Consider the following 72,089-nt stretch of genomic DNA (forward strand, 5'->3'; position numbering starts at 1 on the left):
CCCATCCTAGTTTGTACTAGCACTTGAGGCATGGGCGAGAACATGCAATTAAATCTTATTAGGTTCATTTAAGTTAGTATTTAGTGTAATGTTATCACTTATTAAACAACTTACAATGAGTTATCCATAGAGCCACTTAGGGCCCCCATCCCCCATTGCAAGCCACTTCCTGACACTATATATAGATAACCTACCCTAGGCTCAATAAAAGCACAAATCAATAATCATATAAAAATCACCTCAGCCCTATACAAGTGACTGAAAAGCATCAAAAGATAATCCACAATATTCACATTAGTTCTCTACGAGCAACTGGAAAGCACCAAAAAATAATCATAATAATCACAACAGTTCTCAATGAGCAACTAAAAAGCATCAGAGATAAATCACAAGATCCATCAATTCTCAATGAGCAACCAAAAAGTATCCCAATAATAATACTGATCAAAGACTCCAAAATGGTCAAGTCAAACATGTCACAACATGACATCATCAAGAATAAATTATTCAAAAAATGCCAGTCCTCTCAAAGCGACTGGAAAGCAAATCAAATATAACTAATCCATGACTCAAAAATGGTTAAGTTGGATATCTCATAAAAATACACCTTAGCTTCATACAAGAAGACTGGAATAGCAATCAATAATCCACACACATCATAGAGCATGCCATCACATGACCATGGTTGGGTTTTAAAAAAAATTGAGACCAAAACATCATAATATCACAATCACACAACCCCTAAGCCTCTGGTAACAACATAAATTGGTCAACATCTAATCAACCCCAAAACCCCCAAAGCATAGACAATACATAGAAACCAAAGCAGTCTTATAGTTGGGTTTGAAAACACGTAGTTGAGTTAAACATTAAGATTTCAATTTTTATTTTCAAGGTACGTTTCAAGAAAAGGATTTCTAGATAACCCTACAGGTTGACCCATTCACTTGTTCGAATGAAACTAGAATTAACCTCCCATCATGTTTTAAATCAATTTTCTACAAATAACCAAAGGATAATTATTTACTTAACTTATTAAAATAATAACTATTGGTTATTCTTTCTTTTTCTTTTTTTCTAATAAGAACTTCCAGCTTAAACTAAATCAATAATATAAATCTACAATTTAAACAATATCCACCATTAATTAAATTTAATTAAACTAATTTTAATTAAATTAATTAATAATTATCAGTCTAAACACTTATATTCATATCTTCATTAATTATCAATTTATTAATATTTAACCAAAACTATTAATAAATTAATAATTACAAAAATTATATTTAAATGCATTAATATTTAAATTAATAAATATTAATAAAACTTATTATAATAGTATTAAAATCTTATTAATAAAATAATATTTATTTATTATTAAAATTGTTAATAACTTTTAATAATTTAATAAAACTATTATTAAAATTATTATTACTTGACATTTAAAATAATTAATAAAAATTTAATTAAATAATATAAAAAAATGTCAAACCTTACTTGTGATTTAATAAATCGCTGTGCTTTTAATATAGCACCGACCCTTAAAAAGGGTGCTGCCATGGCATTGCCACAGTAGTGGCCGCAGTGTAGCCATTAATGGCTGCCAGCGGGCCCACTATCATGGACAGTGACTACCGTAGGGGGGTGGAGTGTGACTGCCCGCCCCTCACCACATTTTTTATTATATTTTTTAAAATAAAATTTTATTATTAATATAATTTATAAACTTTTTTTAAAAATAAAATTTATTTATTTTATTAAATTTATAAATATGCAAAATTTATTAGACAATTCTTTATATATATTTGAAATTGTTTTCATCATTACTCTAATAGAGAAAATATTATTAACCATCCGAATTTTTAATTTAGAATTCCATCTTTAAAATTCAAACCCTTCCCAAATTAAATCCTATTTTCTTTAATCTAGAAAATGAGGGTCTCTAATTACTTTTCTAATCTCCACATAGCAGAAGATATTGACAAGCATTTAATAATTTACAATATTAAAATGTTTAAGGGTTTATCATAGAGAATTTAGATTTACAATCCACAGGCATGAAGAAGACATGAAAGGAAAATTGTGTAATTAATCAGTGATCAAACACAAGACCCTACTTGAACTTGATGCTAATACACAACCACTTGAAGATTGTCAGAGAATCCACTTGTATACAAAAATTCTCTCTAAAACTTTCCCAAAATTTCCCTTCCAAAGTTTGCTTCCAAATTTCCTTCCAAAAATTCATGTCCCCCAAAAATGAACCCTCCTGTTGTGATAAAGAGTTCTCTCTTTAAATCAAAGCACTAACTGTGCATTTACTTGGGAGGACTCCTTGCTCACAAGACTCAACTTTTAAATTAAATTTTATTTATTTTTTCTTTTATCTTTTCATGCACGTCAAATGAATTATTAAATTACTTTATTTATTTTTTCACTTGACTTCTTTTTAGATTAATTTATTGAATTTAATCCCATGCACGCTTCATGCAATCATGAAACTTTTAATAAATTAATTTCTTTTACCACTTCTAAATTTATTTTCAAACATTAATTTTGATAACTATTTATAACTTAAATAATAATATTATTTAGCATTTATTTAAAAATAAACTCCAAATATATTATTATAAAATTAAAAATATATATTAATCATTCCAAATTTAAACTTATAAGTTTTATTTTCAAATTTAATTCTTCTTATTTAATTAATTTTCCAATTAATTAAATAAAATAAAATATTAAAATATCATATTAATTTTCTATTAAATTAAATTATTAATTAAATCTTTTAATTAGACTTAATTAATAGAAAATCCACCAAAGACTCATAAAGTAAAATACGAAAACCCATCATAGAAAAACACATACAAAATCAAACTAAATGGTTATAATCATGAATTAATGTCATTTGATGCATTCAAAGGGTACTTGAGTCGGATACTTTTTCTAATTTTCAATTAGGACAAATGGCTTAAAGGTTTAGGATTTGGACTTAAGAATTTATCTCCCCTCTCTTACCATTGAGATAATGTGATAGGGTATGCTCATCCTAGCAATTTAGGGAAGTCAACACTCGGTACCTGCAACCTGCATGAAATTCACGCATGTATAGACACAATATTCTAAGCTAAACAGGCAATGGTAGGAAGTGGTGCATCGTGTAGATCCTAACTAGCAGGTGACTATGACTCCCTTCCTTAACCACATCAAAAATGCCATACTTAAAGAAAACAAACACGCGCACCATACACATGCATTATTGGGTAAGTATCCATAAGAAAACACATATGATAATAAATCATCTAACTTATCATCATCAATAATTGAAAACACTGAATAATGATCATGCATACATGAAATATAGAGTACCAAGTAATCTCATCATTTAATAAACTGAATGTAAAACAATATCTGATAATCTCAAAACAATAGTACTAATCATCAATCATAAAATTGGCCTAAAAGAGTTTGGAAATGATAGCAAAAATGCAAACTAACGTAGGCACTACATCCACCCCCCCAGACTTAGGCTTACTCCTGGAAGCCTACATGAATGATAAAACAAAGGGACTCACTGTGCAGGTCCCATTGGACCATTTCCCCTGTAGGAGGATATGTCTCTACTAAGAACACTCTTTGGGATCTACCCATATTGCCAATCGTAGGTTCTAAAGTTGCGGGTTTCTGATCTGAGAGTTGTGGTTTCCTTTGAGGGCAATAAGGTGACTTGTGTCCACATTGTCCACATAAGAAACACTCTCCATTGAAGCTCCACTGAACTCTAGGTGCACTAGACTGTTTATTGCTACCCCCACTAATAGAAGAAGGAATACCCTGAGATGGCTGGTGGCACTTATTACGCTGTCCATTGCAAGATTTATGAGAGCTCATATACTTAGGTCTAAGCTCAAGTCCTACCTGATGTGCTCTATCTTGATCATGAATAGGAGGTAGGCAATCAATGATAGTTTACATCATTTTCCTTAGATCAACCTCCTCAGATACAACCTACTGCTCTCTATGGTTCTCTTCCTGAAGCTCTCTGACATGCCCTTCCCTATTCCCATCTTGGATAGGTTCTTTGTGGATAGGCTCATGGATACTAATAGCTCTACCTTGTCCATGGCCTCTACCACGACCTAGGCTATAACCTCTAACAAAAGATCTTGTCCTAGATACCATCCTATAATAATGCCTAGATACAAGATGCTATCATAAACATACACATACCACATTAAATCACTTAGAGCAATATGATTTTGGTCTAATAGTAAACCGAAAACCATATTTATCCAACATTCATTCCTTTTAACAACTAGTGAAATAGATCTCCTAAACTCTCTAAACAAGAACAACATAATGCTTGCAAAGACAATCAATGACGTACTACCTTAAAGCATAGATGAAAGATACATGCTTTACAAATAGAATAAGTTTCAATTTCAGTTTTGCCTATATTTAGGTTTACATATAATTTCAGTTTTGAAGTCTAAGTGTTGAAGTATGAAAAATATACAACTAAAACTTTAAGTTCTATTTTTTAGTTCAACTAGTTCAAGTTTTAGTTTTAAATAGATATATATAACAGTTTAATGTTTTTCATTTTTTTTCAACTAGTTAACACTAGCGGCCTTCCAATATACCTAGAGCTCCCAATGTAGAAACTCGGGCTTTGATACCAGCTCTAATGCCCTGCCAAGGAATCCAAAAGAATTAACCTAAAGTTTTACTAAGTTTTCCAAACTTTTTTTTTTTAACAAGAAAGATAAATCATTCACATCAGACACATAGTAGCGGAAGCAATAACATACAATCGACTCAAAGTATACATAACAGGTTACATTCCTTAAGGATCCCAAGATGATGAGTCGCATTAAAATTTAATTAATACTAACTCTAACAACTACCACATCAACATTACCATGGTTGGGTTTTTAAAAAAATTGTGACCAAAACATCGTAATATCACAATCACACAACCCCTGAACCTCTGGTAACAACATAAACAGGTCAACATCTAATCAACCCCAAAACCCCCAAATCATAGACAATACATAGAAAACAAAGCAGTCTTATAGTTGGGTTTGAAAACACGTAGTTGAGTTAAACATTAAGATTTCAGTTTTCATTTTCAAGGTACGTTTCAAGCAAAGTATTTCTAGATAACCCTATAGGTTGACCCATTCACTTGTTCGAATGAAACTAGAATTACCCTCCCATCATGTTTTAAATCAATTTTCTATAAATAACGAAAGGATAATTATTTATTTAACTTATTAAAATAATAACTGTTGGTTATTCTTTCTTTCTTTTTTATTAATAAGAAATTCCAACTTAAATTAAATCAATAATATAAATCTATAATTTAAACAATATCCATCATTAATTAAATTTAATTAAACTAATTTTAATTAAATTAATTAATAATTATCGATCTAAACACTTATATTAATATCTTCATTAATTATCAATTTATTAATATTTAACCAAAACTATTAATAAATTAATAATTACAAAAACTATATTTAAATGTATTAATATTTAAATTATTAAATATTAATAAAACTTATTATAATAGTATTAAAATATTATTAATAAATATTATTAATAAAATAATAATTATTTATTATTAAAATTGTTAATAACTTTTAAAAATTTAATAAAACTATTATTAAAATTATTATTACTTAACATTTAAAACAATTAATAAAAATTTATTTAAATAATATTAAAAAAATGTCAAACCTTACCTATGATTTAATAAATCATTGTGCTTTTAATACGTCTCCCACCCTTAAAAAGGGTGTTGCCACAGCACTGCCATTACAGTGGCCACCGTGCAGCCATTAATGGCTATTGGCGGGCCCACTATCATGGACAGTGACTGCCGATGGGGGGTGGGGTGTGACTGCCCGCCCCTCACCACATTTTTTATTATTTTTTTTAATATAATTTTATTATTAATATAATTTGTAAACTATTTTTTTAAAAATAAAATTTATTTATTTTATAAAATTTATAAATATGTAAAATTTATTAAACAATTATTTAAATATAAAATAAAATATATATTTGAAATTGTTTTCATTATTACTCTGATAGAGAAAATATTATTAACCATTCAAATTTTTAATTTAGAATTTCGTCTTTAAATTTGAACCCTTCCCAAATTAAATCCTGTTTTCTTTAATCTGGAAAATGAGGGGTTTTTATTACTTTTCTAATCTCCACGTATGCAAAAGATATTGACAAGTATTTAATAATTTATAATATTGAAATGTTTAACAGTTTATCATAGAGAATTCAGATTTACAATCCACAGGCACAAAGAAGATAGGAAAGGAAAATTGTGTAATTAATCATCAATCAAACACAAGACCCTAAATGAACCTGGTACTAATACACAACCACCCGAAGATTGTGAGAGAATCTGCTTCTATCCAAAACTTCTCTCTGAAACTTTCCCAAAATTTCCCTTCCACAGTTTGCTTCCAAATTTCCTTTCAAAAATTCACGTCCCCCAAAATGAGCCCTCCTATTGTGATAAAGAGTTCTCTCCTTAAATCAGGGCACTAATTGTGCATTCACCCGGGAGGACTCCTTGCTCACAAGACTCAACTTTAAAATTAACTTTCATTTATCTTTTCATGCATGTCAAATGAATTATTAAATTACTTTATTTGATTTTCCACTTGACTTCTTTTCTAATTAATTTATTAAATTAAATCCCATGCATGCTTCATGCAATCATGAAACTTTTAATAATTTAATTTCTTTTACCACTTCTAAATTTATTTTTGAACATTAATTTTGATAACTATTTATTAACTTAAATAATAATATTGTTTAGCATTTATTTAAAAATGAACTCCAAATATATTATTATTAAATTAAATAAATATTATCATGTTTCAAATTTAAACTTATAAAATTTATCTTCAAATTTAATTCTTCCTATTTAATTAATTTCTTAATTAATTAAATAAAGTTAAATATTAAAATATTATATTAATTTTCCATTAAATTAAATCATTAATTAAATCTTTTAATTAGACTTAATTAACAGAAAATCCACCAAAGACTCATAAAGTAAAACACAAAAACCCATCATAGAAAAACACATACAAAATAAAACTAAATGGTTATAATCATGAATTAATGTCATTTGATGCATTCAGAGGGTACTCGACTCAAATACTTGTCCTAATTTTCAATTAGGACAATGGCTTAAAGGTTTAGGATTTGGACTTAAGAATTTATCTCCCCTCTTTTACCATTGAGATAACGCAATAGGGTATGCTCATCCTAGCAATTCAGGGAAGTCGATACCTAGTACTTGCAACTTGCATAAAATTCACGCATGTACAAACACAATATTCTAAGCTAAATAGGCAATGGTAGGAAGTGGTGCATCGTGCAAATCCCAACTAGTAGGTGACCATGACTCCCTTCCTTAACCACATTAGAAATGCCATACATAAAGAAAACAAACACGTGCACCATACACATGCAGTATGGGGTAAGTATACATAAGAAAACACATATGATAATAAAGCATCTAACTAATCATCATCAATAATTGAAAACACTGAATAATAATCATGCATACATGAAATATAGAGTACCAACTAATCTCATCATATAATAAACTGAATGTAAAACAATATCTACTAATCTCAAAATAATAGTACTAATCATCAAACATAAAACTGGCCTAAAAGAGTTCGACAATGATAACAAAAATGCAAACTAGGGCAGACACTAATTACCTTTAGTAACTTATTAGGTTACCCTTTCTAGGTTTTGATCTCCTTTTGTAAGGATTGATCTCTTTGTATCTAGGCATCTCTTCTTCATCTGAATATACAATTTTTGTGTTTTCAGATCAAATGCTTGCCTCTTCTTTTCTTTTCCTTCTCTATGACAGGTTTTCTGCATGCAGGTATTCTTGGACTTCATGGATTTGATTTGCATATTTTCTCAAATACTACATGGTATCAAAGCCAGATCTGCTACAACTTGTTCATTATTTGGAGGGAAAGGAGAACAAGGGTTTGACAATAGATCTAGAGTTTTTTCAAGTATTTCCTAAGAAAATAGGGGGGTCGCCAATTTTTAGAGCAATTTGAGGCCAAATGGACTACATGGATGGATCTAGAAGGTGTCAAAACCCCCATTTCCATATAAAGTTTGTTTGTTTTGGACAACATTGATCCGAGAGGCAAATTTTTTTTGTCTGATAAGGCTGTATGGCCTTTTGTACGCGTTACTAGGCAATTTTTTCAAAAAAATAAAAAAAATGGCCGCAAGCCATTTTTTTGGCCCGTGGACCCATTTTTTTGGCAAGGAAGTAGCTTTTTTGGCTGACATTTAGTTTTTTGGTGCATCAATCTTTCAAGTGAGAAATTTTTAATGGCTGTTACCCTAGTAGTCATGCCATTTTCCAAGAGGGAAATTTTTTTTGGCCATTGCTATTTTTTTCTATTGTTGTTGGTGTTTTTCTACCACCTTAGCTCTAACGTCTACCCTCGACCACTCATTTCCACCACCACAGTCAATCTTTGCTTGCCCACCACTCTTTGCCGCTAGAATAGCAACACCCAGTTGCTCTACCACCTTCACTATTGCTACCTCTGAAAAACTACCTGCCACCACCGCTGGATCTTTGCTCACTATTTTTGGGCCTCCAACACTGCTCCACCTTTGCCAGGCTCCTCCGTTGTGCAGCTACATTGCTGCCTTGCCCACATGGCACACTCTGCTGCTACCACATGGCACTAGTGCCATGTCGGCACCTACCATGTGATAGGGCCACATCACCATTTTTTTGGGCATAACTACTATGTGGCATTCTTTTTTTTTGCTATGATGGTATTCATACTATCAAATTTTTGATAGTGAAATACTAGCATCAGGAGGACTTCAACACTGCATCAACACCCCTACAAGCCCTTCAAGTCCTTTTTTGACATACTATTGGTTTTTTGCTCGTAACTTGAGTATACAAACATATTTTTTCAATCCAAAAATTGCGTTGGAAAGCTAGTTCCCAGACGAAGACATTGGTATAGGTATTTTTGGGTTTTGATGTAGTTTAGTTACCTATTTGGGTAGTTAAATTTGGATATTTGGTTTTACACTCTTGGGGACATATCTTGAGCATCTGATCTCTAATTTGGGGATTCTTTATATCATTGGAAAGATCTTTCTGAGCTCTTTCCAGTGATGCTAGTTGTTTTTCCAAATTTTTCTCTAGGAACATTCTATTTATTCTTCTATATTTTTGCATTCTAGTGGATATATTGGTTGTTTTAGGTTCAGCGATTGATTTCTATGCTTCAGATGATTTTTCATGACTTGTACTATCTATTGTATTAGTCATATGTCTATATAGGCCTATTTAGACATCATTTGTATGCATTCTTGCAAATACATTGAGATAAAGTGCCATACTGCATCTATATTTTCATTTTAGCTATTTTGCTTAGTTTTGTCTTCTGATTTGAGCAGTGTCATTTGAGGACACTCATGTAGATTGTACTATTCTTGGGATTCACTATGTTTTGTGCCTTATTGTACATGCACTACTTTGATAAAGTGCCATGGGGGGGTTGATGTTTGCCTTATTTTTCCATCTTCCTTTGTCAAGTGAGTGTCCCTTCCATGACATTAGCCTCATGACGTGTTTGAGATTGATCACCTTAGTACACACTTATGTACTCTTTTGCACATCTTGATCATGGTTCCTTGACTTGCAGTTCTTTTGGCCTACTTTCTTAGTTTCCTGTCACCTCATACTATCTACATTGGGGGGGGGGGTGGTGATTTTCCTATTGTTTCTAATGCTTCCTTGGTTCATTGGAGTGAGCTATATATTCAGTATTTGATCCTATGTACTAGGAAAGTACAATGGTTGGGTATCTATACATTTCAATGAGATGGATCATCTACCATATAGACACTCTTCTTTTTTATCCTACTTTGGTTGTAGCCTTCCTTAGTTGAATTGATCAGCTCTTTAGGCTTTGGTGTTTTATGCCATCTACATTTTCAAGTTCAGTTGTTTGCCTCCTAATTTGATGCATATTACAGTCTTCTCTACCTGGTTAGGTTCTATTTTAGTGTAGGTTCTTTAGATTAGAAATTATTTTTCAATAGAGCTTTGTAGCTTGTACATGCTTCAGTGATGTTTTTCATGATCACTCTTTGTTCCTATTTTCTAGAACATTCCTCTAGTTGGAGGCTTTTTAAGTCCTTCACTAGATTTTTCAGCTATCTCTTTTTGGAATAGAGTTTTTTCCAGTAAGTTTTTCTCTATTTTTCCATTTCATAGAGATTTTTTTGTGATTGGGTACCTCATCAAGCCTTATTGTAGGATCCAAGTTTGCTTTTAGCATTGCATTGTAGTTTCCTTGCTCTTTCTACATTGTTTGTAACATAATTGTTGCTCATCTTAAGGGGGGTTTTTAGAGAAAAAAGATAATTTAATTTAATTTATTAAATTACCCTTTCTCACTTCTTAAGATTTTGCTTTATGCATTTTTTAGCTTTCTCTATTTAATAATTATTAAATAGATTGCTTTCACCTTTAGGTTACCTTTAGTAACTTATTAGATTACCCTTTTCGAGTTTCGATCTCCTTTTATAAGGATTGATCTCTTTGTATTTGGGCATCTCTTCTTCATTTGAATATACAATTTTCATGTTTTTAGATCAAACCCTTGCCTCTTCTCATCTTTTTCTTCTCCGTGATAGGTTTTCTGCATGTAGGTATTCTTGGACTTTGTGGATTTGATTTGCATATTTGCTCAAATCCTACAATATCTAATCAACAGCTCCACCTTAAAAGGTTTTACACTTGGAATTATTGACGTAAAACCTCCACACAAAAAGTGATACTAAAGAAATCCTAAAAATAAAGAAAAATTATCCTAAAGTAAAGAAAAACAGTAGAAAAAAACCCAAAATATTAGAAAATGCTCCTATAAAATGGGTATCTTGGTGAAAGCTAGAAAAAAGCCTTGGTACTATCAATTTATTTTGGACAGAGTCCCCAAAAATGATCATCATAGTGAGAAGCTATCAAATAGGCACTTCATTATATCTAAACAAGTGAAAATATCAAAAGTACAAGAAAATGGAAAAATACAAAAAATACATTATAAAAAAAAATTAGAAAAAGTTCCTTGAGAACTTGACCTCATAAACAAACATCTTGGTAGAAAAAATAGTATTTTCCAAGTGATGACAACCTTGTAAACAGGCATCACTTATAATAATTTCTTCATATATCAATACAACACTCGACTATTTGGTATGATATTTCTTATGTCCTATCTACATTTTTTGGGATCTATCTATACTTGAGTCCTAGGATAATCATACCTTACTAGGGGCACTATTCTTATCAATTTTAGAAATCAAGTCATCCTATTAGTACTAGGGTTGTCCACCAAGGTTTTTTAGTTAGCCTAGGTTGTTGTCTAGGGAGTTTTTCACTGACATCAAGTAATGATTCTTAACACTTACACATAAACCTATCTTTGTCACTATCAGAACCAAGGATTTTTCTATACACTGACTATATAAAAAACACATCAAACTTGTCTTTTCCTAAAAATTGATCAACAATGTTTCTTAAAAAATTATTAGATCACAATATTGACACTAAGTCTTATTAAAGGTTTTTCTAAACATTGTACACACCTAAAAAATAATCCATAAACTTTTTAAAATGATATCAAAGACACTTGAAATTGTTAGTCCCAACTGATAATGTAATTGATAATTCTATTATATTAATTGTTATGTTGTCATTGATGTCAAGCCTTAGTTGATGAGATATTATGCTAATTTAGTAGAGTACCATATTATTTGATTGATGACTTGAGGAATCAAAGAAAGGATGATGATAGAGTTCATAAGTATTGGTATTCAATGGGTACTTGAATGAAGTGGAATATGACAATATAATGCTGGTTTGATTGTTTTACAATCATGTAATGTTGTGATGGAGTTCATAAATTCATCGAGCTACAAAAGTTGCACCAAGAAACTAGGTTAAAGAGGGGATACAATATGCATTGCATGATTACACTCATCATCGAGCATCTGGGAAAGAAAAGTTAAAGTTTAGTGTACATCGAGTATGAAAAGGAAGAACAAGTAAATAAAAATTAATCTCAGGAAAAATCTTGATGAAAGTTAAGAATGTTTGAGAAGATCAAAGGATAAAGTCAAAGTCAATAATAAGATCTAAAGTTGGAAAAGTGTAATGTGCATTTGATAAATGATATTTAAGAAAGATAAGGATGAACATAGAGTTCAAGGAAGTTATATTTCCTAAGTGACTAAATACAATGAATCAGAGATCTATGATCATGATCAAGGGACACAATCTTTAATGATATGGAAGGTAGAAGTTAACTATTTAAAGAGATGATTGAGAATTTTTTTGGTCACTGATTATTGTTGATAGATGCTAATAAAGTGCAAATTATTGAAAGTGAAGAAGGATAAAGAAGAACAAGGTGGATCAAGAAGAGAAGAAGAAGAAAGATCAAATAGAGGAAGTGAAAAGTAAAAGAAAAAAGAGTGTGAATCAGCCAGACAACGATCATAAGGAAGAAGATAGAGAAAATTTGGGATCTGAACAACAAGGTAGTGCTAAACCTAGTAGATCATTTGACTAATACTTTCTTACCATTGTAGTAGATACAATCTCTTAATTGAGTGGATCAAAAAAGTCTTTGAAATATTATATGGTAACATGGATTAGTGATGTTTTAAAGTCCTTTAGAGGAGGACCCTCTTTAGTAATGACAAGGAGTGATAGGTATAGATGATCTTTGTTTAAAATCCTTTAACCAAATTGAACACAAAATATCTACATGTAACATTTAACAAGGTTGGCTTCTAATAGAGCTCACTTTAGAAGAGTAAAATATTTGGGTTGTTTGTTCCTAGGTTGTTTTTCCCTTTACAAGGTTTCTAGGTTAAAATATTTGTGTCCAATGGGTGATTTATTATGTGTTTCAAGTTGAATTTCATGTTATTTACTTATTGCTACAATTCAGTACAAGCTAAGTTAATACTATGATACTCGGTAAAGTAATGGACAATGAGATAACTGTTTGAAGTAAAGTTGATATAAGTTTGATTTGAGAAGTTGATTGTGGTTACTGAGTTATTGTTATGATAGTTTATGATGTTTAAATTGGTACTAAATTGTTTAAAAGGTTTGTAGGATAACTAGATATAACTAATTTACACCCCCCCTCCCCCAAGTTATACAACAAAATTGCCTTCAACTATGTTTTGATCATATCTTTCAGATGTTATTATATGATGTCTCTGGACTAGACATAAAATGATGAAAGTATGAATTTTATTTGCATGATGTCTTTTCAATTGACAATTTATTCTTTTCATATTCCTAGAGAGACTCAATGATGTCTAAATGACTAGAGAACAAAGGAATAGAGGTATGACATTCTCTTTATTTTATATTAATGGTAATTGTCTAGATAATTTTGACATTTCAAATAAGTTGGGTGTCTAGTAAGATCCTCCATCATAATTGGAGTGGTACATATACCTTGACCCTCTTTATTTAAAATTAATGGTAATGTTAGAGAACTTTCCTTGTCTACTTATTTTTTTGAATCAACTTCCTAGTAAATATGCATGTAATATTTTGTACTCAAGGATATGTGTTAGGATAAACCACGGACAGAAATAAAAACTACATGCAAATATAACCAACAACAGAAAATAATAGAACACACAGAAATGAACACAAGGCACCAAGATTTAACGTGGTTCACCCAATCCCTGGGCTACGTCCACCAAACAGCAAGTCCGATCTTATTACAATCCAGTGATTACAACCTGATTACAATCTGTAATCCCTTACAGCTCAATACCGCCGCAAGAACCAATTTCGTATCACCACACATCAAAAATACCCAACCCTAAGCCCTTTTTATACAAGTATTAAACCGCTTTAGGGTTATAACATGTCGGCCATATGTCGGCCATAATATGTCGGCTACCATGTCGATGTCGGCTACTTCCAAAAAAAAAATTTTTTTCGGGGCGATGCCCCGAACCCCACTATTTATGACGTATGTACAGTACTTTCCTGATCAGTCACCACAATCTAACAATATGAACATAAAAAAAATGGTCACTGTGGAATATATATCATTATATTGAAAATGAATAGAAGAATGTTTTAAAATAAAAGCAAAGTAACTCACAAGTCATCCTTGTCTATATTCCTTGATGCTTAGTTTGACTTTCAAAACTGCATTAGATTTATGTAGTATTATGACCTTCAAGATTATTAAAACTATTGGTGAATGTTGTACTATTGTGATATTGCTATTAGGATTTAACAGTGTAGTTTTTGAGTCAAAATAATTAACCCATATTTCATGAGTAATTATTCAACATGAATCTATCTCTCATGATAATAAATTGAACACTTAGCACTCATTAGATCTAGGTAATGGTGACAGAGGTGAAGCACTAGGACTTCCCAAGAGGTCACCCATCCTAGCAATACTCCATCTTGAGCGCACTTAACTATAGAGTTTCCTCCATGGTCAAACCTAATCTTCTTGCAACCCAATTTATTATCACCCCATAGAGATATGGAAAATTGGGTTGCAAAGTTAGTTTAGCCATGGAGGAAACTCTATAGTTAAGTGTGCTCAAACTAGACTAGTAGTGGGATGGGTGACCTCTCGGGTAATCCTAGTGCTTCACCTCTATTAGTATCAATTAGATCAAATGAGGTCTAAGTGTTCCATAAATTATCATGAGATATGGATTCATGTGGAATCGCTACTCATGAAATATGGGTCAATGAGTTTGACTAAAAAATTACATAGTTAAATCCTAATAGCAATGTCACAAATTGACTTGCTATAGAAATTATCTCCTACTTATCAAAGGTTGTACTAGCCCATGATATCTATTAATAATTCTCTATGATAAAATAATCACCCCTTTAAATAGCAAGTCAAAAGTCCTTAATGGTCTTAGTCTAGTTGCATTCATTATTAATCTGTCTACATTCATATTACTTGATTGCATAGATATTTGAGCTTTGAATGAAATAAATGACTTAAAAAATTATTACTCCAGGAACACAATCTAAAATCATCAATCCAATTTTGAGTACTTGATCTGATCTAATAAAAGTCAAACATGGTCAAATCAATGAATGACCACTCTAATTATTTATATATACCTCCTTACTCATATAAGTATTGACATCATATCATCATTTGCATCAATGAATCGATAATCATGATAAAAAATAAAGCTATACATCCATTCATTCATTTATAAGTGCATCCACACACACACATAGATATGTGTGTGTGTGTGTGTGTGTGTGTGTGTGTGCATGTATGCATGCATGCATGCATGCATGTATACATGTATGCATGCATGTATGTATGCATGTATGTATGCATGTATGTATGTATTTATGTATGTATATATGTATATATATCTAATGCCCCTAAGTTGGCACATTGGTATTCTAAACCAATTTTGGTTTATCAATATTACTTAAAGTCCTATTGTACTAGACAATTCTGATTTTGATAATCTCTACTCGACCTAAGTGTCAAATTTAGAAAATCATTAATCTATATTAATCACTTAATTTACTTAATTCCTAAAAATTATTTGAAGTAGCTAAATTAAACCTATTAATTGAATTAATTTAATTATAAGTCCTAAGTAATTTAATTTAATTAAATCTACCCCTTTAGCTAATATACATAAGGGAGGAATTAAAATACTTTGGTTTAATTAAATATATGTCATGCTTATTGAAACTAATTATTTATTTAATTAGAATATCTATTTATGACCACATATTTGAATAGATCAATATCCTTTCCTATTTCATATTACAAGAAAAAGAGAATTAATAATATTGATTAATTCAATTATGTCCTCATAATTGTTGAAATTAATTAATTAATTAATTAGAAAATATAATTATGAGAACACATTTGAATAGATCATTTTTATCTCCTATTTCCCCTTATTCAACTCCATAAAAAATGGAGGACTCAATCTTATCTTAAATCAAGGTTGTACACTCATATCGATCTTGACCGTTGATTAAATTCTTCAATTCTATATAAGAAACCTTCAACCTCTCATTTTGAGAGGATGCACATGAAAAGTATAGAATCAATTCTAATTTGATTACTCAAGTGCCTTGCATTCAAATTTTCTCTTTCATTCATATGCTCATCATTTAGATTAAAATGCATTCATCTAGTTACTATTTTCAATTGTTCTTTGATTAGTTTTGATTTCATTTAGATTAATCTTTGTATCTTTACATTTTAAAAACATCAAAAACATAGATTTGATTGCATTTGTATGCTTTCAAATCCTTCATACTAGTTTGGTCTAGTTGTTGATCTCTCAATTTAGAGAGTGAATAGAAAAAATCTCGTCTAGTTAGAAGGCAATAGATGGCTTTATTTAGTCATACTGAATGGACAATCCCATGTTCATTTTGGGATGTTTCTGACATGTAAAGATCATGTTGAAGTGTGCGTGGATTTAAAAGCTCATAATTGAGTGTATATGTTATTGAGTCCCTGGAATACACCAAAAACTCGGGCACCCTCTAGTGGGGTGACATGACTGTGTGAGGTGAATGCATGCGCATAAGTTGTGAGAAAAAGATTTTTCTGCCTCTACCATTATTGGTTATAGGGATAAAAGAGTGTCTTTTTTGAGTCTACAAATTGTCCAAATCATCCAAACAATAAAAGCTCAAGACTCCCCCATCCTTCCAAGTTGCTTTGTCCTTTGTTAGATGGCTTATGACTACTGTTTGCATCCCTTGTCTAAAAAACAATTGTATACCTACAAACCAACATGATGCCCAAAATTTGAAAATGATTTTCATATCTACCTGAAACTTACCTATATTTTCAGTACTTTGTTTAAAAACTTCCAAATATCAGAATCTCTTCAAGTACAGTCCAAATCTATCTATTTTGTCCTTTCCTTGCTTGCAGTTCTACAAAACTTCATAAGAGAAAACATCTTTACAATAGTAATTTGGTGTTTTCTCGCATGGCTCTCTATATTTCCTTGCATGGGAAGATGAGAATCTTCACACACATTTTTACCAAAACATTAAAATTTTAGTCAAAGCTTGCCTTCACTATTAGTTTTACCTTTCTCTGTGCGACTCTTTCTAAATCTTCGTATGAAATTTTGTTTTAAAACTATTAAACTTGCTCTGCCAAAGGTGTTTCCTCACTTGATTGTCTATATTTCCCTTCCTAGAATATACTTCCTTGTGCAAGTCTGTCAAAATTTGTCTGAAAATAGTGAGCTATTATGAGCTCCCTTGTCAAAAATTGATCCAAATCTAATTTGTATCTAAAAATTTTTAGTAATTCCTCTTTCTACAATAGTGTAAAACTCTAATTTCTTACTTAGTTGATCACTTGTGATTCGTACACGAACTAGTCGCCTTACTTGGTTGTCCTATTTTTCTCTCTCATGTTTTGGTGCAGGAGCACCTAGGGTAAGGTCAACCCTAAGTCTACTTTTTTTTTTTATGGTTTTTGGATGGTCTAAGAAACCATGGGGATAATAAGGACTAGTGATAAAGTCCCAAGGTGTTCTTAGGAGGTTTGGATTGATAGGTTTTGATTTAGGAGTCTGATTTGGTCAATTAGGTCCTCATAGGAGGAAATTGCAAAAATTGCTCTAGGAGGAAAAATGAGGTAAAATTCCATGAAAAGGGGAATATATTTGTGTAAATATGGCTCTTATATTTTATAAGGTCATTCTAGGAGGTTTGATAAAATTCTTTTCAAGTTTGAAGAGTCTAGGAGCTAAATTGCAAAAGTTGTCAAAAAGTTGCATTGACAACTTTGCAATTTTGAAAAATTGCTCGAGAAAATTTCAGGCATTTTTTGAAAAACCAATGATTTGGTCAGTTATGGTTCAAAATATAGACTAGGAAGAAGGGTGAATTCTATTTAAGACTTTTCCAACTCAGTTCCAAGGGTTGGATAGTTGCGTGTACAGACACCACCAGCAACGAGACAATTTTGTGTATTTGAAGTATAGTTTGGAGTTCTTGATTCGAGTTTTGGATTGAATAGAAGCCTATTTTTGATGAAGTAGGATCTTTTGTTCATGTCTTAAATTTGTGTGCAATTTTTTTGGTTTCAATTAGGCATTCAATAAGGTTTGGAAAATTATTTGTTTTTGTTAATCCTGCTATCGAGTTTTGTATAACCAATATGGAATGGGTTATAGCTTGAGTATCCTTGGTCTAAACACCATGGCTCTTGGAGACCAATAAATAGGGTTTGTAAATAATGTAAATAAGGTTTGTGGATTTTTTGGAAGGCCAAATTCAATTTTTCAAGTGATCCCTAGGGAAGCTAGCAAGCTTGGCAAGGTGCAAGGAGATGCTTGTAAAGAGTCACTGCGAAGAAAAAATGATTGGCATGGGTCAATCTTGAATTTTTAAGGTAGGAGAAATGTGTGAAGAGAGATAAACTCAAAGGAGGAGGCTGGGTATAGAGTTTGATGCTTTTAAAGAAGGAAAGCACCAACATTGCTTTCAAAACCCTTAAAAGTAGGGTTTTTTATGAATTAGTATACTACAAACATTGTTTGAATCCTAGAACTATAAAATCTTCAAGGGTTGGTCATAGGGGAAAAAAAATCTAGTATAAACCAAGGGGCCTTATGGAGAGTTTTTGTAAGTTATAGCTCCTTCCTTGTTTCTAGGAGGGCTAATAGGGGCTCTTAGAGTTACAAGGCCTAACTTGCAAATTTGGTTATTTGGCTGAGAGAACCTTGAAAGAATGGTACAAAATGATGAGGATTGAGTTAAGGACCTCAATAGGAGTATTATATCTTTTTTTTGAGGCACTTGGTGTTCTTGGGGAAGTTTTAACATTCTAGGCCAAAGAATGCATTTTAGGTGAATTGGTTTAGTCTAAACACTCTTTAGAGTTGTTTTCAAATGGCTAGGAAGGTGGAAGAAAAGATAAGGAAGAAAGGGGAATCTAGTTCTAAGAATAGGGGAAAAGATAAGGACTTTAGAGGTGGTTCAAGAGGAGGCTATGGTGGGGGGAGTAATGACTAGAGAATCTATGGAGACTTTAAATGAAGTGAGCAGACTAGTGTGATCAATTAGAGAGGAGGCTCCAACAGAGGTAGAGGATCTAGCAATTGTAGTGCTGGCTCTTGATTTAATAATGATTATTATTAGTAGTAGACAACAAAATTTATTCCACCTAGAGGTAGACAATTCTCATGATCAGTATAATAAAATATGTCTCTGGGCCAACTGCACAAAGCACAATGCTCCCTACACTTCTGGCTCTGCAAAACTAAGGTGGGAGTAACTTAGGGATTCAATTAACTTCTTGAATCTTACCCTTAATCGCTAAAAATAGTAGATATGGACCAAATTCTCTACTTTATGTGAAACAAAGATGAGCTATAGTAGCTAACAATGACCCATAAATTCCCACAGATAGATGATGACCACCCTTATACACTTGATACAATATTTGATTGATTTATATTTGAATATAAATTTGATATATGTAGCAGAATCTCTTTCAGTTTGTCTCTTATTTATATGACTAGTTCCTTATCCATAGCTACATAGAGTCAACTATTAGTAGGGGATCTGATTCAAATTACTTGTAAATGAATTTGATCAACTACAATCACCAATTCCCATTCTTAAGAAATATCCCTTTTATAAACCCATAGACCCTATTGATTCATTGGAGCACTTAACTCCTTGAATTAAAAGCAACAATAGAATCAATATACAACCTATCCAGATTGCATTCAATTAATTAAAGCATATTTAACTAATCTCAAAGTAAACAAGTTCATAAAATAGAGATAGAGATTGATAACACAGATGTAGTGTAAATGCACTTTTATATTATCCTTTGAAAAGATTAATACAATAATGAACAAAAACTCAATGAAACTCATAATATCTTATTGATTCTGTCATTGATATGAAAAAATTAGAAAATTATAAAGCTTGAAAGTAAATTCAGAAAACTACACATAAATGGACCCAATGTTCTTTTGAACAAAGCAAAATTATACAAAATTCTTGGGGCCTTCCTTTAGCCTTGGAATCTAACTTATATAGTGTGAGATGCAATTAGCTTCAGGCATAGAGAAAATAATAGCTGTCCTTAAGACTAGAAATATATTTACATTAATACTTTCATAAAGGACAAAAATTTGTGCAACAGAATGTCTTTCATCATGAATATTCTTTGGTGGGACCTATTTATGCTGCATCCTTTGTTGCTACGAGGATTTCATGATTGGCCTTGTTGTTATTGTTCACCCTCAGTGTTGATTACTAATTCTACATGTGGAGGGCCTTGTTCTGGTACTTGTAGGCTGAGCTAGACTTGAGATATTCCATCTGTGCCCTCTTGAACTAAGAGATTGACAATCACCATCAGTTGCTCTATTACCAAGTCATCATTTTGGGGCTTCATTCTAGTAACTACAATTAGTTTCTTTTCCTTGTCCTCTTTTGCTTTTACCGATGTGTCAATTATCTGTACTTCATCTTGTTCCATCTCTTCATCATCAATTTCAGCATATCCTAACTACTTTGCATGAACTAAATCTGCCATCCACTTCTCAAAAAGTGTGTCATTTGTCCAATCAAAGTGTAGAATATCATGCTACCTTTTCATCACATACTCATCAATTTGATAATCTCAACAAAGTCTTGCCTTAAAGAATCAAAGAATAACTGAACTTTTATAACTTCTTCAGTTGTGGCTGCCCACCATGCATTTCTTTTTTCATTTATTATCTTATTCATTTGAGGGCACAATAACCCATTCATTTGTATTCTTCAACTTATCCTTTTTGTCTATAGCATGTGGAAACAGTTCAAAATTGACACTCTTATACTTGTCAAGATAGCTTATGATTCTTCTTTGCAATGCAACTCTCTTATCATCGAAACTTGATATATCATTGCTTATATCATAAGTTTTCTCTATATGCTCATAAGATGAACTAATAACAGAAAAGCATAGAAGATTAACATCCTTATTTCTTCTAATCCATTTATTGACAATTGGCTTTAGGGCATCATGACTTTCTTTTAGCTCCTCCCATGTATTTATTACTTTAGTTAGTTTCTCATGGAAAGTAGGCCAATCAATTTTATTAAATAAATACATGATAGCTTTTCTCAGTCTATCCTCATATTGAATCTCCAACTCTGCATGCAATGTCCATTGTTTAACCTTTTCTTCTTCAAAATCCTCTGTAGTGTAATATTGAGGCCTCTGTGGTGTATCTAGAATCTCAACATGAGGAGTGGATTTAAAAGGCTCCACTAGTGGATAGGGATAAGTGATTCTAGGCCTACTAGATTGCCCTTGGTGTCCCATCAATTTATTCTCTAGTTCAATTCTTTTTTGAACTCCTTTATTGTATGTAGCCAAAACTTTCTCATAATTTTCTTGCAATTCTAATCTTTCTCTTGTATCTCTTTGAGTTGTAGCTAAAGTGAGGTTTTCTGATCCAACACCTAGCTCTGTAGCCTCTTTAGTGGTATTTTGTTCAACCCTTTTAACAATTAAGCTAGTATCATTAGGCTAGGAAGAACCACTCCTGGATCCTTTTCTCATTGACCAAATGACCAATGCATCATGATCCTCACTAAACTTAGTACCTTTTATTTCTTTCTTCCCCATGTCATCTGCACTCAATTTATTTGTAATAGAATTTAAGACCATGGCATCTACAATATCCCAATTGGGTCTTAGCAAAACACCAAATGCTTTCATCATTTGTCTCCCTTCTTCAGGGGTCAAGCTCTTGAATTCCTACATCATCTCTTCTTTGATTTGGTTTTGCACATTTGCCTCTTCCATCTCTAGAATCTCTATTTTCAATTTACTGCATCTTTCCTCAAACATTCCAATGTTTGTTCTCCAAGTAAATTGGTAAAAGGCTCTAGATTTGATAAAATTATCATCAAAGATAAATTCATTGCAAGCCTGTTCAATAATAGGGTCTAACTCCCTTCCTTTATAATCTACCATAGTTAAATCAAGGCTTGGCATTGGAGGTTCTTAAGGATTTCCCTCTTCTAATTCTAATGAAGTAATAAAAACTCCCGATTGGGATCCCAACTACTCCACTTTCTCCCTAGTGAGCTATTAATCTCTTATTTGTAATGGGGATTGAGTAGGTGAATATTCCTCAATTTGAGGTGTGTGTTCCTTTTCCACTCTTTTCCTCTTGGGCATGAGCTCATCTCGTCTCTCCTCAAGGACAACATTGGTTGATCCCATTATTTGTTTTCCCTTATCTATAGTGGCTTTTTTTCTTCTGAATTACACTGTAACTAGGTCTCCTTTGAACAATTATCTAGCTTGATCCTAATATAGGAGTAAATGATAATCTCCTCATAACTTCTCTAGCCTTTTCTGGGAAGGAATTAATAAAGAATTTTTTTCTCATTCATAACTTCCATAATTTTAGAAAAAGTATTCATAAGTTTATTCAAATTGTCTACCTCTATTTTTGCATCATCTAGAGGCTTATACTCTTTATCAAAATGATGGATGAATTCCAAAACTCTAGAATAAACCCTCCACTTCTCATTTTTGATCTCTTGCTCTTGTAGAGATAACTCATTTCTTATTATATCTTTAGGAAAATATGATTCATGGTCTTTTGCACCAATTTTAGCTCTCTTTCTGAATATTTTTGCAAATCCCTTACTATCACAAAAATGCAGCTGAGATACTACCATCTTGTACTGGTCCAAGAATTTATATAGGAATACCCAACCATCCTTAGTGATAACAAAATTATGAGCCACATTACAAGTGGGGAAAAGTGAACCTCTAGATCTACTAATCAATTGAGTTTCTTCCAACCCACCTATCTGCCACAACATTTCAGCTATCCCTACCTTCAGAGGTACTTGGTAAGGAAATACATGGGGAGTCCCTTGAAAACCATATACCCTAAAAACTATAGAAATAGGCTAAGGCATGATATCATCACAATTATGGGATACTTTCAAATAAAAAGGATTATCCATAGGTCTGATAAAATCCATTAGTGCCTTGGGGATTCTAGGATTATCCCTTAATATGGGGCATCTTAATCTAGATGCAAAATACCTATCAAACCTAGCAAAACTAGCCTCCTCTGCATCCTAGGTCATGTTTTCACTCCACAACTAGACTGGCAGAGCCTCTTCTTCATACTCAGTTTAGGAAAATCTCATTTTCAAAATATGTAACCCCTTTAAATAAGAATATGTGCATCAATAGCAAATAATGGCCAAAAGTCTTTTCCTCCTTGCCCTTTGCAATTCCAACTAATCCTATGTGGATCTCTTCTACTATATTTAATGCAAAGTCAAAAATAATATCCACACCAAAAGAAGAGATCTGAGTCATTATATACATAAATTTCATTGGCATAAAATTTTGTTCATCCTTGCCAAAAACCATACACAAATTCATATATATTTTATGGCCCTAGAAGTGAAAAATTCCTTCTTAAAAGGCTCTTTAGTAGATGTTTTAACCAATTGCAACCTTCCAATTGAGCCCAAGTGTGCCCTTAGTGCACCCTATCTAACCTTATCCCTTTTAGACAAGTATTCTTTTTCCAGTCTTGGTAGGTCAATGGTTTCATGATAATCCAAAGGTGGTTCCAAGCCAAAAACCTCTCAAATTTCTTCACCATTTATTCTTACTAGGCAATCCCCATCTATTCTTCTTACTATCTTAACTACTTTGTGCAATAGCTATGAGTAGGTCAGACTCCATGAAAACACCAAGGACTACTAGCTTTCCCAGATCAAAATTCTAGATATTGCCATGGAGAGAAAACAATTTTCTTTTGGAAACCACTTCTTAAAAAGACACAGCCCTATTTTGGAAGTGGTAGAATCCCTGACCCAATTTCCTTTATCATACAAGCCATCTACAATTTTGAGCCTAGGGTTCATAGGAATTAACTTTTTAACCTAGGCTGACTCAGTCATGGATTCAGGTAGTTGTTCAAGAAATGCATCAGGGATATTTCTACTTGCATAATCTACCTTTCCCAAAAAGACTTCCTTTGGAGGCATGTTTACTAATGATGCAGAATAATAGAATTGTTTACTGTCTAATGGATCAAGATACTTACTTAGCTATTCGCTACCTTTTACTAAAATTCTATAACACATAGTGGATACTAGAAATTCTTTTGCACTCTAATCTTGTGAGAAAAGCTTTCAATAGGCTCTTAGAATCTTTTTTTTTTTGCATAGAGAAGAACTAGTGAAATCCTGCAATATATTCCTAGTTCTACTTTGCACGGGGAGCCTTAATTTTCATAAATAGACTGTAATGAAAAAATACGGTGGCACTATCTTCTAAATTTAAAAACAAGCCATTGATTTTTAAAAATTTGATGATCTAGGAACAAAATCGTTAGTGACTCAGTTTCAATAGGCTAGGTTGGAAATTAACCTAATCAAATGTCTTCACATAAGCTTTTCCTTCCACTATTGGCAAGTTATACTAGACCCACTAGCACTTCTGGACACGTGTCACACTCTCACTATGTCACTATGCATAAACATTGAGCAACTCCTCATAGCAACATAATGACCACCATTGATGCAACCTCGATCAAATGCTGATCATCTCATGATTATTTTATTGAAACTATGGTTGGCCCTTCTACTCTTCCCTTTGGTTGCCATGTTGCATGCACTAAAGATTGAACAATTTTCTATAGTGACATGGTGTCCACCATTGATCTAGGAGAAATTTGATGGCTCCATGAAATAATACCACCTTGACATGATGGTAGAGCTCTTTATGATGTGTGGTTTCTATGGCACTATCTCTTAATCAAGTCCCATCACATTCTAATTTCATGGGGGGTCACTATGTTGCATCTGGTGAAGTTCTCATATTTTTCGGTGGTGACATAACAACCACTATAAACTTTGTAGAAATTTGACATTGTGAAATAACATGTTTTTTCCATGGTACATCCTTTACTACATCTGACACTTTTGGCATCCTATTATGCTAACATGGCTCATTAATGATAAATAGAATTTATAGTGCTTGTATTTAGTTTTGGCCCTGTTGTGTTTCTCTTTTGTAGGAGGTTAGCATGTCATGACCGATAAAAATCTTGCAATTCTTGGTGGCAACATAGCGACCATCATTGATCCTAAAAAATATGACAATGTAGGAAAAGCACATTAAAACCATGCTAATATTTAACTAGGTACCAAAAGTGTAGTACTTGCTTGGTCACCATGTTGCATGCTATAAAATGAATGCAAATTTCTATAGTGACAACATGAGTATCATAGATCTTAAAAGGTTCTAGCGGTAAGGAATATTTTGAGAGATTATGAAGAAAAGAATGAAAATCCTTTAAAAGGTTTCCAAAAAATATACTTTTTCAAAAGTGATTTTTCTCACTTGATTTATAAGGTAAAGACATATGACCAAAAGGGCTTGCTTAAGGCACAATTTTTTTTTAATTAGGGTTTTTCTTAGGGTTAATCAATTTAGAAAAAACAAAACCCTAATTTTCATATAAAAACTAGTAACACTCTCAATGAAATATACTCTTAAAACATGAGGTAAGAACATGACCAACAGGTGGCAACAATAGATATGGAAACAAAAAAAGAGATTCACACTTTAGTAACATGAAGTGCTACAATTGTGGTAAGTTACTACACCTTACTTATAGATGTCTAGAAAAGGAATCATCTTCTTATGGGGAAAAGAAGATTACTTATGTCAAGGAAATGGACAATCAGAAGGCAGGAGAAGTGGACCTTGATGTGGAGAAAGGTAAAAAACCTTATGTTGAGAAGGGTATTGGTTAAGGAACCAGTCAAGGATGAGCCAAAGTAGAGAAGAGTGTTGTTTAGAACTACATGCAAGATATTGGGCAAAGTATGCAAGGTGGTCATGGATTCAAGGTCCATTGACAATGTCTTATCAAAGGAGGTAGTACAAAAGCTTGGTTTGAGCAAGACTCCACATGTGTGCCCTTACAAGGTGACTTGGTTGAATATGGGGCTAAATATCCTAGTAAATGAACAAGTATGGGGAGACATCACCATTGAAAAGTATCAAGATAAAATCTTGTTGATGTGCTTCCCATGGATGCTTGTCATGTACTGTTGGGAATACCTTGACAGTATGATAGGGAGGTAGTGCATCATGGGAAGGATAACAAGTATTCCTTCAAGAAAGATTGTGTCACTTATAGAATTCAGTTCATAGTGGAAGAAGACAAGGTGGAAAAGTTTACTGCTAAAATATTGCTCATGAGTGGAAAATAATTCCTTAAGGATTTGAAGGAGGGTGAAGGAATAGGTTATGCTATTATCCTAATACCTAAGGAGGAAAAAGCATCTTCATCTTCACCTGTAGATGCAAAAGTACAAGAGTTATTAGACTAGTTTAAAGACATCATTTGTGATGGAGCGCCACCTACCCTACCACCCAAGAGAGCCATAAGTCATTGTTGGGCATTCATTTTGCACGAGGTCAACGATAGGAATCCATAGTGTAATTCCTCTCTTGAAAAGAAAATCTTTTTAAGGATCCACTCCAAGGTTCAGTGTTTGTCTTGCGACGTACCAAAATCTGCTCAGTAGAAGATAAATGTGAATGTTTAGAAGGAGGCTTTTGCTGGTTCCAAAAACTGTTTTACCTTGGAATCAAGTAAAATATGTTCACTGTCTCAAAATATCACACCAAAAGAACAATATTTTTGTATTTTCTGTTTTTCAATGACTGCAACTCTAACAATGCAGCTAGTATGAGGTCCTACTCTAACAGGGGGGTTAGCAAAGAAAATGACAAAACTGAAAGAAAATAACATGAAATCAAATAACTTGAAATTGAAATTCCTAAACAGACATAAGCTACAGAATACAACACGCTGTGAGTTAAACCTTTGAAGAAATTGGTAGGAAACCAATGAAAATAGGAGCAGGGCTTCCTAGAATCCACTGATGCAATTGCCAGTGAGAATCTTTAACAAATCGAATGATGTTTTACTCTTCATCAAATCGCAAGGCCACGGAAAGTGCGCTCATGTGAAACAAAAAGCTATGTAGACACAATTGGGTGATCTCTTCTCAAGCTTGTTACGTCAATGAAATTCATATATCTGTAGCAAACACCAGAACTAAAAGATCACACAACTAGAAACAACACAATAAACCTTTGGCTCAATCAAAATCTCATGAATAAAATCCACAAAACAATGACACATTCAGGCAAGAATAACTACACTCCAAATGCTAGCACCAAAAGCATAACTTTATTGCATAATAACGATGACCCTTTTTACATTTTACAATGGGGTATTTATAAGAAATCATCTCCTCAATTTTTGTTGAGAGTGAGAGATATCTTAATGCAATAAAATGCTTTTAAAACATTAAAACAAATTAAATATATACAAATTGGTAATCTAACTGGTCCTTAAAGGGACTCCATCCATATTTTATTCATTAATTGGATGCATGAGCCCTTTACATGTTCATAAAAATGAAAGCATGAGAGAGAAAGTAGGAGGAAGCCATCAGTCAAAGTAGAAGTGCATGGAGACACCAAAAATAGAAGCTGGCCCTTCACTTCATGTGTGTTGGAGTTAACTTGTCATCAAAATGCACTCCCAATGCAAGGAAAGTACTATTTTTGGAACTGGCAGTCAATTGTTAGTGCACCTCTAAATTGCAGAGCTACATGAAAATGCAGAGCTACGAACCTACGTAGCTGGAGACCTGTGGAGTTGCGGAGCTACGGACTTGCGGAGCTCAATTCGCCAAAAAATCAAAGTTCTCAATTTTGAAAATAGTTTCTGGGTTTTTCTCAAATGAGGTTTTAGATCACTTTTTGTATACACTCCTGTTGGAAATGAGAATGAAGTAACTGAGAGGGGGAGGGGGTGAATCAGTTACTACAAAAACATTTCACAGTCCCTTAGATGTCTAAAAGTTTGATCTATTTTACAGATTACTGAAACTTGATATTGCAGCAAATAATAACAATCATTAAGAACTGATATCAAAACAATTCAGCAAACTCAAACACTAGAGACATGAGATTTAACGTGGAAACCCAATATGGGAAAAATCACCAATGTAGCTAGTTACTGTTTTTCACTCTTTTGAAGTGAGCCCTATTAGGAGCCAACCCTGTTAAAGGTTACAAAACACAATGTTAGGTGTGACCCTGTTAGAGGATTTAATCACCCTGTTAGGGGTGGCCTTGCTAGAGGTCTTTAGAACAATTCAACTGAACTGTCACCTTGTTAGAGGATTTACAATAGGGCTGTTAAACCCACTCTATTAAGAGATTTTGAGTTCACTGTTACAATGGTTAGAAAGCAACAATGAAGTGACCTGATATAATTTGCAACTTATCTTTGCTGATTGCAGATCTCTGTTATGCTTGACTGGATCCTTACTGATCTCATACAACTTTGCAGCTCCTTCAACACGTTTGATCCTTCATCACACTTCTTCAATATTTGCTTAGTCCATATTCATACATTCGCACTCTTATGCATCCAAACTCTTACATCTTACGAATTCACAACTTGATCTTTCATATATACCTTACAGATTATCTTAGTCGGCTTTAATCACTGACCAATGATCAAACAAATACAATAGTCGGCTAGAAAAAAAAAATTACAAACCAACAAATCCCTTTACTGGCCGACACTACTTGGTTAATACTGTTCAGAAAATAATTCTTGTGTTAACCGACTGAGCTCGGTTAATACAGCGAACTCCGTGTCATCCCTTCAATCGCTGGGAGAATTCGGTAAGTATAGATGATCGAGTGAGCTCGATCGAAATTGTCTTTGCCAAATTCCCTTTGGACACCGAGTGAACTCGGTAAACACTGACTTTCCTTTGCTTACCTTCCTAGCTTGGTAAACACTAACTTTTCTTCGGTTACCTTCCCAGCTCGGTAAACACTAACTTTTCTTTGCTTATCTTCCCAGCTCGGTAAACACTCTATCACAGTTTCCTTTGATCATCGAGTGAGCTCGGTAAGTACTGAACTTCCTTCGTTAACCAAGTTAGCTCGGTAGAAGCTATCTTTACAATGTAATATACAACAATGCTTGGTAGACTCTGTAAACTACTATGCTTACCTTTCGAGCTCGGTAGACTCTGTCTGATGAGTGATATGACATTTGTGTAACATCAGAGACAACACTTGATTAACCAATTGTATCCAATAGTCTCCCTCTTTGGCATTGATGGCAACACAACATGTCATAGCAGAATAAAATTTGAAAACAAGTCTTTCTCTTATAGTGCAGCACAATATGTCAACATACTACTTCTCCCTCTTAGATAGAAACTTCTCCCTCTTTTAGTAATCTCCCTCTGTGAAGGAATTGTATAACAGAAGGATATGACAGTTTTATTCTCCCTCTACAAATGCTTACAAATTTCAGAATAAATATTACAATTTTTCTCTCCCTCTTTGACAACACATGCCAAAGAAAATACAACCTAGTAAAAGCTCTTCTTCATATGCAAAAGTATTTTCAACTGGATTACAATGTACCTTATGTATAGATTCATATGCAATGACTTCAATACTTTGTTGCATCAACTTGATAGATTTTCAACTTGTCAAAGGTTGATGCATCACTTTAAAACTTTATTTTAGTGAACTTCAGATAAGGGAGTGACCCCTAGCTTACCTCTGAGATACAAGAATGTATCCTTAGGTAATGGCTTTGTGAATATGTCAGAAATTTGTTCCTTTGTATGCACATATTCTAGTCTTATTTCCTTGTCCTGCACCAATTCTCTGACAAAATGATATTTTATTGCGATGTGCTTGGTTTTGGAATGCATCACTGGATTCTTAGATATATTGATTGCACTAGTATTGTCACAGAACATAACAACTGGTTCTTTGATTTCCATCTTCATTCCTTGTAATAACTACTTAAACCAAACAATGTTGGAACAGTTTACTGCTGCAGCAACATACTTTGCCTCTACTGTAGATTGGGATGTACAATTCTTCTTTTTGCTTGTCCAAGAAACCAATCTCTTTCCAAGAAAGAATGCTCCTCCACTTGTGCTTTTTCTGTCATCAAGGTTCCCTGCCCAATCAGCATCAGTAAAAACTTTCAAATCCAAATTACCTCCAAATTTGTACCATAGCCCATAATCTTCAGTTCCTTTCAAATATCTCATTATTCTCTTGATTGCCATCAGGTGAGCTTCTCTTGGTTTTGTTGAAAATCTTGCAACAATACCAACTGTGAGAGCAATATCTGGCCTGGTATGAACTACATACTGCAATTTTCCAATCATAGATCTATACAATGTTTGATCTACCTCTTTGGATTCATCATCTTTTGTAAGTTTCAATCCAGTACACATAGGAGTTCCAACAGGTTTACAGTCCTCCATACCAAACCTTTTCAATATCTCCTTGATGTATTTTGACTGAGTGATGAAGATGCCATTCTTATTTTGTTGGATTTGAAGACCAACAAAGAATTTTATCTCACCAAACATAGACATTTCAAACTCCTTGTTCATTTGTTCTAAAAATTCTTTGCAAAGATCATCATGCCCTGTGAAAACAATATCATCTACAAATATTTCTGCCAAGACAATCTTATTATCTGGACCTTCCTTTATATACAAGCTACTATTATCATTAGTTCTTTGAAAACTAATCTGAATAAGATAATTATGCAATCTTTCATACCATGCTCTAGGAGCTTGTTTCAGACCATACAGTGCCTTGTGTAATTTGCAGACCATGTTCCTTTTATCTGGATCAACAAAACCTTCAGGTTGTTCAATGTAAACTTCTTCATCCAGTATTCCATTGAGGAATGTTGACTTGACATCCATCTGATAAACTTTGAATCCTTTGTGAGCAGCATATGCAAGTAAGATTCAGACTCCTTCCAATCTTGCAACAGGAGAAAAAGTTTCCCCATAATCTATGCCTTCTTCTTGAGAGTATCCTTTGCATACCAATCTAACTTTATTTCTGAATACCTTACCATCTTCAGGTAACTTGTTTCTGAATACCCACTTGGTTCCAATTATATTCTTGTCTTTAGGCCTGGGTACAAGAGTCCATGTCTTGTTTTTCTCTATTTGTTCTATTTCCTCTTTCATTGCCTCAATCCAACTATCATTTGCCAGTGCATCCTTAATACTTCTAGGTTCAAAATCAGCAAGTAAACAAGTATTTTTCAACTTACTTCTTGTCAGGGTTCCTTCATATTTGTCTCCAATGATCTGATCTGGTGTATGATGTCTTCTGACATATTTAGCTAATACAAGTTCTTTACCTCTTGAATGAGTTTCATTGATATCTGCTTGTGCTTCAATTTCATATTCAGGCTGTTCTGGCTCTTCAAACTCGGTAGACACTTGCTCGGTAGTGTCTAAATTTTGCTGTGGCTTAGTTTGAACTATTTGCAACTCAGTTACTGAAGACCCGGGAGTTGAGGATTCTTGAGTGAATGGTATACTTGGTATAGTATCAGATTCAATGTAAACAAATCTCTTGTAGTCTTCAGGTACCTTTTTGCTTTCTTCTTTTGATTTGTCTGCAAACTCATCAATTTTCACATGTGCACTTTCTATGACCTTTTGAGTGGATAGATTTAAACATCTATATGCTTTGCTTTTGCAAGAATATTCCAAAAATATTCCTTCATCACCTTTTACATCAAATTTTCCTTTTCTAGATTCTTTCAAAATATAACATTTGCTTCCAAATACTTTCAGATAACTTACATTGGGTTTGTGGCCATACCATAATTCATAGGGAGTCTTGAATGAGTCCTTTTTCAGCTGTACTCGGTTTAATGTATGAACTGCAATGCTGATGGCTTCCTTCCAGTATTTGATAGCAACGTTCTTTTCTATCATTAGGGTTCTTGCACAATCCATAATGGATCTGTTTCTTCTTTCAGCTATTCCATTTTGTTCTGGAGTTCCTGGTGCTGAAACCTATCTTTTAATACCTCTTTCAATGCAGAAGTTATTGAATTCATGTGAAATGAATTCACCACCTTTGTCTGACCTTAAACATTTCAATCTTTTCCCTGTTTCTTTTTCTACTCTTGCCAAATACCATTTGAATTTCTCAAATGCTTCTGATTTATTTCTTAGATACATGACAGTCATCATTCTTGAGTAATCATCAACAAAGAGAATGAAAAATTTCTCTCCAGTATAGCTTTTTATTCCAATAGGTCCACATAAATCAGTATGCACAATTTCTAATATATCTTCAAATTGATAGTTTTTACTTTTAAAACTAGTCCTTCCCATTTTACCAATCTGACAGTTCTTGCATAGACCAACCTCAGATTTCTTAATGTTAGGAATGCCTCTTACTTTCTTGAATTTGCTTATTTTTATCAAATTATCAAAATTGACATGACACAACCTTTTATGCCATAACCAACTCTCTTCAATTTGAGCAATAAAACATGAGCATTCACCAAGTTCTAGATAGAATAAGTTACCTTTAGTTTGGGTGCCAGATCCTATCAGCTTTCCTTGCTCATTCAACAGTCTTGCCTTTCCATGCATGAATTCCACCTTGAATCCAGTATTGAGTAATTGTGCCACACTTAGCAAATTATGTTTGAGACCTTCAACCCAATAGGCATTATTACAAACAAGTTCTTTGGTTAGATAGATCCTTCCTCTTCCTTTTATGAAATGAAGTTCATTATTACCAAACCTTACACTACCACCATCATAATCTTCAAACTGATCAAACTTAGTTTTATCACCAGTCATATGATGTGAGCAACCACTGTCTATAATCCATGTATCATTCTTACTTATATGAGAGATAAGAGCAATTTTATCTTCCTCATCATTGTTAGAATCATCTTTAACAACAATATAAACAATTTCATCCTCACTATTATCAGAATCTTCAGAATTTTCAGCCATGAAACATGATTTCTTACCTTTGTTCTTTAATTATTTGAAATCTTTCTTGCCATTCCATTTATGATCCTTCTTTTCAACATTGTTCTGCTTGTTCGGGCACCTAGCTGCAATATGACCAATTTCTTCACATGAAAAACATATTAGAGGAACTTTACCTTTATATTTTCCTCTGCCTCTAGACTATTTTCTTGCTAGAAGAGATTCAATTACTTCAAGATCACTGTCTGAGCTTAGATCTGATTCATCTTCACTTTCTGACTGAAGTTTCTTTTTTCTTTTCTCCTTGAGTGAAAGTTTGGCCTCAAATGCTGATTCCATGTTCTTGGAAGCTGGAACATAGTTGTCAACGTTATCTAGTTCAAATGCAGTTAATCTCCCAACTATGGCCTCAAGATTTATCTGATGATTTGCTTCACATCTTCTTTCCTGAATTGCAGACACTCTGATTGCATAAATAGGAAGCAAGGTTCTAAGAACTTTGCTTACAATTGTTTCTCCTTTGATGTCACCACCAGCTGCCCTGATTGCACTTACACATGCTTTAACTCTTTCAACATACTTTGTAATGTTTTCATCCTCTCTCATCCTCATTTGATCAAATTGTCCTCTTAGACTTTCTGCTTTTGCTCTTCTCACATTGTCATCCCCTCCATAGATTTCTTTTAGCTTGTTCCACATGTCAAAGGCGGTTTTGCAGTCCTTAATGTCATCAAATTCTTCATAGCTGAGAGCAGATACTATGTCTATCATCATGTTGTTGTGAGTTTTCTTTTCAGCAATATCATTGACTGGCAGTGTGCCAGAAGGTTCTTCATATTTTTCTTCAAGGTATTTCAGTCCAGTATCACCAACAGTAGCCAGATGAAGTTTCATTAGTCCTTGCCATGCTGAGAAGTTATCACTATTAAGTTTTGGAATTTCTCTTTTGTAAGACATCCTGATCTTTTGCTTAGATCCTTGAAATCTTCTCTTGCAAATACCAAAAGCTCTGATACCAATTGTTGGAAATGAGAATGAAGTAACTAAGAGGGGTAGGGGGTGAATCAGTTACTACAAAAACATTTCATAGTCCCTTAGATGTCTAAAAGTTTGATCTATTTTACAGATTACTGAAACTTGATATTGCAGCAAATAATAACAATCATTAAGAACTGATATCAAAACAATTCAGCAAACTCAAACACTAGAGACACGAGATTTAACATGGAAACCCAATATGGGAAAAACCACTAATGTAACTAGTTACTATTTTTCACTCTTCTGAAGTGAGCCCTATTAGGAGCCAACCCTGTTAAAGGTTACAAAACACACTGTTAGGTGTGACCCTGTTAGAGAAATCAATCACCCTGTTAGGAGTGGCCTTGCTAGAGGTCTTTAGAACAATTCAAATGAACTGTCACCTTGTTAGAGGATTTACAATAGGGCTGTTAAACCCACTCTGTTAAGAGATTTTGAGTTCACTGTTACAATGGTTAGAAAGCAACAATGAAGTGGCCTGATATAATGTGCAACTTATCTTTGCTGATTGCAGATCTTTGTTATGCTTGACTGGATCCTTAATGATCTCATACAGCTTTGCAGCTCCTTCAACACGTTTGATCCTTCATCACACTTCTTCAATATTCACTTATTCCATATGCATACATTCACACTCTTATGCATCCAAACTCTTACATCTTACGAATGCACAACTTGATCTTTCATATATACCTTACAGATTATCTTAGTCGGCTTTAATCATTGACCAATGATCAAACAAATACAATAGTCGGCTAGAAAAAAAAAATTACAAACCAACAAATCCCTTTACTAGCCAACACTGCTTGGTTAATACTGTTCAGAAAATAATTCCCGTGTTAACCGACTGAGCTCGGTTAATACAGCGAACTCCGTGTCATCCCTTCAATCGCCGGGAGAATTCGGTAAGTATAGATGATCGAGTGAGCTCGGTAGAAACTGTCTTTTCCAAATTCCCTTTGGACACCGAGTGAACTCGGTAAACACTAACTTTCCTTTGCTTACCTTCCTAGCTTGGTAAACACTAACTTTTCTTCGGTTATCTTCCTAGCTTGGTAAAAACTAACTTTTCTTTGCTTATCTTCCCAGCTCGGTAAACACTCTGTCATAGTTTCCTTCGATCATCGAGTGAGTTCGGTAAGTACTGAACTTCCTTCGTTAACCAAGTTAGCTCGGTAGAAGCTATCTTTACAATGTAATATATAGAAATGCTTGGTAGACTCTGTAAACTACTATGCTTACCTTCCGAGCTTGGTAGACTCTGTCTGATGACTGATATGACATTTGTGTAACATCAGAGACAACACTTAATTAACCAATTGTATCCAACAACTCCATGCCCCTTTCTAATGATTTACACCCTCTTTATAGCCAATTAATTTCATAAACTTGCACTCCCTCTGCTTCTTCAATCTAAAAATCTCAAGGCACCTGTATTGAATCTTGTCCCCAATAGCTACATAAGATGAGGAACCTGATTTGCTTTATTTATCCAGCCTCTGTATCTTTGACCTTTGTCTTCTCTCTACCTATCTAATCCTTCTTGGAAAGAAACCAAGTGATCTAGATTATCCAAGACAATCAAATGTTTGCAACTTTTTCATATTTTTTCACAAATTTTCTAGGCTTTTTTAAACGACCTTTTGGAGGTCTTTTGCTCAAAATTTTAAGTCAGAACCTTTGTCGATCCCTAAAACTTGGTAGTCGAAGGCTCATTATTTTATGGATTTGAAATTAGATCTTCAGTTCTTCTTTCCAACGGTGTAAGCAATTCTGAATTCTGAGTCCCGAGTCAAAAGTTATGATCTCGACAAGTTGAGAATGCCATGTTTACCTACAAAAGAAGCAAACATTAGTATGTAGAGTTAACAATGCATAGTAAAGACACACTAGCCATTCAAACAAAACTGGAGTTGAATCCTAAAATCTAGCTAAGTCTAAAATTTTTAAGCCCTAAAATTTGGCTAAGTCTGAAATCTTGAAGCCCTAAAATTTCCTAGAATCTTTGCCTTATCTCCGAGAGGTCTGAAACCTATCTCAAAAGATTCGTCGCATATATCACAATATATCTTAAGTATAAGGAATTAAACGATATATTTTAAACCCCTTTATGGCTACTCAAACAAAATTGGAGGTGAAAAGGTGGCTTGACGAGCACACATGGTGCTTTGGGAGCGTGCGGTGCAAATGCGCATGAGGCGCCTTGATTGTGCATGCGCGCACACTTATGAACTATGGAGGCATGCGCGTGTGGGCGCAAACTGTGGAGGTAGGCAGGTGTGTGCACATGTGCAAACCATGGAGGTGTGCGCACTACGGTAGCACAAAGATGTGTGCGCGCGTCATAGAAGCATGAATGCAACCCACGGAGGCACAAAGAAGCACGCACATGAGCTGCGGTGGCATGAATGCATGTAGTACGAGCCGCGGTGGTGTGAACGTGCGCACGAGGCACAAATGCACGCAGTGTAAATGTGTGATGCTTTTTCAAATTTTTTCTTTTTAATTTTTTTTTTGAATTTTTTGTGTTTTTCAATTTTTTGATTTTTTTGTGATTTTTTCGAATATTGACTCTAAAATCCTAAGGTATAAAAAAAAATTTTCTTCTCCCAACTCCCAAACTATGAGTCCAGGAGTCAAAAAAAGTAGGGGGTCCCCATTTCTAGCTAGGAATGGGGCATGTGTTGTGGAGACCACAACAGTCATCAAATTGACTTCATACTAGGAGCATCACTACCAAACAAAGCTACATACAAGATGACTCTAGAGCAGAACAAGGAGATTGCAAGGCAAGTTCAAGAGTTACTTGATCAGGGGCTGATTAGGAAGAACATCAGTTTATGAGTCACACCAATGGCCTTAGCACCTAGAAAGGGAGGTAAGTGGAGAATGTGTATCGATTCTAGGGAAATTAATAGAATAAAAATTAGATACAATTTCCTATTCCTAGGATAGAAGACTTGATGGATTATCTATGTGGAGTTAGGTACTTCTCCAAAATTGATCTTAAAAGTGGATACTATTAGATCAAGATAAAAGAGGGGGGTGAATGGAAGTCTACATTTAAGACTATTGAGGATCTTTATGAGTGGTTGGTAATGCCATTTGTCCTAACCAATGCACCAAGTAGCTTCATGAGAGTCATGAATGAGGTTTTGAAGGATTACATTGGGGTATTTATTGTGGTATATCTAGATGACATTCTCATCTTTAGTAAAACCAAGGAGGAACATATGAAAGACCTAGAGTTGGTATTAAGGAAGTTCCAAGAGGAGAAGTTGATAGTCAACTTGGAAAAGAGTGAGTTCATGATAGATGAACTAGTGTATTTGGGGTTTATAGTATCCCAAGGAAGTCTTAAGATGGAAAAGGACAAGGTAGAGGCTATTTTGAGTTGGCCTACACCTAGATCTACTACCAAGGTTATTATTTTTTGTGGATTGGAACAATTTTATGAGAAGTTTGTAAGAAGATTTAATGAAATATGTGCACCTATGATGGATACAATCAAAGGGCACATGAAGACTAAATTTATGTGGACCAAATCTACAAATTAGAGTTTTGAGAGGTTGAAGATGGTAGTAGAAACCCAACCTATCTTGGTTCTACCTAGTTTTGAGAGGCCATTTGTGGTGGAGTGTGATGCTAGCAATATAGCAATTGGAGTAGTTCTAAGTTGTGAGGGAATATCAATAGCATTTTTTAGTGAGAGGTTCAATGAAGCCAAGATAAGGTATTCAACATATGACCTAGAGCTTTATGCGCTTGTCCAAGCCCTCAAGAGGTGGAGGCACTACTTGTTGCCTAAGGAGTTTTTAATCTTCATAGCTAACCAAACTTTGAGTTTCATTAACTCATAAAAGAAGCTAAGTCTAAGACATATCAAATGGATGGAGCTCTTATAGTCCTATACCTTCAATATCAAGCATAAGAAGGGGACAAACAATAAGGTGGTAGATGCTTTGAGTAGGAGATTAATGATAGTGCAAGAAGTCAAGTTGTAGAGCATTGGCTTGGATGGTTTCAAAGAACTTTATGAGGAGGACACTAGTTTTTTAGAGGTTTATAAGGTATGTACCAATTTTGCTAATCATTTCCATAGTGATTTTTCTGAATATATCTTGCAAAATGGACTATTGTTGAAGGGTCAATAGTTGTGCATTCCAAGGGGATCCATGAGGGAGAATCTCATACAATAGAAGCACAACAGGAGCATGAGTGGGAACTTTAGTCTGAACAAGACCTTGGATCTTGTGGAAAGGTTCTACTACTAGCTTAAAATGTAGAGAGATGTTAGGAGGTATGTGGAGAAATGCACCATATGCCAGAAGGCAAAGGGAACTTCATCAAATACAAGGCTCTACTAGCCTCTCACTATTCCTAATAGACCTTTAGAATGCATCAACATGGACTTTATAGTGGGATTACCAAGGACTAGGATAATGATGGATAGTGTCTTTGTGGTAGTAGATAGGTTCATTAAGATTGACCACTTCATATTGTGCAAGACTGTACACATGATGCAAGTAATGTGGCCAACCTATTCTTCAAGGTGATTAGGATACATGGCTTTCCAAGGAGTATACTGGCTATTAGGGATGTTAAGTTTATGGGGAACTTTTGGAAAACCCTATGGAAGAGGCTTGGAATTGCCTCACCAAGGAATATGGACAAAGTTGGGAGCAAGTTATTCCCCAAGCTGAATTTGCATACAATGATAGCAAGGATAGGAAAATAGGGTTAAGTCCTTTCCAAGTGGTATATGATACTCACTCAATTGGTATAATGGAGTTGAGAGACCTACCTTCACATAACAAGATCAATGGACAAGTTGATGACTTTGTGCAATCAATGAAGAAGGTACATGATCAAGTGAAGAAAACTTTATTGGAAGCCAATTAGAAGTTGAAAGAGAATAAGGATGAGGTGATGAGAGAGTTGTAGTTTCAAGTGGGAGACTTGGTGATGGTGTATCTCAACAAGGCTAGGTCACAAAAGGGAATCCCTAGTAAGTTTCAGATGAGGATTGGGCCATGCAAGATCCTTGAGAAGTATGGACCCAATGCCTACAAGATAGGTTTACCAAAGGACATGTCTCTTTCTCCAATATTTAATGTGAAAGACCTAGTACCATACAGAGGTCCCAATATGGGTGACATAGAGTATCAGGAAGAGTTGAACAAGGATGTAGAAGAGATGAAGGTGCCTAAAAGAAACAACCATAGGTTGAAAAGATATTGGACTTCAGGGTGAAGAAGAGCACAAGAAATAAGGTCTACAAGGAGCACTGGTGAAATGGATGGATTTATCTAAGGCTAAGGCAACTTGGATTGCTAAGGGTGACTTTAAGAAGCTAGGCATCGACAATGAGTTCTTGTCTCCAGTAGTATAGGTTAACTTCTTCATGCAAGGGGAGAATGGTGTAGAGGCACCTAGGGTAAGATCAACCCTAAGGCTACTTTTTATTTGGTTTTTGGATGGTCTAACCAAACATGGAGATAATAAGGACTAGTGATAAAGTCCCAAGGTGTTCTTAGGATGTTTGAGTTGATAGGTTTTGATTTAGGAGTCTAATTTGGTCAATTAGGTCTTGATAAGAGGAAATTGCAAACATTGTTGTAGGAGGAAAAATGAGGCAAAATGAAATGAAAGGGGGAAACCTTTTGTGTAAATATGTCTCTTATATGTTATAAGGTCATCCTAGGAGGTTTTATAACATTATTTTCAAGTTTGAAGACTCTAGGAGGAAAATTGCAAAAGTTGTCAAAAAGTTGCATTGACAACTTTGTAATTTTGAAAAATTGGTTGAGAAATTTTTAGGAAGTTTTTGTAAACTAGAAAATTTTGGTACTTATGGTTCAAAATACAAATTATTAAGTAGGGTGAAGTCTATTTAAGAATTTTCCAACTCAGTTCCAAGCTTTGGATAGTTGGGTGTATGGACAACACCAACAAGAGGACAATTTTCAGCATTTGAAGCATAGTTTGATGTTTTTGATTGAATAGAAGACTATTTTTGCTGAAGTAGGATCTTGTGTTCATGTATTGAATCTATGTGCAATTTTTTTGGTTTTTAGTGGGCATTCAATAAGATTTAGAATTTTATTTGTCTTTGTTAGTCCTATTGTCGAGTTTTGTATAACTAGTATCGAATGGGCTATAGACTAAGTGTCATTGTTCTAAACACCATGCATCTTGAAGAATTTGAAATAAACTTTTTTCATAATGTAAATAAGGTTTGTGGAGGTTGTGGAAGCTGAAATGCTACATTTACAAGTGAGCCCTAGGAAAGCTAGCAAGTTTGGCAAGTTGAAAGGAGATACTTGTAAAAAGTTCTTGTGAAGAACAAATGATTGGCATGGGCCACTCTCAAATTGGTAAGGTAGGAGAAATGTGTGAATAAAGATAAACTCAAAGGAGAAGGCTAGGTATAGATTTTTACACCTATAAAGAAGGGAAACATAAACATTGCTTTCAAAACCCTTAAAAGTAGGGTTTTCTGAATCCATATAGTACAGACATTGCCAGAACCCTAGAGCTGCAAAATCTTCAAGGGTTGGTCATAGGGAAAAAATGTCTAGTGTAAATCAAGGGGCCTTATTGAGGGTTTTTATAAGTTAAAGTTCATTCCTTGTTTCTAGGAGGAATAATAGGGGCTCTTAGGTCTAAAAGGCCTAACTAGCCAATTTGGTGATTTGGGTGAGAGAACCTTGAATGAATGGTGTAGAATGAGCTAAGGAAATCAATATGAGTATTTTATCTTTTTTTTGAGGCACTTGGTGTTCTCGGGGAAGTTTTGGCATTCTAGGCAAAAGAATTCATTTTAGGTGAATTGGGAGAATGACATTGAAGTTTTGAATTGGTGGGTGGGTTTCTTTGAGAAAGGGCATTGTAGAGGTATCCTTTGAGTTATGGTTAGGAGAGAAGACCCTATAGTAGGTTAGGAGTAGCCTACAAAGAGCTAGAAGCTCTTAGCTAAAGAAGCTACCACTCATGTTTGTTATGCCTTGTGTCACTATAGTCAAAACTCTTGGCTGTTCTAGCCATTTCTCATACTATTCATACCTAGATATACAACATGCTAACTCACTTTGAGACAATGTTCTAGTGTGATCCTTCTCTTAAGTCATAGTCAAACATTCTTTTAAGTCATAGTCAATGAATTTTTCAACAAGTAGTGGAAACATATTTACTCCCTATAGACCATGACGTGGTAGAGATAGAGGTAGAAATTGTGGCAGAGGTCTCTCCCAACTTAACATATAGTTTGAATTCAATGAAAGGTCCTTACGATCTCTTTCACCTATTGGTCTACCTTGTGCTCGAAGAATATTTTCTATAAACTTGCAGAAAACTCAAAATCCATTATATCAAGAACATTTGGATATTAGTAGAACACCTACATCTTTGAATGGAATAGTTGATCTCTTGTTCCTAACACTTCTACAACCCACACATACTAAAAGCTTTTACACTCCTAAAATCATTGATCAAGATCAAGAAATAAGAGAAACAATAGGAGACAATACCAACAAGATTACCAAAGAAATGAAAGAGTGAAAGAAGCTTACATCTGCACTAATGAGTACAGGGATGTTGAAGGGATACAACTAGAAGACATAGAGAAGTGTCATAAGGATAAAAATTTTTACAAAATGATAGAGATCTTTCTACATGATGAGAAATTTTTTTTTTTCCTCAAGCTCACTCAAGAACTAGAAAAACTACTTGAACATTTCAATGTTGAAAATTTTTTCACACAAGAAGAAGAAACTAAAACATCTGAGTTACAAAAACAACTATAGGCCATGCAAGAGAAATAGGTCTAAATGATGCATGACAAGGATAAACCAACAAAAAATTACACATTAGATACTATTTGTCCATTTCCTTTTGACAAGTATTTGAATATGCCTCCTTTTCCAAGAGGAGTTGAGTTACCCAAATATGACAAATACTTATAAACATCTGATTCCCAAGATTATTTGAGGGAATTTGGTATTTGGTTTATGAAATTCATGCAAAATTAAACATATCTTATGTGTTTGTTCTTATGGAGTCTAGGTGGTCAAGCCATGCAATGGTTTCCAAGATTGCCTATTGGTATTCAAACATTTGATGAGATTGATAATATGTTTATTTAGCAATACTCACACAATATACAATATCCAATCAACATACATGATTTGTGTAACCTTAAAAAAATATTGGAGAATCTTTCCTCACATTTCTTGAAAGCTGGCAACAATTGTATACAAAATACTCACAAAAAATTCCTAAAATATAAAAACTCAGTAGATTCATGGATAATATTTTGCCCAATTTTGGGTATAGAATTCAACTTCAAGGTCCAAATAGCTTTGAAAACATGATTACACAAGCTATCAAAATAGAGGAGTTTATGGTCAAAAATGGCAAAATAACTTTTCAAAAAGACATCAAGCAAGGGTCTACCTCTAGTAAGGATAAATCAAAGTTTGTAAACAAGAATTGAGAGGTAGTACATGATGGAGTAGTAGATAATATTACTTCTAAACCCTCTAATTTGGCTTTCAACATCACAAATAATATCAATACATCTAAAACTATTGATAAATCTGCTCCTGATAACATAACTTTTGGGAACAAAACAAAGAACTCATCTTGGGTTACATGACCCAAACAAGAGTACACATCTCTTGGTGAACCTCTAGACATGGTCTATAAAACCTTGATTCAAAATTAGATCATTACTCCATTGGATAATGCTCATCCTTATGATCCACAACCATGACCCACATGGTGGAACGAGAATGCATTTTACAAATACCATTAGAACAAGGGTCACAAAAAGACAATTGTATCAACCTATGTCATAAAGTTTAGGATTTAATTTATGATGGTGAAATTGTTGTAGATAGACATAATAAGAATTCATACCACAAAGATTTTAAGGAGTGATTTCCACATTATAAAAAGGAAAAAAATTGTAAACAAAATACCAATAACAAGGTTAATTATACATACACCAATAATGATAACATAATCAACATGATTGAACCCTTGGACTTTGAACATTGTGATGCTATCGTGATTAAAGGAAAGCATGAAAATATGAAACCTAAGACTCCATTTTTCTTAAGAGGTGCTATATCTATTACATCTAATCAAGAGTAGTCACAATATTGTGCAAATGTTGTTACACATTATCATGCCAAGATAGTACTCAAAGACCTTGTGCCTTCTTCTCTATAGGTAGATAAATATAAAGATAAACCTATTGTTGTTTCATCTGGAAAAGGTATGAAAATTACAACATCCTTCGTAGTTACCAACTATAGTATCCTTGACCAATTGCAATGGATGAACACTCAAATAACAATCTTTGAATTACTTAAAATCTTGCCTACTCATATTTAGATTCTTGATAAATCCATCAACTAGGAAAGTGTAGCTCAAGATCTTGATCTTGAAAAGTTTCAATCTATGGTAGGTCATTTGACTTCACCTCATTATTTGTCCTTTTCTAAATAGGACGATAATTCATTGAGTCATCCTCATAACCAACTATTGCACATTGAAGTTATGATACATCAAAAAGGTGTTCGTTGCATGCTCATTGACAATGGAGCTGGTCTAAACTTTTGTTTTGCTACTTTTCTCAAACAATTCAGTTGTTCTAAAGAGTTAATTAATCCTCATCGCAAAATAACCATTAAGGCATATGATGAAGTCAAGTGTGAATCACTAGGTCTTGTTGTGTTGCTACTTCTAGTTGGTCCAGTAGAAAGGAATGTTACTTGTCAAGTCCTTGACATTCCATTAGGATACAATATCTTGTTAGGGAGACCATGGATACATGAAATACAAGCTGTGCCTTCAATGTACCATCAATGCATCAAGTTTCCTTTTCAAGGATATGAAGTTACTATACCTGCTAATACTATTTACACCTATAACATGCTAAGATATGTTGAAAGCTTTGTACCTACTAACAGGGAACCTATAGATCATTATGTCAATAAACTAAAAGAAATGGAGAAGTCACTCAAGTTGAAAGATATCGGGATGGCCGAGTATCACATTAAACCTATTCTATATTTGGCATCTCTTCCTAAGTATCCCTATCATTATGGGAGACCATTTGAAGTGTAGATACCTTTTGTGTTATCACCTTAGACTAAATCCAATGGTGCCTTTGTCAAAGCTACTATACCTCTAGAAGAGGAAGATGAAACTAGAGCGATCACTACATGGTTATATACAGAGGAAATTCTAGTTGATATCATAGAATAGTCTCATGAGATTACTCCTGAAAAGTATGGTCTAGGTCTTAAGCTAATGAAATGCTTTGGTTAAAAAGGAAATGGTCCAATTGGATGTAACACCAATGGCTTGATTGATCCTATCAAAGAAATATGGTCTCAGGATACAACATGCCTAGGTTTCAAGAAAATTCCCTTTCATCTAGGAATCAATAAATTCATACCAGAATGTGAAAGTTCATCTAAACATGAGTCATAAACTGAGTCAGATAATCATGAGGATATCTCTAATGATAAGAATACTTTTCCTTATCCAATTCCTTTAGATCTTTCTAAGTTTTTCATAGAACTAGATGACTTTCTACCATGTGTTAGTACTATGGATTTTGATAGTGATTCTTATGACAAAACTATTGATACTCCTTATATTCAACAACAATAAGGAGAGTCCAGTAATATTGTAGTTGTTGAATGAATTTGTAAAAATTAAGATGAAAATAAAAGTGGACTATGATGGAGGAGTATGTTCATGATACCTTGGTCAAGAGTACACAACACAACACTCATCTTCAATATTTGGGACCAATCCTAGATCATATGGAGAAAATTAATATCAGATTAAATACCAATAAATGAGCATTTGGTGTCACATTTGGGAAGTTACTTGGCTATATTGTTTTTTGAAAAGGAGTCAAGGTGGACCAAGAAAAAGTTCAAGCAATAATGGAAATGTCTCCACTCTATAGTATTAGTCAAATGAGGGAGTTGCAAGAAAGACTTCAATCCATTCGTAGATTCATTTCACAATTGGTGGATAGATTACAACCTTTTACTAAGACTCTACATAAAGCTGTAAAATATGATTGGAACAAATATTTTGATTAGAGTTTAACATAGATAAAACAATATCTTTCCAATCCACTGATGTTGATGCCTCCTATTTATGGGAAGCCTCTCATTTTGTATATCTCAGCAACAAAGTAATCTCTTGGTATCTTACTAGATTAGGAGGACAATGATAACAAGGAATGAGCTATCAATTATCTTAGTCACACATTGATTTTTTATGAAATAGACTATACCATTATTGAAAAATCTCGCTTGGCAATCATCATTGCCTCTCAAAAGTTGAGGCATTACATGCTTTCTCACACTATGTGATTGGTTTTAAAAATTGATCCATTGAAGTATTTACCTAGCAAGGCAACTTTAATTGGAAGGTTAGCTAAATGGGTCATGATACTAAGTGAGTTTGATATTACATATGTTGAAAGAAAGGCTATCAAAGGATATGCAATTGCTAATCAATTAGCAGAAGCACCAATGCAAAGTCTACTACCACTAAATATTGAATTCCCTGATGAATCTATTTTAATGCTAACACATCAAACATGGGTGATGTTCTTTGATGGTTCCTTTAAAAAAAAAATGATCTGGTGCTGGACTCTTATTCATAACACCAAAAAATAATTCATTTCCTAAGGTGTACAAGATTCTATTTCCTTGTACAAATAATATTTTAGAATATGAAGCATTAATTAAGAACATGAAGAATTTACTCAAATGGAGAGTAGATTAATTGAATATATTTGGTGATTTACAACTATAATCAATTAGGTCAATGATGTTTACCAGATAAATGATGAGAAGTTGACATCTTATAAACAAATAGTTGATGATTTAAAAAAATACTTTTCTCATGTCACTTTTCAACAAGTTCCTCAGGAAGACAAGGTAGTCGATGCAATAACTACTCTTGCTTCCATCCTATAGATGCTTGAGAATGATTTGTGACATGAATTCCTAGTGGACATGTTACCCTTCCTTACTTATAATTCATCTAAATCTTGGATGATCTGTTCTATTGTAGGACATGAAAAATGGAAAATGTAACCTAATCCATAGTGCATGACTGTATGTTATTATTGTCAATGACTTGTTTAGGAGAGGTCTTGAAGAAACACTACTTAGGTGTCTAGAGACTGATGAGTCCAAATGTGCATTAATCAATATACATGAAGGCATTTGTGCATCTTACTTTAATGGCTTGACATTGGCTCGTAAACTTATCATAGTTGGTTACTATTGGTCAAATATGGAGCAAGAGGCAATTAAATATGCCAAGTTCTACAAACAATGTCAACTCTATGGAAATCTGATTCATGCTCTAGCTAGGGAGCTAATTCCATTTACCATGCTTTGGCCATTTCAACAATGAACCTTTGATCTAGTAGGTTAGATTCATCTATCTTCTTCAAATGGACATAAGTCCATTATCATAGCAATAAAATACTTCACCAAATGGGTGGAAGCAATCCCTCTCCCTGAGGCAAATGAAAAAATTGTAGCTCTATTCATTCTTAATTACATCGTATATAGTATGGTGTACCATCCTTCATCATTACTGAAAATTAGGGATAGTTTAAAAACAAGGATCTCAAAGAGTTATGCTTAAAGTTTAAAATCAAGTAACATTGGTCTTTTACTTATTACCCTCAGGGTAATGGACAAGAAGAAGCATTTAACAAGGTTATCCTTAAGATCTTACATGACACAGTCAAAAAATATGGAAGGGACTGACACCTTCAAATTAATCTAACTTTATGGTCTTACAAAGCTAGCATCATAACTCCAATAGGAACAATACCCTTTGCTTTGGTATATGGAGCATATGTTGTGCTTCCTATTCAGGTCAAGATTCCTACTTTGAGAATCTCTCTGATCATCTTTGAGCTTATCAAAAGTGTATGTCTAAAACCTACAAAAAGAAGGTCAAACCACATGGCTTTCAAATGGTTGACCTCATCCTAAAGGAAAACTCTAAGAATCAACAATAACATATATAGAAAGGGAAGTTTGAGCCTAACTAGCTTGGTCCATGCATAGTTATTGTAGTGTTTGGATATGGTGCTTAACAACTTTCAACAACTAAGGAAGAATTGCTCAAAGAGCTAATCAACACTCTTCATTTGATGTAGTTCTACATATTTTCACATTCATCTCATTTACACTAAATTCATACATCATATAAATTTACATTCATCACAACCATATCGATAACACCTCATGTATGACAAACTATAAGAGAAAATGTGACACATCCAAAGGTACTCAAATTAAAAGATATCATATACATACATCTCTCTAATGGAGTAAAGTGTACATTGATACAAAAATGCATGCTACTCGAGCACTATCAATCACAAAATGATACAAAAAAATGTTGAGACATCCAAAATACATCCTCAAAAGGTAAGAGAGAAGAGAGAAAGATAATTATTTCCTTCTCCCTCATCCTCAGGTGGAGGAGGAGAAGGATGAGGAGCATCTTCTCTCTTTGGCTGACATACACCATCTGATGCTCTAGCATACTAAGAAAATATAGGCATCTACTTTCCACATTAGGCACAAGTGTGATATACCCAACATAGTAATAGACTTCCTTGGCACCCTATAATCATGCGTCATCTCATTGCTACTCTAATTGCTCACAAAACTCATGGATCTCTCGAGCATGATCCACTAATCGCATATCTCTAATTGTCACCTAAATCTATAGCTCAATCAATTGTCACTCTATCATTGTCAATCTCTCCCTAGATTTCCTCAGAGCATCTTAGGTTTGTGCCTGAGTTTCTCTGATTAGTGGCTCTGGAACAGGTTGCTCCTACATCTCCTCATTACCCATATCCTACTCTAGTTGTTGCGAAGGCTAGTCATCAACATGCTATGTCTATACCTCTCCTTTAATAGCACCTAAGGTCCTCATCTCACCCCAAGAATGTCTAAGCCCACTCCCACTCCCACCAACATTGGGATCCAGTCTCATCTAATGAGGATGGATATGCTCCTGTGATGTATGCTACCTAGGTCCCTATTGTTGTGGTTGCTACTATGGTGTATGTACTAGCTATAAAGGCACTACCATCCCACTAGGTCTATAAACTTAGGAAAGGGATGACTGGCAAAATGCTCCCTATATGTCAGAGTCATTCCCCCATCTACAAATATAAGCATATAATCCCAATGTGTCATGTTAATCGAGAAAACATCAATCATAGACCTCCTAGGGTCTAGTCTAACTAACCATCCCTTCTCCACCTCCATGGTGAAGCGAACATAGGTGCAATACTCCTATGAGATGCCTCGTGACCTGTCATACTATCACCATACAAGTGTCAATGAAAATTTATTGATCACCTGGATAGAGCAAGAAATTAGTGGCTAAGAGTCAAACATGTATCCGAGCTCTGATCATGCATCATCCCATGTCTCTGTCTCTCCCCATGGCCGCTATATCACTGAAACCATGCCATCTAGTTGTGATCTTCACATCCTAGTCTTACCCAGAGTATTTTGGGTCATCTAGCATTGGCACCTACGAATATAAAGCTCCTTGGGCTATCTCATATCATCAGAGATGGGTCTCATAATCAGCAAGTGCTCCCATGCCTAGATCTATAACACATAAAAACCTACTACCATGCTCTTCTTATCTCAATACACAATCTCATGCATCTCGTGATACATGTGGGCTAGCATACACTGACCCCATCCAAAATGTATTGGTTGTTTAAGTATCCTCTATATAATTCAACCCCAACCACACTCCAATCTATGATTGCCTCTATCACAAATACTCCAAGTACCATTGCTAATCCATGCCTATCACCATAGAGCTGAATTAACTCCTCCCAAGGAATTGCTCTACCCATAATGAGGTCTATGAAATGGGATCTAGAGTATCTTGTAGATGTCCTCCAATGTGATGGTAATCTTTCCTAGTGAACTATGGAAGATGTTCATCTCCAAATGGAAATGCTCAAAAAGTGCTATCAACAATTCACGATTCACGCACAGATCAGAGGTATAACATAGATGCGATAATCCAAGTGTGCATATATGAGCTCACTCAACCGCTTCTAGCTTCCTAATCAATGCTCCTACAATTGGATAATGTGATCAAAACAAAATGTTTGGAAACACAACCTGCAAACATGCAAACATCAATCATACAATCAATATTTGACATATGAAACATCATACTACTCTTAAATGCGGCAAAAATGCACCATACATGAAACATAGAATGACGATTATGCAAAATGAAGGCTAAAAATTATGTTTTTGACAAATTACTCTTACAAAAAATGCTAGAATTTTGTTTGAGATTTCAAATTCTTGCACAAGAATTTTGTTTTTTGCATAAAGAAATGACTTCCTTGCATGAGGAAACCTACTAAATTGAGCAAGCAAACAATGTTTTGTGAGGAAAATCTTCACTACAAGTGAAAAAATGATATGATTTAGGGTCTCTCACATGAGATATGGGTACCTCTTGCATGAGGAAACCCTGTATGCTACATGAGAAAGTGCCCAAGTGGCACTTCCTCACATGAATTTACCTAGGAACTCGCATGAAAAATTGGGTTCTTGCATGAGGTCGTCGACAATAGTAAATATAAAACACTAAAAATTATTCAAAAAATGATCAAAATGTGTAAGCGAGGAAGGATTGTTGACTACTCATCGGAGGTCCATAGTCTGTTGGCTGGTTGTGTCACTTGGAAAGCTCAAAATGATGACTCTACACGAGGATCGCCATTTTCTCCTCAGAGATCTTTTCTCCACAAAAGAAAAATGCACAAATGAATTGAAAATGACCTTTTGGGCCCTTATATAAGTTTTGACCTAATTTTTCAAAGTGCTTGGATTGACGTGAAAATTACACCATTAGCTAATCTGCTGCTCTAAACTCATTTTCGAGATCAAATTTGAAATCTGACACACTTAAATAGCTAAAAAACACACTTTAAATTTTTGGGACTAACGTGACTTAGTGCCTATGTAGTTCCACTTATTGATACTTTGTGACTTTGACAATATTTTAAAAACACACATTACTTGAACTCTTTCATAATTTTCAAAAAAGTTAACTCTAGTCAAATTTGGTCAACCATGGTCAACCAAGGTTTTAAAATGCTTCAAATTAATTTCTTTCTAATGTGTCGTCTTTCAAATTTTCTCTCGAGGGGGCAGGATGATGATTACATCATTGAACATCTTTGAATCTCTTACATATGTATTGTTAACTTTTTTATGGACCAATATTTAGGTGTTCTATCTAGACCCTAGAGAATTAAGATTCATTTTGGAGATAATTCTAAACTCTTGCTTTAAATTACTATTTAATGGACATGTATTAGAGCAATCTAACCTTGAGTCCTAACGATTAAGCCTCGTTCTAGGGATAATCTTATGAATCATGATTAATCTTGTCATCTTCTAATGGATAGGTATCAAAGCAATCTAACCTTGATTCTTGAGAACTGAATCTTGTTCTGGGAACAATTCTGTGAAGTTTGATAATCTTTGTTGTTTCTATTGGTATCTAGCTATTCTATCTAGATTCCTTAAGGTTAAGCTTCATTCTGGAGATAACGTTAGAAATATCATTAGTTGGTCTCTGTGTCATCAATCTCAGAACCAATCTCAACTCTTGGTCTATAATCACAGACTTCTAATTTCTTTGAATCAATGTGCTACTTGGACATTCATTCAAAAGGGGAAATTGTAATACCCTTAAATTGGCACATTTGTATTCTGAACCAATTTCAACTTATCAATATTACTTAAAGTCCTATTGTACTAGATAATTTTGATTTTGATAATCTCTACTCCACCTAAGTGTCAAATGTAGAAAATCATTAATCTGTATTAATCACTTACTTTACTTAATTCCTAAATATTAATTGAATTAGCTAAATTAAACCTATTAATTTAATTAATTTAATTATAAATCCTAAGTACTTTAATTAAATTAAATCGACACCTTCAACTACTACACATAAAGAAGGAATTAAAATACTTTGGTTTAACTAAATATATCTCATTCTGTTTGAAACTAATTATTTACTTAATTAGAATATCTAATTATGACGAAATGTTTGAATGGATCAATATCCTTTCCTGTTTCATGTCACATAAAAAAGGGAATTAATAATATTTATTAATTCAAACATGTCCTCATAATTGTTGAAACTAGTTAATTAATTAACTAGAAAATCTAATTGTGAGCACATATTTAAATGGATAATTTTTATCTCCTATTTCCTCGCATTCAACTCCATAAAAAATGGAGGACTCAATCTTATCTACAATTAGGATTGTACACTTAGATTGACCTTGACCGTTGATTAAATTCTTGGATTCTATATATATAACCTTTAACCTCTCATTTTGAGAGGATCCACATGAAAAGTATTGAATTAATGCTAATTTTATTACTCAAGCACTTGCATTCAAATTTTCTTTTGCTTTCATATGCTGATCATTGAGATTAAACTGCATTCAACTAGTTACTATTTTCAATTGTTCTTAGATTAGTTTCAATTTCATTTAGATGAATCTTTGTGTCTTTGCATTTGAAAAACATAAAAAACATAGATTAGATTAAATTTTCATGCTTTCAAATCCTTCGTACTAGTTTGGTTTGTTGTTGATCTCAAAATTCTGAGAGTGAATAGGAAAAACCTCATCTAGTTAGAAGGCAATAGATTACTTTGTTCAGTCATACTGAATGGACATCCCATGTTAATTTCAGGATGTTTTTGACATGTAAAGATCATGTTGAAGTGTATGTGGATTTAGAAGCCCATAATTAGAACTCACATTTCTGGATGTTGGAAGGTGGTATACACCCTTGATCCCTACCACAAGTGTACTCATTTTTTAACATATATGTTATTGAGTCCTTGGAATACACTAAAAACATGGGTGCCCTCTAGTGGAGTGACACAACTATGTGAGTTGAATGCATGCACATAAGTTTTGAGACAAATATTTTTCCACCTCTACCATTTTTGGTTATAGGGGTAAAAGAGTTTCTTTTTTGAGTCTACAAACTATCCAAATCATCCAAATAAAAAAAGTTCAAGACTCCCCCATTATTCCATGTTGCTTTGTCCTTGGTTGGATTCTTTATGACTACTATTTGCATCCATTATCTACAAAACACTTGTTTACTTACAAACCAACATGATGTCCAAAATTTGAAAACAATGTTCATATCTTTCTGAAACTTACCAATACTATTAATACTTTGTTCATAAACTTCCGAAATCATTAGAATCTCTTCACCTACAATCCAATTTTTTTTGTTTTCTCCTTTCCTCACTTCCAGTTCTGCAAAACTTCGCGTGAGAAAACACCTTTACAACTGTCAATTCACATTTCCTTGGGTGGCTCTTTGTATTTTCTCGGATGAGAAGCTAGGAATCCTTGCACAAAATTTTACCAATACACTAAAATTTTATTCAAAACTTGTCTTTGCTATCAGTTTGACCTTTCTTGGCATGACTATCCATATTTTCATGCAAGAAAACACTAACATAATTATTGTTCTGAATTCTTTCCTAGTTCATTTTACTTCCTCACGTAGCTCTTTCTGAATCTTTACACAAAATTTTCTCTTAAAACTGGTAAACTTTCTCTACCAAAGGTGTTTCCTCACTTGGTTGTTTGTATTTCCTCATATGGAATTCATTTCCTTGTGCAAGTTGTCCAAATTTGTCAAAAAATAATGAGCTATTTTGAGCTCCCTCGTCAAAAATTGATACATTTGGCCATTCGTCTATTTGCACCAATGTAAATATCTGATTTCTTACCTAGTTGATCACTTGTGATTCACACATGAATTAGTCTCCTTACTTGGTTGCCCAATTTTTCTCTCTTATGTTTGTTATACCTTGCATCACGAATGTTAAAACTCTTAGTTGTTTTAGCCATTTCTTAGACTATTTGTAGCTAGATATACAACATGTTTACTCACTTTGGGACACCGTTCTAGTGTGATCCTCATTAAAAATTTGTCTTAAGTCATTATTTATTACTGTTACAACAAGGAGTGGAAACATGTTTACTCCCTATAGACCATGATGTAGTAGAGATAGAGGTAGAAATCATGGTAGAGGTCTCTCCCAAGTTTACATACAATCCAAATTTAATGAAGGGTCCTCATGATCTCTTTCACCTGTTGGTCCACCTAGTGCTCAAAGAATATTTTCTATAAACTTGCAGCAAACTAGGAATCCATTATATCAAGCATATTTGAATATTGATAGAAAACCTATGTCTTTGAATGGAATAGCTGAATTTTTTTTCCTATCACCACCATTTCTTCTCTCTCCAGTCTGTCCTCCTCTTTTCACTTCAAGTGTCTTTTATTGTTAACTCTGAATATGTCTAGTAGGAAAAAAAGGACATGCATTTCTATGAGAAATAATGAATCTAAGGTTGAAGCACTTACCCTCACCTTCACTACCACCACCTCCATCTTTACTATCACCACCATCATTATCTCTTCCACCGACATCACCCAATTCTCCCATCGCCATGAAGATCTCCTCAACCCTCTACCTCATAATATAGTTACTAGAATTGTGACAATTAACTGTCAGTTCCCATTTTAATAAGTGCAACACATTTTGATGCCAGAAATACACATTTCTCAAGGGAAATGAGCACTATTTTGGAAAAACATAAATTTTCCATTTTCAATTTATTCATCTTTAAGAGTCTACTCTTGATTTTTGCAGATTGATTGGCATATAGAGTGAGTTTATTTAATGTATTGACTAATTCAATAGAATGTAGACTTGATTTATTCAACTTAATATTTTTTTTGGTTATGAGAATATTTTGTGTAGTGGTCTTTCTTTAGTTTTCTTCATCTTTATTATATCGTATATGATATTACAATAATTAAATCATTACTAATATATTATATTAGGTTTAATTTTAAAAGTGGATTATATATATTAATTTTATGAAGATATTTTATTTATTTTAATTTTAAAATAATAAGTTTAATATTATTTTTCTAAAATTCATATATTTTAAAACATTAATGACTAAATTGTTGAAGATGTATAATAATTTTGAATAACATAGCTCAAGGTACACAAAATCTAAAATGGGGAAACCTTGACCAAAGTGGCAACAAGGGATATAACTCAAGGTACACAACTTACCAAGGAGGATACTTAGAGGCATATGTGTTATAATATTTAAAGTAACTAAGAGGGGGGTGGGAGGTGAATTAGTTATCCTTGGGTCTAGATGTACCAATTCAAAATTTATGAACATCAATCAACTTTAAGAAACTCATTAAAAAACTTGATTTATATAGTATCTCATCATTAATTTAACATTCTTCAACTCTTTGTTCTGTATATGTGTTGACTAATAGTACAATAAAAAACTATAAAAGTAGCAAGCATAACATAACATTCATAGAAGTAAATGAAACTAGGATTTAATGTGGATATACCAATTTGGAAAACATTACCGGTAACATGCTACCAAGCTTTTACTCTTCTCAAGTGAGCTCGGTTAAGAGACAACCCTATTAAAGGTTACAAAGAACACTGTTAAATGTGACCTTGTTAAATGATTTAATCACCATATTAGGATTTGCTTGGTTAGAGAACTTTTGTTCATTCTATTATTCTGTCACCTTTATTAAAAGATTTTAAAATTACTATTAGGTCAACCTTGATTGAAGGATTTTGAATTTGATAATGGTTAGAATATAACAACAGGTTTGATATGTAAAATACAAATCACTTTGCAAATCTAAATCTTTTTTTAGCTCATGTTGGTTCAATGACTGGCCTTCATCATATTCTCCTTCTCTGATATGCTTGGCAACCCTTTGAGAATTCACACTTCAACAATCTTCTCACTTTTCCTCTTCTACTTTGTTCTCCACAAAAATCTCCAATCAATAATGAAATAACCTTAAAAAACATCTCTCATGTCTTCTTAAATAGGTAGCTTTGATACTTTTCCACTTAAAAATTATTATAGATCTTAGGGTTAGGTTAGATCTATTGAATCTATCCATGATTTTTTTCTTCCTCTTCTTTCTTGAAACTTCTAGAAACTTTTTCCTAAATCCTTTCCTTTGATCACATAATATAATCAATTTTTGCATTAAATATGCCAACTCATCAATTCTTATCTTCCACATGTTTTGACCATTTCAAAATTTCAATTATGTTGGCTTCAAAACTTGATTCTTTCACAAACACTCGGTCATTACCATGTTCCTCTACTTGGTCATCACTAGCGTTATCAATCTTTACTGTATTCTACAATTCTTGACTTTCATTATCTACTTAGTCACAACTAATATTTGTCTCTCTCTTAATCTCCTTAATATTGTACTTCAACGACCAAGTTAAATTATTAGTAGGTTAGGCCTATTTTTTTACTCAATTACTTGGATAAAAGCACAAACCTATGTCACCCTTTTACAAAGGAAAAGGCTAACAAAAGTATAACTATTCACCTTGAATGAGATAAAACTAGTATTATTATTTAGAATTTGAAAATGAAGTAAACTAATGAAATGTGTAGAAATAGATGAAGTTTAGGATTATAATTTTTAATAATTATTTGGAATAAGAAATGATATATATATTTTAAATCCATGCCTGTGTTGGTCAAAATTTTGACCAACACGGGCTTCATTGTGTTAAAATAAAATAAAAATTATTTGCAAATTTGCTATTTGTTTAACATGGAGCATGCACTTCCTAAGAGGCGAGAATATTTGTTCTTTCTATTGTTTGGATTGAAGATTTGGAGCTTTGTTTTTATAGTTTATCTACCTATTTTCACATTTCACTTGCTCATTAGAGTCTTCACCTACAGCCACAAATTGGTCTGATCTCTTGGAGTTTTACCGAAGTTTTTTGCACTTGGTCTTTTAGTACATTATTAACTCCTACTAGAGTCTCTCGCCATCACAAAATGTGGCCTCAACTTAGACATTTGTCTTTCTTATTCTGAAGATTTTTTACCTTCTACTATTCTAGTCGTCATTCATGAAGAGACAAAGTTTTCAAATAGTGCTAAGTTATCTTTAACTTTTGGGGAACATTTTATTTTCCATCACTAGATCTAGATTTGTTGTTACAAGTTAATAATAACATGGGAACTTTTGGAAACTCTTGTTGCTTGTTTCTCTTTTCCATGAAATTGTGCTTCTTTGCTGATACATATCTCCTTGATTTAAAGGGTTAGCTTCTTCATTTTATTTTCTATTTTTTGGGTTATCTTGACTGGTATTGAGAAACTTTTACTTACTAACTCTTTAGACTCGGCTATGAGTATGTGGCTTTAAATTCTTCCTAGAATGGAGTTTAAGATGTTTGAACTTTACTGGACCACCAATATTAAAGAAATTTTGTAGCTCTTTCTTGTGGCTATGAATTACTGCTTCATTTTCACAAAAACCCTTGTGGGTATTTGCTCTCTTTCTTTACTCTTGCTAGAAGGCTTTCAAATTCTATGAGATACATGTGAATAGTAGTGAATGTCTTATGAGTTCTCATGGTTTCTTGTTTTGAACTTCATTCCTACTAATGAGGGTTTTCCATCTTCTTTTGGAATTCCTTTTGAAGCATGTACAATATGGAGATCTATGGATATCTCTGCTATTTATGTAGCTATAGATTCAAACCTTGTACCTGATGGAAAACGTTGCTTCGAATATTACTAAAAGCTTTTCAAATTCTATGTCTCTTTCCATTTGGCTGTATTTGATAAAATAACATGATTCTCATTACTTATTTTTGTAGTATCATGTTTATTTACATGGCTGAAGATTGTTGTCTCACACAAAAAAATGTTGATAAATCCCCGTGATGGCTATATGTATTCTTGCAAACATTTTGAAAAATAGTAGAATATTGAGACAGAGATGAGCATTCAGTTTGCCATGAAATTGCTGCATCCAACCAAAGAAAGACTAATCCGCAATGTACCACCATCACCAACAACAATAATTATGCCATATCATTAAAATCATACAATTTCTTTAATATAATTTCCTTGTTTTGGTGCAAAGAATCAATAGGATAACAGGGATAATGAGGCAGAAGAAAGCAATAATGATGCCACAAGAAAACAAGTGGCACTCACATCCACATGCAAATGCTCCATCTCCCACATCTCCAAACCACATTGAATGTCAATAACTATAAAAGCTAAGTATTTTCTTCTCCCTCTTCCATTTCCATGCATTTCCATTGTCTTCAACTCATGGTTCCTGGATTGTACACCAGAGTTCCATTATCATTGTCATTCTTGATAATGTTGTTTCTTCTTGCTAGTCTAATGGCAGAGGCCAAGAAACAATTTCCCAATGTTAATAATAATGGAGGCCTAAAATTGGGTATGGAGGTTGAAGATATGTCATTTGATGAGCAACAGAAGCTCATGGATCTCATCAACACACTAGCCAACATTGATTCTGCAACTTGGCATCTTTTGGCTAAGGATCCTTATTCTACTTATTAGTTCTTCTTCTTTCTCTTCCTTTTCTATCATTAGCCCAACAACTCTAAATAAATGCCTAAATAATTATATAAATGCCTTCTATATAATACTTGGCTAAGAATAAGATTTATATATGTCTTTTAAAATGATTAGAACTAGTCTTGTTTTTCTATTTATATACTCTGATTTGCTATAACTAGCCTCTAAAAATATTATCTCTCAATGGAGATTAATTATTCACCCTATTGAAAATGGTTGTTTTTGGCTATCTTCTTCTTTAATGAGTTTTCAACTTCCAATGAATAAATTTCTTAAGTGTGTGACTGTTTTAATTCTTACTGATTTAATTTTTTAGTGATTTGTGGGTTAATACATGGATTTTGTAAATCAACAATTTCCAAACTAAATTTTCTTGGTATCAGTTTAATCTATCTTCAATATTTTTTATTATTTATTTATATTTTGCTATCTGATCATGGTTAGGAAAGGTTGTTTCGATAATGGACATGGAAATTTTAGATTGTTACATCTAGGATGGGACATGAATATAAAGTCTAGATTGTTGTGTTTTCTTTGTCATGCATATTGGGAATCCCTCATGGCTAGGATAAGGCATAAGGCATTTGAAATTATATCAATTTATGAAATATCAATAGTAGATCCTTAATAGATGGTTTGACATCTTGGAACTTAAATTCTAACTAGACATGTATAATGAAAATGGTGCACTTACAATTGTTATTTGAAACCGGCTTAAATGATCAACTGTAATCTCATTATTACTTGACTGAGAAAGAAAAACATCATGAATAGAGAAAAATAATGTTCTTAAAAGGGTCATCAATTATGTAAAAAGTGGGCTATGAGTTGATAAATTATCTTGCAACTATTTGCCCCAAAGCATACCTTCAACTATAGTGAGCTTTGTACTCTAATTTATTCTACTCTCTTCTCGCTCTTCCCCAACTTCAGTATTATCTCCACTTTTCTTTGGTAAAATTCACTATATTGAAACTCCTAGATGACTCCCTCAATCATGGCCATAATATTCAGCAGGTGGCTTATTAATGCATTCATTACTGAATATAATACTAAGGATCTTGGAATGGTGGAAAAAACAACTGAATATATAGGTAGAGCAAACCCTGAGTAGAACCAAAACAAGGTATCTATTCATAAAACTATTTGAGTTAGTCTAACCAAGTTTACATTTCTTGTTCATGTGTCATAGAGTTTGAGTAGGATTTAATTAAAGACTATAGAGCTGCTCATTAGTTCTATTACTTTGCAAGTTTGCTGTCAAACTCAAGATTTAAAGGAACGTTGCTAAAATTTGAATGATATATCAAATCGCATTGTATTATATATATGTATTGCTATTACATTTGATAAATAAGAACCTACAAATTTTTATGCAGTTCTGTCTATGATCATCTTTGTTACTTTTGTTGGTGATCTATCTCTATTATTTTTGTTGTTTTTTTTCCTCTATTTAAAACCTTCATGGGCAATGTAGAAGATATGGTGACTAAAAAATGTTTTTTTTATTGTATGCTTTTTTGAAAAGATTGAAGATCCTAGAGTAACCGAGCAGCCATGGCCTTGCTTCAATGTAAGTTAATCATCAAGGGAACTTTTCTAATAAGAGATTGAAAAGTGATTATGGGGGAGAGAACATTAGTCCCAATAATTTATACAAATTGAAACACATTCCTCCAACTAGAAGTGTTTTTCCTGATCTCAAATTTCTTATTATATCCAACAACTGAATGTTGACAAAGATTGGAAGTTTATCAAGCAGTTTACTAAGTTTGGGTTTGAACAATTGTCTAGGGTTAACAACGTTGGCATTTTTTCTAATCTGGAAAGACACAAATATCTTAATATAATTGGATGTCTTGAATTGAAAATGTCTATGTTCAATTGAAATAATTAAAATCAATAGTTTGTGGAAGCTACAAAGCATTAAGGGCTTCAATGTACTGAAAAAGTTGTCTTATCTTGAGATCTCCTTCCTGATCTTCAACTAAGGTTTGGTGAGTCTCAAAGAAATTCTACCCTTATTTTTCCTTTTTAAAACTATTTTCATAGCCAATAGAGATATATTTAACACCTCAAAATTTTTTTTCATCAAAGATACATTTATCAAATGTTTTTCATATAATATCACTAGCATATTATATATATGCTTTGATATATTGGTTTGTTGAAGCGAAAGAAGAGAAAGAAGAAGATCTTGGGCTAATGATAGAAAAGGAAGAGAAAGAAGAAGAACTAATAAGTAGAATAAATAATTTATCCTAAATAAATAATTTTATTTCAAAATCAGGTCTGCACTTTAGGGTTTTAGTCATTTTAAAAGGCATATAAATTGAAACATTCAGTTCAATTTATAAAATATCAATGACAAGGCCATTTTTGTAAGAATTGAAGAGTAATCAATATCAAGAATTTGTTGGAAATATTTTCTGAACATAAATCTCAAGGATGGTTGTCTTTGTAATGTGAGAACATGGGTGAATTCTTTGTTCATCCATCTGTGTGTGCCATACTTGATAAGACTCTCTAGCCTGGGAACACTCATACACTTCCTGGTCCATGAATATGGTATGATCTTTGGTCCATTCCATGCCTTACCCCACCTTGGAGGCTGACTATCCTCTTTAATCAATCCTTGGAACACTTATTTGCATCACAACCGATGAGCATGATAGGATTTTTGTTCAATCCATGTTGGGTTAATGTACATGAGATCTCCTGAACTTAAGGCTAGTAGTCCTTATTTACAATCCATTTCTAGTAAATTAAAAACTAATTTGATATAGATGGAGAATGTAGGAGGAGAAAATTTATAGAAGCAAAAATCTAAAGTTACAAAATTGCAGAGTGTAAGTACCATTAGTGTTTTTTTTGGCTATGCTAAATTTACTAAATTTATTTGTTTGATTTGCCAAATTTTGTACTATCTACATCATTTGAGTAGGATATTGACAAGTCAAGCACAAAAATAAATTGTTGTAAGGTTTAGATTACCATAGGCAAGAAAACTATATAGAAATTATAGAAAGCTATCGAGGAGTCAACAAAAGAAAAAGAAAGAGTTGTCACTAAGAAAGTTGCTTTTAAAGAGATTGAACAAAAAGAACTTGTGATGCAAGAAAACTATAAAAAGACACAAGAGGTTTTAGTTTTCTATGAGTTTTCTATTTATGTCTTTCCCAGTTTGATATACATGCTTATATAGATGGATATTTTCTCATATGGTTTTAACATTTTTATGTTGTGAATTGTTTTATTTAGGATAGTCCTGAGTCTTGTATTCACATATATGACTTCTTTTTCCATCTATTATAAGGCTTGACTATTTGACTCTATAGCTATTAGACACACATAATGAAGAGGTAGAGAAAGCCAAGAATGAATACAATGAACTCAAAAAGGTTGTGGACAAGCTTTGATTAGGAGAAGCAAGTGGTCTTTGGCTCAGTTTAAATGACAAGCTCACATAAAGTGTTTGAAAACCCTGGATGGGAAAAATACACAATTTTAGTGAAATAGATAGTTCATGCATGATCAAATAGTTTTGTTGTTAACTAAATAAAAAATATGATTCATTTACAAGTTGATGTGTAATACAAATTAGAATATGTAACAAAGATGTCTAAAGAATGGGAAGCAAAGCACTTGAACATCATATTGGGCAATGGGTTTCCTTTCTTCTTACTTGGTCAAATCCTATGAATAGATCTAAAGTCATATATCTACCTTTTTCATTGATTTACAAGTAAATGGGGACATTATCAGACCCTGACTAGTTCTAGGCATGCAAAAGCCTTAGTTTTGGGAATGTTATTACATATGCATGCCTGCCAAATTGTGAGTTGCACTCTTCCAATTGGGGATTGGAATGGATGTCAAAATGTGGTATGCTTTGTTCTAATGTGGGGAATGGAACTTGAAGCAATCTCTTATTAGACACTGATATGCTGATAAATGTTTATGGTGCTATTGTCCTTGCAGAATTTGAATTGAAGAAATTGATCCTAATTTGCTTCAAACAACACTAGGAAATGAACAATTGCTTGAGTTGAGTACCCTTGAAAGAGTAATCGAGAAAGTAGCTTTATTTCAGGCTCAATTAAAGGAGTTCAAGCCAAGCTTGGACTCCATACAAGAGTAAATTCTTGTACCATCTATTTTTCCATATGTAGTTTATTGGTTCAGAAATTTTATTTAGTGAACAATTTGAAAGGTAGTTGGAAACTCAAGGATGAAAATTCCAAGTCCACCCTTAGTACAAGAGTAAAAGTCTTTACCTAATTTTTACTTGAAAAAATATAAATAAAGAAATTGTAAGTTTTGATTTACTTATGGTGTTCAAATATTTTTATGTATATAAATGTTATTAAGTTCTATAATCTCTCAAGTATCGGAGGAAGGTTGCTTTATATAGTGAACGGGTTGAAGAACTCCATAACATAACTTTGGAACATGATGATCAAAAGAGACAATATGATGAACTATGGAAAAAAAGGTGAGTGCTTGAAGACTTGCAAAATTCAACCATGGACATGCATGATACTTCAAGGATGAACTTTGGTCATACAATCAGTATTGATATTTTATGCACTAAACTCTAATCATCATTATTCTCAGGCTAGAAATTCTCTTAAATTTGTGTTCATGTATAACTAGGTCAGCAACTTCTTTATATTTTTGTAATTTTTAGATTTCCTAATGTTTAGGTTGGATGAGATCATGCTTGGATTCAATACTATTTCTTTAAAGTTGAAGGAAATGTATTGGTTAAAAACTATTAATACTTCAGTTTTATCATCAATAAGTCAAATTTATGAATACTTTACATAAAAAAATGTTAAGGAATAAAAAATATATGCAGATGATAACTTTGGGTGGTGATGCAGAGTTGGAGTTGAACTTATTGGACCCTTTTGCTGAAGGTGTTGTTTTTAGTGTATGACCTCCCAAAAAGAGTTGGAAAAATATTGCTAACCTATCTGGTGGTGAAAAGGTATATATCAAGTGTCCCATTGAGTTGTATGTTTGAGCTAAGTGTTAATGAATGACAAACAATGCTGATTATTGTGTATTAATGAATTTTATATCATATTAATGAATGCTATGTGATTGTATTGATTGAATGTTATAGTTGGGGCTCTAGTTTTGTGGCCTTCTCAACTCTTGATGAAGCATCTCGAGCTGTAAGTATGGCTTGTTTTGAGTAGATGTAAATGTTTATTAAATATTTTGAACTCCTAAAACTTTTCTTCTAATATCTCTTGTCTTAAGATTGTAGTTTTTGTATGTAGCTTGTAGGAATGAATGGGAAAATAGTAGTTAGCAAGCTACTCTATGTTGTGCTGGCTCAATGCAAAGAAGAGAGAAGAGCAAGGTTACAGGTACTTCTTTTCATTCTTATTTTGAGGAGTAGATTTTATGGTAAAAAACTTGATTCCATGTTGTTTATTTTGAAACCAATTCATCAAGATGGATCCATACTCAATTCTTGTGCTTATCTTACAATTTATCTCTAAGATTTAGTAAATTTACTAAAAGTCAAAGTCAAATAGTCTAAATAAGATAACCATATATAGAAACTCAATCATTAAGACATTTAGTATGGAATTGAGCTATCTTGATGGAACTATTTCTGATAAGAGTAGGAAAGAATGGTCATGAGGTTATAGAGGGTGGAAGGGTATTAATAATATAGTTAGTAGGTTAGATGGTTAAGTCTGGGTAAAAATTTAGGAATTGTTGGGTTCCTAAATGTGTGTTTATTACTAGAATGTATTTGCTTACTCAAAATATTGCTATAACTAGTATGACTCTGGGAATTATTGATTCACAATTTCTATTTGGTTGGTTGAAATTATTAGTATTCTGTTAGTGGAAATGCCATAGTAATTTGGCATCTCTTGATTGTTTTATGTAGGCACAATTCTCACAAATGTGAAATCAAGTTGGCATGGCACAAGCTATACCAACTCATCTTCCTATATACCCTCCTTGAGGTCTAGGTCTAAGCCAACCAATGTTCTATGGATAGGGGCCACCCACACTCATGCCACCTCAAGTAAATATGATATATATTCATATGTTTTGATATATTTTCTACTGATGTTGTTAATCTATGCTAATCAATTCAAAGTTAATTTTGATACCTTGCAAATGGCTCTATGCTCATCTTGAAGAAAAGGATGTGTCAACTTTTGTTTGGTGACCAATATGAAATAAGAATCTCAACATTCATCAACTTTTATTTGTTATGTTCTTATATAAGAACAAATCACCCTTTTTAGCATGTGATGCTTGGAAAACCATTCCAAATTTTTGCAAGTTCTTCATTCAACATTGTTTTCGTTGGTAGTTTATGATCTGATGCTAATTTTGTCATAGGCTGGTTTATTTGGTTATCAGCAGCAGCTTGTCCCTGGTATTAGGCCAAGAAATGCACCTATTCCAAATTTCTATCTTCCTCTGGTTCAGCCACGACAAGGACATCAATCTAATGTTAGGCAGTCTGGAGCTATACCCACTCAACAACAATAGTAGTAGCAATAGATGCCACTTATACCTCAATAGGAAAAGCACACTTTATCTATATTTTTTAATTGTTGTACATCAATCTTGGTTATTAACTATCTTCCTTACATGTTCAATTCTTCACTATACAAGTCAATTGCTATAATGCTTTTCTTTATTTTGTACTTCAAGCAACTGCAATTATTAACATTTCTCCTATTGTTGAAATGTTCTAGAATGCAGATTTGAGCCTCCAAATGAAATTTTTATTCCTCATGACCTAATTGATGGGGTTCTTTTAAAACCACCATTAAACTTCATAAAAAATAGGACAAATATATAAACATAGAGGCATGGAAAGTATCTCCTTTTGGTTGCCTCAGGCTCCTCCTGGATATGTTTCTCTAGGATGCATTGCAAGAAAATCTCCCCCAAAACTACATGAATTCAAATCATTGCATTGTATTTTCAACGATTTAGTAACTAGAGCTCAGTTCCCTGATAAAAATATTTGGATAACATCTAAAATTAAATAGACAAGAGAAGGCTTTAGCATATGGATGCTAGATACTGAGGTATAATCTGTTGATCACTTTTGCAAAAGGATAATTGAGATTATTTTTTTATTTTTCTAGAATCTGACCATGTAAGGAAATTTATAGGCTGGTACATTCCTTGTAAGAACTAGAATAAAAAAGCCACCAAGAAGGTTTTCCTTGAGACTAGCTAATTAGACCAATTCCCATGAACCAGATGACTTAGTGATTGATGCCCAAGTACAAAGGATTTCAACAACACTTTTTGATGATTTTGGGGGTCTTGTAAGCATTTTATGGGCAGGAATGTTGTGATGTGACACTTCACTTGCATGTACTCTCACAATTTAGTGATGAAAATCGCTATGTAAATCTTATATCTCAATAGTTTTGATCTATATGATGATGTTTAAATTATGGAATCCATCAGTAGTTTGACATTAGTTTTCACTTTTCATTTGTCCATGTAGATGGTTTCATTGTTGAACATTTGTTTCACTGGCATCATGTCTAGTTTACATGGAAGACTCGATCACTTCAATTCAATAGTAAATTTATCATTAGTGACAAGGTCATACAATGAAAAGCATGACTTTTGGGAACCTCTCATTGAACTTGTGGATGGATTTTTGATGTATGATTCTTTCTATCAAGAATGAAAAAATTATTTAATCATCTTGCTTGCATCTCCTTAGAAGCCTTTTTCACCTTGAGCTATCATTTCTACCATTAGAGGACTATGTTCCTTGCTATTTACCAATGAAATAAATGGTTTTCATTTTAGTTTTGAATATTGTTTTCTTTCCTTCATAGTGTGGATTCTGAGGAGTTCCTTAAAAATTCATAGAATGAATTGTAGAAAAATATCAAACAACACCATATTTGAAAAATATGTGAAGTACATGCTCTCCTAAGATAAAATGCAACTACAAATTCCTGACTATATTTAAAGAGTACTCAAACAATGGTGGTTCTGTCTATTGCATTTTGAAAAGAAGATATGTATTTTTGGGTACTAGGGCTATAGGCTAGAAAACAACTATAATTTTATTTTGTGTCTGGGCACACAACATGCCCTTTTCCTTAAAAGAGACTCATCCTCAAAGCTAGTAAAAGTCAAAATGTTGAGTAACATTTTTAATATACAACTTCACAAATGTATAAAATGGGGCTTCTTTTTTAAAATACTAGCTCACATGAATGTTTTGCCATAGTTTTTGAAGTCTTGGAAAATACTTCATAATTGAGTACTAGACCATCTATTGCAATCGCTTTTACTTCACCTTCCAAAATCAGATTGTTATCTTTAGTATCAGTTTTGCTTCTTTCATAGCAATACTTCCAGGTTTTAATATTACTATACATCATACATTTGTTACTAGGATTTGCTTCTAATTTACTATGTTCCAACCTCTTGTAGACTTTCTTAGGAAGACACAATGGATCCTCTATACTACCCCACCAAGGAACACTCAGAACATAGGGTCAAACATGCATGAAAAACTATTTTATTTTCTTTTAAATGGTATATTTTTTTTTTGTCTTAAATTAGGATTGTTGTTTGGAGATTTCCATGTGGAAGAGTGTGCTCGTTACTTGGAGACAATCAAAACATATGAGAACAAGCCAACTGATAGTATTATGGAGTGTACTGACAATGACTATCTATCACAAGTATTCTGGTTGTGCATTATTCATGTAGATTCAAAACTTAGAAATATTCATTTCTTTAGCTAGGAATAATAAAGATAAAATGACTGAAAGAAAAAATGGATTTAGAAGAACCTCTTTAAATGAATATAAGATATTTGTGTTAAATTGTTGTGTGTTTTGTCTAATTTGTATTGTATTTTTGAATGATCAATGAAAAAGCTTTCTTATATCTACATCCTTGAGTGAGGAGTGCCATTGTATGGGACATGTCTTGTGTCCCTTCATTTCCTTTGCTAATCGCACCTTTCCATTACAAGTCTTCTAACAATAAGATCACTTAGGATAACATTTTTTAATAATGAAGATTGTATCCCTTCATGATCATTTCTAGACACACCTTTTCCTTGTTAGATTTGCATCCTTTCATTCAATAATTAATCAGCCTTTAGTTATTGATTATAACATTCTCCTTATTGGATGCCAATAGTAATAATGTCACTAGTCAGTGTGCATGAGCTAGTATAATAATATGGTCTCAAAGTTTGTCATTTTTTCACTTAATCATTATCATAACATAATTGTTGTTCCTCCATATCAGTGTCGGTTATGAGTGTTGTATGCTTATTATTGCTCAATCATATGTTGATTGATGTCCTCTTGATTATTTATGTTTATTGATATAGCTTCTCCTGATTTGTGTATCATCCTATTACATAGTAATCATGGACCATCATTGGATATACATATGATCATTAATCAATTATCACTTGGTTTTTGGTCTTCATAGTGGCTATCATACTTATCAGCACTTGGGAACTAGAATACCCATTATGGATTCCTCATTTTATATTTTGTACCACTCCATATTGATTTAGTAATTAGTTCATTAACCAAATCACTTCTTCTCATGATGTTGATGTGTATTGACTGCTCTTCAACTTCTTCCTTGTATGATGCAGATTGATATCTTAGCTACTAGTGAAAATAGTTCTAAATGACTATTTATCCATAGTTTTGATTTTCTAATATGACGATTTATCCATAGTTGCAATTTATCTTGATGGTATCTATAGACCATTCAATTGAACTATGTATTTGTTGTGGCCTTCCTCCAGGAGGAGGATTCAATTGAACTATTCGTCTAGGATTCCACATTTTGCATGCATGTCTACCAAGGCAGTTGCAACTTAAAAAAATATATTCTCTCAATATATCTATTTTGTGCATATCCAACAACCATGGCTTTTGATGACCACATTATGTTGAGGCATCCTATCAAATAGTTCACATGACTTATCTATGCTTCCATTTTGCAAGCATTTCTCCCAAGGAAAATGCTACTACTTCATCTACACCATCTGACAAAATCCTTTATTCTTTGATGGATTCCTATAGCTTATCCCAAAGCTCTCATTTAATAGTTATGAGATGATCAATCAAGAGGAAATAGTTGAGAGCTTAGAGTGACACAATTTTCAGATGATCATATGAAATGAAATGGGTGTGCGAGTAGAAAGAAACTAGAAATACATTGTGTACAAATGAAAGGATGAAATGGATGGTTTATGAGCACTCAGCACAGACACTTAGCATCCAGTGCATCATCATTCAAGATCAAATGGGTGTGTGAGATTATACGCATAGTGAATAATAAAGGAGGGAATTGAACCCTCCCTAAGGCTCACACTTGTTGAGGTCCACTTCAACAATGGCCTTTCTTGTGAAATTGCTATCCAAAACCTTTCTAATGAGATAATGTGGTATGAGCTCTTCATCAATGGGATGGAACGTGAATCTAGGAGGCAGTTGTGCATCACCCATATCATGACTGTAACTAAAGTTAAGAGCCTCTATTATCAAATTCTCTTCCCTATTTCCCATAGCAAAGGGAATGAATATGGGTGATAGGGAAGAGAATTCAATAATAGAGGCTCTTAACTTTAGTTACAATCATGATATGGGTGATGCAAAATTGCCTCTTGGATTCATGTTCCATCCCATTGATGAAGAGCTCCTAACACATTATCTCATTAGAAAGGTTTTAGATAGAAATTTCACAAAAAGGGCCATGGTTGAAGTGGACCTCAACAAGTGTGAGCCTAAAAAAAATTTCGAACAATGCTTGGTAGTTTTCTACCAAGCATTGGTCAAAATTTTGACCAATGCTTGGTAGCTCTCAACCAAACATTGGTCAAAATTTTGACCAATGTTTGGAGTTTTTGACTAAGCATTGGTCAAAATTTTGACCATTGATGTGCAATTTTCTACTAGCATTGGTAAAAATTTTGACCAATGCTTGGCAGAACTTGGGACAACATGTTTGATAGTTTTTGACTAATGTATTGGTCAAAATTTTGACCAACTAGTAGGATGGTCAAAATTTTGATGAGAAAAACTTCGACCAATGGGTTGGTCAAACTTTGGTAAAAAATTGGGTCAAAATTTTGACTAATTTTGATCAAAAAATGGCCTCAAATGTACTAGTGTCTACAAGGAGCACTGGTGAAATGGATGGATTTACCTAAGCCTAAGGCAACTCGGATTGCTAAGGGTGACTTCAAGAAGGTATGCATTGACAATGAGTTCTTGTCTCCAGCAGTATAGGTTAACTTCTTCATGCAAGGGGATAATGGTGTAGGAGCACCTAGGGTAAGGTCAACCTAAAGGCTACTTTTTATTTGGTTTGTGGATGGTCTAACCAACCATGGAGATAATAAGGACTAGTGATAAAGTCCCAAGGTGTTCTTAGGATGTTTGAGTTGATAGGTTTTGATTTAGTAGTATAATTTGGTCAATTAGGTCTTGATAAGAGGAAATTGCAAACATTGTTCTAGGAGGAAAACTGAGGCAAAATGCCATGAAAGGGGGAAAAGTGTTGTGTAAAGATGGCTCTTAGATGTTCTAAGGTCATGCTATAAGGTTTTATAACATTATTTTCAATTTTGAAGAGTCTAGAAGGAAAATTGTAAAAGTTGTCAAAAAGTTGCATTGACAACTTTGTAATTTTGAAAAATTGCGTGACAACTTTTTAGGCAATTTTTGCAATACCAAAATTTGGGTACTTATGGTTCAAACTAAAAATTAGGAAGAATGGTGAAGTCTATTTACGACTTTTCCAACTCAGTTCCAAGGATTGGATAGTTGGGTGTACGAACAACACCAACAATAGGACAATTTTGAGCATTTGAAGCATAGTTTGGGGTTTTGATTGAATAGAAGACTATTTTTGATGAAGTGGGATCTTGTGATCATGTCTTGAATCTCTGTGCAATTTTTGTGATTTCAAGTGGGCATTCAATAAGATTTAGAATTTTTTTTGTTTTTGTTAGTCCTATTGTTGAGTTTTGTATAACTAGTATCGAATGGGCTATAGACTGCGTTTCCTTGGTCTAAACACCATGCATCTTGGAGACCATGAAATAGAATTTGTTCATAATGTAAATAAGGTTTGTGGAGGTTTTGGAAGCCCAAATTCTACTTTTACAAGTGAGCCCTAGACAAGCCAGCAGTTTTGGCAAGGTGAAAGGAGATTCTTGTAAAAAGTTCTTGTGAAGAACAAATGATTGGCATGGGTCACTCTCAAACTGGTAAGGTATGAGAAATGTGTGAATAAAGATAAAATCAAAAGAGGAGGCTGGGTATAGATTTTTATGCTTGTAAAGAAGGAAAATACCAACATTGCTTTCAAAACCCTTAAAAGTAGGGTTTTCTGAATCCATATAGTATAGACATTGCTAGAACCCTAGACTTAAAAAATCTTTAAGGGTTGGTCATAGGGAAAAAATGTCTAGTATAAACCAAGGGGCCTTACTAAGGGTTTTTGTAAGTTATAGCTCATTCCTTGTTTCTAGGAGGACTAATAAGGGCTCTAAGGTCTACAAGGCCTAACTAGCCAATTTGGTGATTTGGGTGAGAGAACCTTGAATGAATGGTGCAAAATGATGGGGAATGAGCTAAGGAACTCAATATGAGTATTCTATCTTGTTTTTGAGGCACTTGGTGTTCTTGGCGAAGTTTTGGCATTCTATGCCAAAGAATACATTTTAAGTGAATTGAGAGAATGACATTGAAGTTTTGAATTAGTGGGTGAGTTTCTTTGAGAAAGGGGATGGTAGAGGGACACCTTGAGTTAGGATTAGGAGAGAAGACCATATAGTAGGTTAGGAGTATCCTGCAAAGAGCTAGAAGCTCTTAGTTGAAGAAGCTACCCATCATGTTTGTTATACCTTGTGTCACTATAGTCAAAACTCTTGGCTATTCTAGCCATTTCTTAAACTATTTGTACCTAGATATATAACATGATAACTCACTTTGAGAAAATTTTTTAGTGTGATCCTTGTTCAAACGTTCTCTTAAGTCATTGTCTATGAATTTTTCAACAAGGAGTGGAAACATATTTAGTCCCTATAGACCATGACATAGTAGAGATAGAGGTAGAAATTATGGCAGAGGTCTCTCCCAAGTTAACATATAGTCTAAATTCAATGAAAGGTCCTCACAATTTCTTTCACCTATTGGTCTACCTTGTGCTCGAAGAATATTTTCTATAAACTTGCAGCAAACTCAGAATCCATTATATCAAGAACATTTGGATATTGACAGAACACCTACATCTTTGAACAGAATAGCTGATCTCTTGTTCCTAACACTTCTACAACCCACACATATTGAAAGCTTTTACACTCCTAAAATTGTTGATCAAGATCAAGAAATAAGAGAAACAATAGGAGACAATACCAACAAGACTACCAAAGAAATGAAAGAGTTAAAGAAGCTTACATCTACACTAATGAGTTTGTGGATGCTGAAGAGATACCCCTAGAAGACATAGAGAAGTGTCATAAGGATAAGAAAATTCACAAAATGATGGAGATCTTTTTGCATGATGAAAAATATTTTTGTTTTTCTCAAGCTCACTCAAGAAGGAAAAAAACTACTTGAACATTTCAATGTTGAAACAATTATCACACAAGAACAAGAAACTGAAATATCCAAGTTGAAAGAAAAACTATAGGGCATGCAAGAGAAATAGGTCTAAATGATGTGTGAAAAGGATAAACTAACAAAAAAATACATATTAGACACCATTTGTCCATTTCCTTTCGACAAGTATTTGAATATGCCTCCTTTTCCAAGAGGAGTTGAGTTACCCAAATGTGACAAATACTTACAAACATCTGATTCCCAAGATCATTTGAGGGAATTTGGTTCTTTTTCTATGAAATTTATGCAAAATTAAATGTATCTTGTGCAGTTTTTCTCAAGGAGTCTAGGTGTTCAAGCCATGGAATGGTTTTCAAGATTTCTTACTAGTATTCAAACATTTGATGAGATTGATAATATGTTTATCTAGCAATACTCACACAATATACAATATCCAATCAACATACATGATTTTTGTAACCTTAAAAAAAAAGATCGGAGAACCTTTCCTCACATTTCTTCAAAGGTGGCAACAATTGCATACCAAATACTCATCAGAAATCCCTAAAATATAAAAACTCGATATCTTTGTGGGTAATCTTTTTCCCAATTTTGGGTATAGAATTCAACTTCAAGGTCCGCATAGCTTTGAAGATATTATTACACAAGCTATCAAAATAGAGGAGTTTATGGTCAAAAAGGGCAAAATAACCCTTCAAAAAGACATCAAGCAAG

The sequence above is a fragment of the Cupressus sempervirens genome, chromosome 5 (genome assembly GCF_028749045.1).
Source record: "Cupressus sempervirens isolate cs-2001-9-10 chromosome 5, ASM2874904v1, whole genome shotgun sequence".
Lineage (NCBI taxonomy): Eukaryota > Viridiplantae > Streptophyta > Pinopsida > Cupressales > Cupressaceae > Cupressus > Cupressus sempervirens.